The 63,807-nt window shown below is 54.1% G+C and overlaps 5 protein-coding genes across 9 annotated transcripts; 1 reads left to right on the top strand and 4 right to left on the bottom strand.

The window, feature by feature from the left end:
- Positions 1-3,299: 3,299 nt before the first annotated feature.
- On the bottom strand, positions 3,300-6,771 carry CIMAP1B (ciliary microtubule associated protein 1B). The gene is given in 8 exon segments (XM_020982863.2): positions 3,300-3,472; positions 4,033-4,173; positions 4,297-4,418; positions 4,839-4,940; positions 5,399-5,579; positions 5,581-5,603; positions 5,961-6,097; positions 6,671-6,771. Coding segments are annotated over 8 exon segments (855 nt in total). The 5' UTR covers positions 6,739-6,771; the 3' UTR covers positions 3,300-3,391.
- Positions 6,772-23,817: 17,046 nt separating this feature from the next.
- On the top strand, positions 23,818-28,945 carry KLHDC7B (kelch domain containing 7B). The gene is given in 3 exon segments (XM_078150514.1): positions 23,818-27,216; positions 27,219-28,432; positions 28,697-28,945. Coding segments are annotated over 3 exon segments (4,830 nt in total). The 5' UTR covers positions 23,818-23,849.
- A 304-nt stretch (positions 28,946-29,249) lies between these two features.
- On the bottom strand, positions 29,250-37,368 carry SYCE3 (synaptonemal complex central element protein 3). Its single transcript, XM_020982850.1, has 3 exons — positions 37,278-37,368; positions 35,934-36,042; positions 29,250-29,539 (listed from the first exon to the last, which is right to left on the bottom strand). The coding sequence occupies exons 2-3, from the start codon at positions 36,040-36,042 to the stop codon at positions 29,382-29,384; spliced, it is 267 nt and encodes an 88-aa protein (XP_020838509.1). The 5' UTR covers positions 37,278-37,368; the 3' UTR covers positions 29,250-29,381.
- A 2,083-nt stretch (positions 37,369-39,451) lies between these two features.
- On the bottom strand, positions 39,452-55,612 carry CPT1B (carnitine palmitoyltransferase 1B). 3 transcript variants are annotated; one of them, XM_020982844.2, is made up of 19 exons: positions 55,225-55,612; positions 52,760-52,919; positions 52,347-52,486; positions 51,837-52,014; positions 51,470-51,571; positions 51,169-51,306; positions 49,820-49,897; positions 44,476-44,583; positions 44,303-44,387; positions 43,066-43,261; positions 42,417-42,602; positions 42,149-42,254; positions 41,952-42,068; positions 41,491-41,655; positions 41,249-41,383; positions 41,008-41,160; positions 40,792-40,905; positions 40,206-40,298; positions 39,452-40,006 (listed from the first exon to the last, which is right to left on the bottom strand). In XM_020982844.2, the coding sequence occupies exons 2-19, from the start codon at positions 52,898-52,900 to the stop codon at positions 39,926-39,928; spliced, it is 2,316 nt and encodes a 771-aa protein (XP_020838503.1). In that variant the 5' UTR covers positions 52,901-52,919; positions 55,225-55,612; the 3' UTR covers positions 39,452-39,925. The 3 variants fall into 3 exon arrangements, with proteins under 3 accessions (XP_020838503.1, XP_020838502.1, XP_020838504.1); XM_020982843.2 differs by lacking the exon at positions 55,225-55,612 and adding an exon at positions 54,462-55,171; XM_020982845.2 differs by lacking the exons at positions 41,008-41,160; positions 55,225-55,612 and adding an exon at positions 54,462-55,175.
- A 222-nt stretch (positions 55,613-55,834) lies between these two features.
- On the bottom strand, positions 55,835-59,627 carry CHKB (choline kinase beta). 3 transcript variants are annotated; one of them, XM_020982846.2, is made up of 11 exons: positions 59,364-59,614; positions 59,094-59,202; positions 58,546-58,659; positions 58,146-58,279; positions 57,959-58,054; positions 57,628-57,686; positions 57,471-57,546; positions 57,239-57,347; positions 56,586-56,689; positions 56,377-56,458; positions 55,835-56,217 (listed from the first exon to the last, which is right to left on the bottom strand). In XM_020982846.2, exons 1-11 carry the CDS (start codon positions 59,537-59,539, stop codon positions 56,125-56,127), a joined length of 1,152 nt encoding a protein of 383 aa, XP_020838505.1. In that variant the 5' UTR covers positions 59,540-59,614; the 3' UTR covers positions 55,835-56,124. The 3 variants fall into 3 exon arrangements, with proteins under 3 accessions (XP_020838505.1, XP_020838507.1, XP_020838506.1); XM_020982848.1 differs by lacking the exons at positions 59,094-59,202; positions 59,364-59,614 and adding an exon at positions 58,831-58,912; XM_020982847.2 differs by lacking the exon at positions 56,586-56,689 and having other exon boundaries at positions 56,130-56,217; positions 59,364-59,627.
- Between the last annotated feature and the right edge of the window lie 4,180 nt (positions 59,628-63,807).

Below are 63,807 nucleotides of genomic sequence, written 5' to 3'. Positions count from 1 at the left end.
TCTCTTCACCTCTCAATGCCACAGGTATCTCTCTAAGACTTAAAATTGCTGAGAAAATGCTGCCCTGCATTGGTAGAGAAAATCCCCTGCCAGAAGCTCTGCAGACCAATAAAATCATAGGTCATGTTCAAAAAATAAATACTGGATAAGGGCTTATATGATTATGATTACATATGATGTGATTATATGATTTTATATATATGATTATATATATATATATATATATATCAGTCAAAGGCTATGAACAAACAGTTCTCAAAAGAACTGCAAAGTTTTGACAACCACATGAAAAAATTGTTCCCAATCACTAACAAAAAAACAAATGCAAATCAAAACCACCCTGAGGTCTCACATTATACCCTGCAAATTGGCAAAAATGACAAAAAAATGACAACAATGTTGGAGGGCTTGTGTAAGGATAGGCTGTGAAACGGTATAATCATTTTGGAAAGCAATGGTATTATGCAAACAAAGTGACTAAAGTGTACATAGCCTTGGAACCAGAGACTCCATTATTGAGCTTATACCCCAAGGAAGCCATTAATAAGAAGAAAATGCTCATATACACTAAAATATTTACAGCAACCTTTTCTGATAGCAAACAAAGAATTGGGAATCTGGTAGATGCCCATCAATTGGGGAGTGGCTCAACAAATTGTTGTACATGTATGTAATGGAATACTGCTCTGATGTGTGTGATGAATACAGAGAAGCATGAAAAGACCTATATAAACCAATGCAGAGGAAAGTCAGCAGAGCCAAGAAAATAATCTACATGGTAATTACAACAACCGAAATGGAAAAAACAATGACACACCAGAAAAAAAAAACAGCCCAAGAATAAATTAACAAAATTAGAAAGCTCAAGCAGGACTTACATGAAGACAGAAGACACCTCCAACCTACTTGTACTTGGATTTGGGAGGTCCACAGCTGTTGCACATGGCACATGTTTTCGGACTTTTTCTATGTATGGATCCATTGTGCTGACTTGTTTATTCTTCTCTTAAAAAATACTATTTGTCCCAGAATGACTCTCTGGGAGGGGAAAGGGGAGGGTTACTTGGGATAACTATGGCTAAGTAAGAAACAAAATATTAATAAATATTTTTAAAATGATAGATCATATTGCCAAGCCAGGGACAGGGACCAGAGCTATAATGAAGTTTCCAAAGCAGATTACTCATGGAAAGGCAGTCAGTGTGCTCTTAGTGGCCAGACAATGTCCTTTGTCTCCCTCTGTGGAATATGTGATAGGCTGATAGTTACTTGTTTCTGTTAAAGCATAATGTAGGAAAACCAATCCAGGGTACATTTAGCACACATTCCCTACCCCACCTATTGCAATCAAATCTTTTATTCAAGTTCCAAAAAATTGACTACACAAACTTAACTTGGGAAAGGCATGGTTACATAGCAGTTTGTTTGGAGAGAAAAAGACCTGAGGGGTTTAGTGGACAGCAAGCTTGACAGTGATGTGGCAGCTAGAAAAACCAATGGGATGGTCCTATGCTACATTGAGAGGCAGAGCTTCCAGGCATAAGGACTTAAGAGTCTCTCTGTCCTTTCCTCTAGTCAGACAACCTCTGGCATATTGTGTTCAAATAGATTTTTTTTCAACCCAAATGTAAGACTTTACATTTATTTCCATGAAGAAAAAATAATAGAAAAAAGATCGCTAGGCTCAGTCCCATGCTGGTCAAAGAAGCCTGTTAGGGTAAAAGCCTAGCACCCTCTCATCCAATGCATTTCTCTTCTTTCCCAGCTTTGTATAACTCCCAGATTGGTTAAACATTACTTTATCCAAGTCCTTGATAAAAGGCTTAATCAGCATGAATTTGGGGTTTGCCCCGCCCGTTCTGCAGTCATTTACAAAGGAAATTGGGATCTGGAGACAGGAAATGATTTAGTTAGGGCTATACAATTAGTAAGCAGGAGATCTTGAATTTGAACCCAAGACTTCTGAGTCAGAGCTTAGGGCACTCTCTGCCAAGCAACTGTGCCGCTGGGTCTGAGTCCTGGTGAGAACTGAATGCTAGAACCCAGCTTCACTCGTTTCCAGGGAATGTGGGGGAAAGTGGACAAGCTGTGTGCAGCCCAGCGCTGTTTCCAGAGGTCCCTGGCTTTCCCTTGAATCATTAGTGTCATTGATGTACCAGGTTGGAAGCCTATTTGTGTGCCCTACCAGCAGGCTGCTTGTGCTAGCAGAGCCAGGGAGTGGGGTTGGGGGTGGGAGGTTGTGGCTGGAGGGTAGGAGAGGGTCCAGTCCCTGGTACTCTGCCCTCTCACAGGGGCTTTCTGGATTGGCCCTCAGCCCAATAGGACTGCCTTGTGCTATTCCCTAACCAGCCTGCTGATGTGGGCTAAGTAGCCCTCTTCCTGAACAGAAGACTGTAAACTTTTTGTAGATAAGAGTTGTCTCACAAGGCCCTTGTATCCCCCGGCACAGTGTTAGGCAAAAGAGCAGGCACCCCAGATGGTCACGATCTTAGAAGTGGGGCCTAGCTCCAGGGCATTAAAAGACTCTAAGGACAAGTGTAACACCATGTATATAGAGCTCTTGGATTTGAAAAACACTGCTCACAGTGGTGGAGATAGTGCCTGTGTTATTATCTCCATTTTACCAAGATGGAAACCGAGGTAAGAGAATGACGTAAGGAGCGTCAGAGGCATGATGGAAGCCAAGATAAGGCTCTCAAGCCATTTCGCAGGTGGAACCTTTCCGTCTTCCCCTCCTACCCACTGCCGTGTGGTCCAACAGTCTTTAAGCTAAATGGGGCCGTTTACATGGCCAACTTCTCAAACAAACCCAAAGGCTAGCCTGGGCCAGGGTGGGGACTGAGGGACACAGTGGGGAAAGCAGAGTATAGGAAAGGTTTTCCTCCTCACCGTGCCCCGCCCCCTGCTAGACTCAGGACTTTCTCCAGTTTGCAGGGGCGATTGCTTGTGGGTGGGCCAGGGCTTGAGGCCCCAGGGGCCCAAAATGGAACCACAGAGGCAGTTAGTGTATCTTGCCCTTTGCAGACCTGGTGGGCGCTGGGGCTGGTAAGAGTGTCTGCTAGCTCAGGCCTAGGGGATGAAGGAGCAGAGCTTAGAGATGGAGGCTTATTCCCACATGGGGCCACAGGCACACAGATAGACAGACAGGCTCAGACTCCAGGTGCAAGGGTGGTCGGGGCACTGCTGCCCAGAATCTGAGGAAAAGGGAGGATGCTCTCTGGTCCGCCGGGGGCCTGCTTTCTGCCGAGGGAAGGGAGGTGGCGGCCACAGCCACACGCGCAGACGCTCAGGGGGATGGGGGTGGCCGGACAAGTGGACAGAGGCGGGTCTGGGCCAGGACGCTTTACGGGAGAGTGGGGAGTGGGGTCTTGCCTGCCCGGCCTCACAGTAATCAATCCTGTGGATCCACGATGAGCGGGGCTTCGTATGCAGAGTGGCGGATCCCGAAGGAGGGACCGGGTGCTTGGCGATACTGCAGGGGAAAGGGAGAGCTGAGCAGGAGTCCCCCACCATCATGCCCGCTGGCTAGGCCTCTAAGCCCCCTGAGCCCTTCGCCTTCCCCTGAGGCCCCTAGGCCCTAGGAGATCTTATCTCTCTGGATGTTTCTCCCGTTCTCCCATCTCTCCAAATTCTCTTGAAGCAGAGGCTGGAGACCCCTCTCGAAGCTCCCTAAAAGTCTTCCCTGAATACCCCACCTTTTTGAGGACCCTTAGCTCCCACCTCTTGGAGCACTCCACATCTCTCCAAGTCCTCTGCTCTCTCCCCTGGATATCTTTCTCTCTCTCTCTGGGTCTGCCTATCTGGCTCTCTCTGTCTCTCTTTCCCCTTCTCTCTCTGTCTCTCTCTGTCTCTGTCTGTCTCTCTCCTCTCTCTCCCTCCTCTCTCCTCTCTCTGTCTCTCCTTCTCTCTGCCAGTAGCTCTCTGTCTCTTTCTCCTCTCCTCCCCTCTGCCCTTTCTCCCTCTTTCCCCCACCCAGTCTGTCCCCCCAGTCAGCTGTTCCCCCGCCCTCAGCTTGAGATCCCTAGCTCCCACCTTTTGAGGATGGTAGGCTGCTGGACCAGGCTTCACAGAGTTGTCCTGCGGCAGGGAAGTGCGGGGTTGCATTGTATACTGTGGAGCCCTGGTCTTGTACACGCCGGGACTCACCTCGTGATAAGCGCAGGGGCCCGGGGTCTGCAGGGGCAGGGGGGTGGCGATTCAGACCTTCCGCTCGGGCAGTCTGCCTCGCTCTCACCTCTCTTCCCTGCCATCCCACTCGGTCCCGCCCTGCCCCGCGCGGTCCTCCCACATCTCCACCTTGCTCAGGTCTTGGCAGAAGCCGCCCGTAGCACGTCGGCCACAGATGGAGTAAGTGGGAGCCGAAGCCTTGTCGATCAGACGGCAGCCCAAGAGCGAGGGAACCGTGTAGGCTGCGGGGCCTGGGGCGCAGAGGAGGCGAGGAGAGCAGGTTGGGCCGGGGAGGTGACGTTATGGGAAATCTGTTCCCTGACTGCTGGGGTGGGAGGCGGGGGTAATGACCTCCTTATCATCTTGGACCTTTAAGGACTTTGAGATCGTCAGTCCCTCTAACCTTATCGTTTCATTTTATAACCGGGAAACCGAGGCCCAGGGAAGGGAAGGAACCTGCCCACACTGCCTTTCTTGGCTCTGCCCCGCGTTGCCCCGCCAGCTCTCGGAGCAAGGGGTGTGAGCGCGTGTGTGCGAGTATGAGTGTGTGCGCGCGCGCCTGTGCGTGCATGCGTGTGTGCGTGTGTGTGTGTGTGTGTGTGTGTGTGTGTGTGTGTGTGTGTGTTTAGGTGCTGTTCCAGACCAGTCTGGAAGGCAGATTGGGGGCTCACCGGGGGTCCGGTCCTCCTGAAAGTCTTTGGCACGGCCCGCCATAGAATGCCTGGGGGCTTTGGGGAATGTGAGATGGGTGGCTCGCTCTGGAAAGTAGAGACCTGCGGGGAGGAGGGCTGCGGTCGGTCCCTGGGTGACACGGTTGAAGGGCCTGGGCTGAGGGCTTTTCAAGTAGGCTAGGGGACACTTGGGCCCTAGATCCATGGGTGGTGGCGGCCAGAGAAGGGAGACTCGGGCCGGAGTGCCGTCTGCTGGGGCGCCACTGAGGTGCCAAAGTGGAATCTAGCTGGGTTGTCCAAGTCAAGGGACCTTAGGGCTGTCTGGGTGGGTTCCTCCTCAGTGTGGGTGAGGCAGATCCTCTTTCTGTCTCCGCGTCCTATCAGGGGAGAACTGAGAAGGCTAGGCACTGGCTAGGGGGTTGGGGGTGGGGTGGGGTGGGAAGCAGGACCCAGACTAGAGATTCGGAGCCAAACTATTAGGGGATGGGGGCGGGGCCTAGGGCTTAGGTTTGGGACCCAGCGCGGGGTGCGGTGAACTCTCCGCTTGGGTCCTCTCTGACCAGGGCCCGGAGTGCGGAACAGGCGGCAATCTCGGGGCCGCCCGTAGATGGAGAAGGCAGGCCCGCCGTCGGGGCCCCGAACTGTCATGCGCTGCGGGATGAGGTGCCCAGGGCCGGGGCCACACGTCACGTGGTGTGCGGGGATCTTGGTGCCGAATGTGTAGGCAGGTGCCCGGAAACGGGGATGGGTCGTGCATCTTATAACCTGGGGGAAGGAGGGAATCCAGGGCAGAAGGGGATGCAGAGTTGGGTGGGGGAGTCCAACCCCATTCCCTGCCCAGAGACCGCCCATCGATCTCCCAGGTTCCCCACGACTCGGCCGAGTTAGAGACTCACTGTCCTCGCCGGGCTAGGTTTTCTTCTGCCCAGGCCCCTTCTGCCTCCCGAGGCTGGAGGCTGGGCGTCCTGCCTAATAGGATCCTACTGTCACCCACAGCCCTCCCTCAGTCTCCCGAGGGAGAAGTGGGGGAGGGCTAGTACACTAGGGCTGCCGTAGGTTTGGGGGCTCCAAGTCCTGTCTCCCTCAGAACCTCCCAGTCCCCTCATCCCGGACGTGCCATACCGGTGCTAGGGGGCAGCTGGTACTTGGGCCCAGGACCACTGTAGAGTGCTGCAATGGGGCCCCGGGGTCGGTGGGGTCGCCAAGAGCCCACCCACACGCTGTTATCCATCCCGGACTTTGGACGAGGTTTACGGCACCTGAGAGGCAGAAGCTGCTGTCGACCCCCCCCCCCCCCGCCAAAGGCTACCCCCAGGAGCCCGCAGCCCTCTTCCGTACTGGTAGAATTTGGCCGCTAGGGCTGTAGTAGTCAAATCGGCCACGCCTCCGGCCGGTCTCCGAGGCACCCCGACAACAAACAGAGAGATCTTTTAGTGGGAGGAATGGGGAGGGGGGACGACGACTGGGAGCCCAGAACACCAAGGTCACCCCGCTTCCAGAGACAGAAACCAAGGACTCCACGGCCCCTTGCCCCCCAAAGTGGCAAGAATCAGGGTGACAGGGAGGAACCTCAGGAGACTCGAGGGGAATCAGTGAGGGGTTGGGGTGTTCTGTGGGAGGTCTGGGATTCACAATGAGGGGGCTCTGGGTGGATCAATGAGAGGTTTGGGGGTTCCCAGTGAGGGGCTTTGGAGGGGTCAGTGACAGATTTGGGGTGGTTAATGGAAATGCCGGCCCTGAGGCAATTATGTAGAAGCTAACATCCGGCAAATAATTGAAAGTTGGGTTGGGGGGAGGGGAAGACCGGCAGCCACCTCGGGGGCCGCACTCACCTGTTTCGTCCCCAGCAGAGCGGTGGGAGGAGCCTGAAGAAGCAGCGGCTCAGAAACAAACTGACCATCCTGGTGGGACGCCCGGGTCCCCTAAGCCTAGCCCCACCCCGACCCCCCGCTCCAAAGCCCCGCCCACAAACCCTATTGTGGCCCCGCCCCTCAGCCTCATTGTGGCCCCTGTTCACTCCGAGAGGTGGCTCTGCTTCCTCCCATCTCTCCCCGACGCATACACAGCCTCCTACCCCACTTTTGTTTTGCCATCACTTTCCGTGGGGCTGGGAACTGGTCGGAGCCCAGGGATGGGGGTCTGGACACTTAGGTTCCAGTCGTGTCTCTGTCCCTGACATGCTGTGAGACCCAGATCTTAACCCTTGTGCTTCTGTGGGCCTTAGTTCCTCTGCAGTGAAATAAGGGTTAGCTTGCCCCCAAGCAGGGGAGAGGAGCAGAGTGATCTTCAATAACTGATCCTCTCCCCCCACCCCAGACTACTACAAGATCACCAGGTCCTGCAGGTGGCCAAGGCTAGTGTGCTTTTCTCAGTCCTCATCCTCTTTAGATTTTCTGTGGTTTTATACCCCAGGGATCCCCCACCCCAGGCCCCACTCTTTGCTTGGCTTTAGAAAGGTCGTGTGCCACTAATGCTTTGTTGGTGAAGTTGTGAATGGATCCAACCGTTCTGGAGAGTAATTTGGAACTATGCCCAAAGGGCAATCAAACTGTGCATACCCTTTGACCTAGCAATACCACTACTAGGTCTGTATCCCAAACAAAAAATAGGAAAAGGACCTTTATGTACAAAAACTATTTACAGCAGCTCTTTTTGTGATGGCAAAGAATTGGAAATTGAAGCGATGCCCATCAGTTAGGGAATGGCTGAACAAGTTAGGGTATATGATTGTGATGGAATACCATTGTGCTATAAGAGATGATGAACAAGATGCTTTTAAAGAAACTTGGACTTACATGAACTGATGCAAAGTGAAGTGAGCGGAATCAGGAGAATAGTTTATACAGTAACAGCAATATTGCATGGTGATCAGCTGTGAATGACTTAGCTATTCGTAGCAATATAATGATCCAAGACAATTATGAAGGACCCGTGATGAGAAATGCTACCCACTTTCAGACAAAGAACTGATGAAATCTGAGTGCACATTGAAGCATACTATTTTTTACTTTTTGTGTTTTTTTTTTCACATGACTAATACAGAAATATGTTTTGCATGACTGCGCATGTATTACCTATATGAAATAGCTTGCTGTCTCAGGGAGGGGGTAGGCAAGGAAAGAGAGAGAGAATTTGGAACTCAATTTAAAAAAATGAATGTTAAAATTGTTGTTATATGTAATTGAACAAAATAAAATACTTTTAAAAGGTCATGTGTTCCTGATTCTCCCTCCTATCTGTCCTGGCTCCTTCTCCAGCTTTTTCAGGGGGCTTGAGAATGTGGGTGGTGCCTCAGATTTCTCCTCTCAGCTTTCTCTAGCTCTTCCTAGACAACCTCCTTCTGTTGTGCACTTCACCCCCCTTCACTGTGTGGGCCCCACAGCTGGCACCTCTTATGAGCACCAGCCCTGCATTCATACCTGCCTCCTGAGTGGCCCCACTTGGCTTCAGCTTTCCAGTAATACCTGCCAGTAGGGTCTTCCCAGGTTGAAGCCACATTGGGGAGGGCCTTTAATGACAGTCTAAGGAGGTTGTTTTATGCCGAAAGCAATAAGAGATTGACTGAAGACATTTGAGCAGGAGGGAAGTGTCAGATTTGAGCTTTAGGGAGATTTTATGACAGCTGCTAGATGGATTGGAATTGGGAGAGAGATTGGGAGCAAGGGGACGAATCAGAAAGCCACTATCATCTCCAGGTGAGAGATAAGGAGGGCCTGGACCAGGTGGTGGCTCTGTGAGATGCTATGGAAGCCAATTTTGATGTAAAAAAAATGTTTTATTAATAATGCCTTTTGTCTTCACATCGTAGCCATTTCAACCCCAATTCTCTCTAGGTTACACCTTCGCTTGTGAAAACAAAGCAAAAACATCCAAGTAACCATCTTAGACCATGTATAGGATGCTTGGTGTCTGTAGTCTCCTACCCCTTTGCAGACTGGGAGGAATATTTCATTAATTCCTCTTGTTGAGGCAAGACTGACAGAAGATAGATTGCAACTGATTGGATATGATAAGTAAGAGAAAGGACAGAGTTAGGCAGATGAGGTTGAGTCTGTGAACCTGGGAGGGTTTTGATGCCAATCAGAGAAATGGGAAAGTTTGAGGGAGGAGCCTTACGAAGGAAGACAATGCAGCATTTGAGGTATGATGATTCAAGGAGGTGGAGCTGTCCAGCAGACAAGGGCAGTCATGAAGCGCTGGAAGAGAGACTGAGGCTCATTTTGTACCTCTGATATCATTAGCATGGAGGTGATACATGACCCCGGGAGAGCTGATGAAGTCATCAAGTGTGAATATAGAGAGAGAGGAGTGCCCAAGTCAGGTACTCCATAGGAGACTGAGAAGGAACGGTCAGGAAGGTAGAGGGGACACCAGGAGAAAAGGAGAGGATGCCCTGTAGTGCTGATCCCAGTAGAAAAGGCCAAAAAGGATTGTGAGAACAACCTTGGCAGGTTCAGCTTCTACAGATGGTGGGGATAGAAGACAGATGACAAGGAGTTGAGGAATGGTGGGGGAGGGGCAGTAAATCTAGGGTTAAGGACAAGCAAAGCACAAAAGCAAAGGGAATGAAGGATATCTTACTTTTCATAAATGTGCATATTCTCGATACCAGAGATGTCTAAACACCACACTATGGGTGATGGGCATTTATTTTGTGATGATTCAAATCACAGGTAGAGGATGAAAGTCTTGGGATTATCAGATCATGGAATGTCAGAGCTGGGAGGGGCCTGAGAACAGTGAGTGTCAGGGCTGGGAGGAGCCATAGAACAGTGAGTGGCAGGGCTGAGAGGGACCTTAGATCAGGGAATGTCAGAGCTGGGAGGGGCCTGAGAACAGGGAATGTCAGGTCTGGGAGGGAACTTAGAACACGGAATGTCAGACCTGAGACCTGGCAAGAGAAAGGGACTTGACCAAGGTCATAAAGCTAGGTAGTGGTGATTTTGAAACTGTATCTGTTCTAAATCCAGAACCTTTCTCACCTACCCCCACTTCCCGTGAGAGTGGAGGGTGACACACAATGGAAACCACTGCTGAGCCTTACTGTCCCAGGAGGCACCTGGTATGTGGGTGGGACTCTGGCTGGAACTGTAACAGAGAAGGGGAAATGGAAGGTTTAGTGCCGGTAGGTAGTAGAGAGATAGAATCTAGAGATAACAAGGATGGCTGACAGAGAACATCTGCTTTGCCCAGGTGTCCTGTTATGAAATTCTCTTTGTTTCACCTCAAGGGGCTACTCCCTTCTTCCTGAGGCCTCCCCAGGCCACCCTGCCTTTATGTGTTCTCTCCTCCAATCTTTCATTCCTCTCTGACATTTAACCTGCCTCCCCCACCATGCCCCACATTAGACTGGAAGCTTCTAGAGGGCACGGGCTCCTTCGACTTCTCTGCTTCTGTGTCACTTGCACTGATTATAGGACAGAGCCAGCCAGGGTCTCTTCTTCCTTCCCTGAGGAGCCTCTGGGCTTCGAGTGAAGCAGCTTTTGTAGCGTTTTTCAAGCTCGAGTTCAGTTCTTCCGGATAGACTCTTTCTGAATCGTTGAGTCAATCAGCCAACGAACATTTGTGAACTGCTTACCATGTGCCAGGCACTGTGCTAAGCCAGGGGTACAAAGATGGCAAAGTGATACTGGCTTGTAACAACAAGCCACACTCCAACAAACCAACATGTATTGAGCTCGTAGTGTGTGCCAAATACTGTGGACACGAAGATAGAAACGAAACAAATCATCCTTAGAAGGGAACAAGCATTTACTAAACACTGTGTGCCAAGCACTAGACAAGGATTTCATCTCATGTTAATCTTCACAACAGTCTGGGAGGTAGGTACTATTATTATTCCCATTTTACAGGGTCACAGTTAGGAAGTGTCTGTGGCTGGATTTGAACTCAGGTCTTCCCAATTCCAAGTCCAGCACTGTGTGCCAAGCACTAGACAAGGATTTCATCTCATGTTAATCTTCACAACAGTCTGGGAGGTAGGTACTATTATTATTCCCATTTTACAGGGTCACAGTTAGGAAGTGTCTGTGGCTGGATTTGAACTCAGGTCTTCCCAATTCCAAGTCCAGCACTGTGTGCTCTGTGTACAGCTCTCTAGCTGCCCGTAGTCTTCGCTTCAAGGAGCTTATCTGATTCTACTAATAGCATCTGCTTCACAACAGCACTGGAGAGGGAGGAGATAGGAATCCTGAAAGGACTATTATCTTCCTTGTATAGAAGAGGCTTAGAAAGTGGAAGGGACTCAATTGATAAATGGTCAAAGATGTGAACAGACAGTTCTCAGATGAAGAAATTAAAGCCATCTATAGTCATATCAAAAAATGTTCTAAATCGTTATCAATTAGAGAAATGCAAATCAAAACAACTCTGAGGTACCACATCACACCTATCAGATTGGCCAACATGACAAAACAGGAAAATGATAAACGTTGGAGAGGATGTGGGAAAATTGGAACGCTAATACATTGTTGGTGGAGTTGTGAAATGATCCAACCATTTTGGAGAACAATTTGGAACTATGCCCAAAGGGCTACAAAACTGTGCATACCCTTTGATCCAGCAATAGCACTTCTAGGGCTATATCCCGAAGAGATCAAACAAATGGGAAAAGGACCCACATGTACAAAAATATTCATAGCAGCTCTTTTTGTGGTGGCAAAGAATTGGAAATTGAGAGGATGCCCATCCATTGGGGAATGGCTGAGCAAGTTGTGGTATATGAATGTAATGGAACACTATTGTGCTATAAGAAATGATGAACAGGCTGACTTCAGAAAAACCTGGGAAGACTTATATGGTCTGATGCTGAGTGAAGTGAGCAGAGCCAAGAGGACTTTGTACACAATAGCAGCCACGTTATGCAATGACTAAGAAGGTTAAACTGAACCCTTCTCAGCATTACAAGGATCTAAGACATCTCCAGAGGCCTCGGGATGGAAAATGCTGTCCACATCCAAAGAAAGAACTATGGAAGTCAAATTGCTCTCACTTATTTTTACCTTCTGTTGAGTTTTGTTTCATCTTTCTGATGGTTCCTCCTATTGGTTTTAATTTTTACTTACAACTTCACTAACGTGAAAATATGTTTAATGGGTATGTAAATGTAAAGCCTATGTCAGATTGTGTGCCATCTTGGGGAGGATGGGGGGGAGAAAAAGGGAGAAAAAATTTTCAACTCAAAAGCATATGGAAAAAATTTTTTTTAAAAAGTGGAAGGGACTTATCCAAGGTCACAGAGTAAGTGGCAGAGTTGGAATTCAAACCCATGATCCTTGACTACGACAACTCCAGTGTGACTCAAGGCTCAGGAAAGCCATAGACAAACATGGACCACTCTTGGGGCTGAGAAGAGGCATGTAGTCTTCATCACTTGACTGGCAGACCCCGCCCAGCATCAGTGCCTCGATCACCAGGAAGGATGAATAGTTGGCTCTGTGGGTAAGACATCTGTTGACTGCTGGATGTCTATACAACCCCAGATGACTTCACTTTGTTTTTTCTTGACCTCTGTGAATGTTCCTCCCATCCCCAGACCTGAGAAAATGAGTAAATTCTGAGATTCTGGTACAGGAAAAGGATGATCCATTCCTCCTCTTGCACTTATCTCATCATTTTTCTATGGAAGGAAAACAGAATTGGGGAGAAGATAAAAGATCACCATTTGTACTTTGGTCCTCTCTTTTGTATCTTTTTAACCTGATGCAGACTTCCAGAGGGGAGAAGGCAGTGCCAGGGGGTCAAGACACAGGGCAAGGGCATGAATAATGGGTGATACTCACTTGGTGGTTTGAGCAGACACCATATCACCCAGAGTCGTCTTCAAACGTCCATCTACTAGAGATCTGCTGGCTTGTTCAGCCAAAGGGAATTTCTTTTGTTTTCCCCAATTTCCTATAATTCAAGAACTTAAGAGAGGGGAGTGAAAGCTCTCCCTCCCATTCCTCTTTATGACACTTGGCAATGTACATTCAGGAAGTATCCATTTGCATGGAAGACTTGGGAGAGAGTAGTGTGGCTAAAATATCTCATATCGTCATTTGCATCTTAAGTCCACATTATTAAAAATGGTGTGACCACAATATGATAAGTAGGCGAACTCTTGGGAATTAAGAAGGGTGGGGGCAGTGAACTGAGATTTAAACAGTAGACTTCATGTTTTAATATTTGATCAATATTTCATCTACTAGACTAAATTGGAGCCTGGGAATCCAGGGACAGGAAATTCTGCATGCGGCAGCCCTCCCTTTTCTGGCAGGGAAAGCCAAGCCTTTAGTCAGATAGAGAGTGAATAGTCTATGAGCAAGCTTTGCAGACCTAGAGGAACAGCTGGAGCAGAGTGCCATCTGGTGGCTAAATCATATATAAACTCACTCTTAATTAATTCAAACTCCTTGGCTGGAACTTCACCTAGGTCCCACACAATTGAGTCCATATTCTAAGCTGTAACACAAGTCTTAACCTATCCCACACTACTGTTCCCATGTGTATGTACCACGTGTTGGAAGTAGTAAGATCATATATAGGAATACTAATATTGGGAAAATATGGAACTGAAGAATATTTCCTTTTCAGCTGAATTTATTTTGTTGATAAATTGTCTCAGGGGTTTTTTGTTAGCTTTTATTTAGCATTTTATTTTTCCCCAGTTACATGTAAAAATGATTTTTAACATTCGTTCTTCAAACTTTGGGTTCCAAATTCTCTTCCTCCTCCCTCCCCATCCCACTTCACTGAGAAGGCAAGCAATTTGATATGTTATATGGAAAACATATCCATAATAGTCATGTTGTGAAAGATAACATAGGCAAAAAAAAAATCAAGAAAAATAAAGTACAAAAAAGTCTGCTTCAGTCTGTATTCAGACACCATCAGTCCTTTCTCCAGGGATGGAGAGCATTTTTCATCATAAGTCCTTCAGGGTTATCTTGGATCACTGTATTGCTGAGAACAGCTAAGTCACTCACAGATGATCATCTCACAATGTTGCTATTACCTTGTACATATTACATTTCATGAGTCTCAGTTTTGAAATAGTTTCCGTATTTGAATTCCTTAATTCCAGTCTAGATTTTGCTATTTTTCTACATTGGGATTTTCTTCTCCTGTGATTGTCCCCACTGTATCCAGTATGATTCCAAACGCATTGTTTGCAAATACCATGGATTATTAATGCATTATGCCTATTGCTTCTAGCAGTGTTGCATGGCTATTAATCACTGTAGCTTAGACTTAATAGTAGTAACATGATGCTGGTTAATTGTATGTGGCATTGAAATCACCAGCACCGCCTGCTTCTCATATGCTCACTATGTCCGCTTCTCAGGTAGCATTGGTATTGGGTACCCCAAGTTGTTGGCTTGCATTTGTATGTGTGACCTATGACTCAGCCCCAGCCAGCATCTTTGGAGGTCCAGGCTTGACACTGCTGTTGACTCCGAAGTATCACTCTGTTTCTTTAACTCATGTCCCCATCCCAGAGTGCATTCTAGAGGAAAGTTCTAGAATAAAACTCAAGTGGGGGTCCCATCTTGGTTCCCTCATGGTCTCCAGTTCCCACAGATTCTCAGTGCACAATATGGATAGCACTGGATTGTAGATTTAGAGCTGAAGGGACCTGAGAGGTCATTGAGTCCAAATTCTTCACTTTACAAATTGAGGAGTGAGGGGAGATAGCCTGTTTTCACCCTCTTCAGAAAATCCCTAAGACACAAAGGACTCACAGGAGCCTATGAACAAAGACAGTAACATTAGGTATTGAAATAGCCCCAACATTCTCCCCCAGAGAGGAAAGACTCCCTCGGGGAGTACCACTTGGTCAATATGAATTTATTAAGTGCTTACTACGTGCTACTCCCCATTCACCTCGGACCTGCACCGTATACACAATTGGCTCACGGCAATGTCAGGGTTGACAAAATTCAGTGTCAGTTCATAAGCATTTATTAAGTGCTCATGATGTTTCAGATACTACTCAGTCCTGGGAACACAAAAAGAGGGAAGATGGCAGAAAGGGGAGACTGTGGCACAGTGGAGAAAGCACCAGCCCTGGAGTCAAATCCTACTCATAGGTGCCCATGCAGTGTGTGCTATGGGTGCCCAGGCACAAGCTAATGTGCTAGTTTTCAGAAAAACTTTGGTATCTGTCTCATTTTTTAAGCTTGAATATTTAAGTAAAGTTTAGTTGTTCGTTGCCTTTTTAAAATTTAGTTAAATTTTTTGTTCAGTTTGATAAATAAAGATAATGACCTTTATGTTCGAGTATTCAATGAATGTTTGCCTCAACAATGTTCTCTGGGTATCTATCCTAGTGAAATGTGCTTGTGCCTGACTAGGGACTTGTCTCTTCTGGGTGCCTCTGGCACAGCACTCAACCTCCCTGGGAGGCTGATTTCACATCTGTAAAATGATGGGGCAGGAGGATGGGACTAGAAGGCTCTTGAATTGATTTGCATGGCAGCAAAGGGCATTGTGGGAGAGGAGGTTGAAAGAAATCTCTTCTTCTCAGTCCCCGTGCCATTTTTCTAAGTAGAATTCCAGGGATGATTTGAAGGAGACCTACTTTAACCAAGACATATGGCAGAAATGAAAAGGGAGTCTGAGGCTTCACTTAGAAGAGTTTTAGATGGTAGGAACTGCAAAGGCAGGTTTAACCTCAGCCTGAGGCCTCTTGGTTTTTGTTGGATGCCTGGCAGGCTGTGGCTTTTTGGCTATGGCAGGAAGAGTTGGGTAAAATCTTTGGGGGTCTGGGTTTGAGGAATCAGAGTCAGATGTTTGTACTTTATCTGCCTTCAAGTCCTGTGGCAAGGGGTGAAGCAGCAGGTACAGATATACCGGGAGCTGTGGCCACAATCCTGCACACAGGTGGTCCAGGGCATTGGGTTGTCTTTTTACCAAACCCAAGAATGGACCACTTGAGCCCAGCCTGTGGTAGAGCCTTCTGAACTCATATTGGACGGATCAGCCACAGCTAAACACACCAACCCCAAACATCGTGATGGTTGTCATTGGTCTTCTTAGAAAATGAAGGATGAACAACAATCCAGCAGATGGCAGCAAAGAACAACCATGTGAGTAGAGAGAAGGGGAAGGCTATGAGAGATGGGGTAGAATGAACAAAACTTGACAAAGTGCTTGGATATGTGGTGTGCGTGAGAATGAAGAGTTAAGGATGATATTGAGATGTGAATCCGGAACAAAAGGGTGGCAATCCCCTTGACAGAAACAGGATAATTTGGAAGAGGTAAGGGTTAGGGTGGGCGAAGGGGAAGCCAATGAATTCTTTTGGACATAATTTGAGATGGCTCTGGTCATCCAGTTTGAAATATCCAATAAGCAGCTGGTGATGTGGGACTGGAGCTCAGGAGGGAGACAAGGACTGGATGTATAGATCAGGGAATCATCTTCATGGAGATGATAACTAAACCTGTGGGAGCTAATGAGGTCACCAAGAGAAAATAGCATGTAGAGAGAAAAGAAGGCACAGGGCAGAATACAGATATATTTGGGGTCTGGGGGTGGGTGGTCCTGCAAGGGAGACTAATGAAGATTGGTCAGACAGGTAGGAGAAAGCCACGGAATGAAATCTAAGGAAGGAGAGAGTATCCTGGATAGGGTGGCCAAAAGTATCTAATGTAGCAGAGAGGTCAAGGAAGAAAAGGACTATCTGATTTGGCCCTGGTAAATTTGGAGAAATCAGTTTCAGTTTCTGATGATGAGCTTGGAAGCCAGATTACAAAGGGCTGAGGAAGGAATTCTCCAATTTATTACAAATTTTATTACAAAGATAATCAGAGGCAATAAGGCCAGATTTTTCTAAGAGATTGGCTGAGAAAAAGAGGAGAAATGCATATAGGATAGTAGCTTGAAGGGATGGAAGGGTCAGACAAGGTTTTTATTTGTAAGGATGAGAGACAATCACCTGGGCATGTTTGTAGGCAACAGGGAAGGAACAGTTAAACATAGAGTTTAGAGACAGGATAACAGAGGGGGCAAGGAGGAGATAGGAGGAGCTGTCCATTAGACAATGGACACCTCTCCATTAGAGACTAAAAAGGAGGAGAGAATGGGGATTGGTGTTAAGGGCTCATGAGATGTAGAGACAGGGAGAAGAGGGAGCTCATGGCACATTTCCTCCTTTAAAGTTGACCCCATATGCCTAGGTCCTTGTATTCATCTTCTGGTCCCTAGGTCATTTCCTCTCTTTTCTCACGTTGTTCAACGCCTAACTTAACCTGCCCTCCAGCTCAGCTCCCACCTTCATAATCAGAGACTTTGATGTACATGTTGCTATCTCCTCAAACACTCTGGCTCCTAAGTTCATCAACTTCTACAATTCCCGTGATGTACAACGTGGACGGTCAGGGCCTTGATCTTACCATTATCCACCATTATTCTACCTCCATGATCCTGAACTCTGGAATTTTTCTCACACACAACCTCTTATCCATCTTCCCTCTTTCTGAACCCATTCTTGGTGTTTATTGCAAACCCCAGGCATCCCTTTCCCGACTTTCCCAGCCTGGCACTGGTCATCTTGGCCTCAGTTTCCCTCCCTTGTAGTCAAGACCCAACAAAAAGCAGTAAAGAAGTATAATGGATAGAGTGCTGGACCCGAGTTCAAATTCTTCCTCTGACATTAGCTATGTATCTGTGAACCTGGGCAAATCCCTTATGTTCTCTCAACTTTAGCTTATCTTAAAAAGGGGGATAAAAATATCACCTGCCTCACTGGGCTGTTTGGTGGCCAAAATAAGATAACATATTAAATAACTATATGTAAATAACATGTGAAAGGTTTTACAAACCTTAACGTAAGCTCTGCATAAAAGCTAACCTGTTGTAATTGGTATGACCCTGCAGATACCTAGTACAACTGACTTCCACCCTTGAATCCCTTGCTCCTTGACCTATAGCAAGTTTGCTTTGCCAAAATCCTAACAGGGTTAGCCCCACCCCCATGCTGCCACATGCCTCAGAAGGAGCCATAGAACTGTGGCTGACTGGGGCCACTACAAATACCTGTTGTCTAACTCAGCTGGACCCTTATTGTGCCTTCTGTTCTTCATGGATTGTCTCTCTCTGTTCCTCTCCACAAATGGGTTATTTCAGACCTTCTCTTCCACTTTAGAGCCTTTCCATCAGAGCTGGGAGTAAAGGAGGAGATATGCCCTTTCTTGGCAAAGGACCTTGATCTCTATTCTACTGAGCTGCAGTCACACAATGTCAGCTGCACAGCAAACAATTCTCCCTGGGACTTCATTGGCACCTCAAAGTCAACATACCCCAAACTGGACTCTTTCCCCTGAAAATGACTTGGCTCTGATCTTCCCTATCTGTATGGATGGCAGCACCATCCTCCTGGCCATCCAGGTTTGCAGCCTTGGAGTCACTCTGGCCTCTTCTCCCTGCTCCCCCCTATCCAATCAGCAACCAAATCTGGCCAATTCTTTTAAAAAACATATTTTTATTCTGAATTTAACAGACATCTAATCAAATGGGCATTTCCATATATCTATATAGAGGGCCAGGCCTGGAGTCAGGAAGACTTCGTATATGCTTGCCAAAAAGACTATTTTACGGAGGACTCACACAGGGGAAATGTTCACATGGTGATCAGAAGAAATGATACAAGGACACTCTCAAGGTCCCTCTTAAGAACTCTGGGACTGATTGTGTGATGTGGAAGATGCTGGCACAGGACTGCTCAGCATGGTGTGCCCTCATCGGAGAAGTGGCTGTGCTCTATGAGCAAAGCAGAATTGAAGCAGCTCAAAAGAAACTCGAGATGCACACATTTAGAGAATCCAGCCTAAGTGTTCACATGGACTACTTGTGTCCTACCTGTGGTGGACTATTCTGTGCTCTCATTGGTCTGGTCGGCCGCAGTCGGACACGCTTAAGCTTGACTCTAACATGGTGATGTCATTTTGGTCCTCTTCAAGAACAAAGCACAGCTACCCACCCATCAAGCTTCATGAGTTCAAATCCACCCTCAGACACTTACTAGCTGTGTGATGCTGGGTAAGTCACTGAATCCTGTTTGCCTCAGCTTTCTCATTTGTAAAATGAACTGGAGAACTACATGGCAAATCATTCCAGCCTCTCTGCCCAGAAAGCCCCAAATGGAGAGTTGGACACCACTGAAAAATGACTGAACAACATGTGTGTATGTATACACACAGACCTGTGTATATATATATATATATATATATATATATATATATATATACACACATATACATATATAAATTACCTCTTCAACTGAAATCTCATCGTGGAGATTAACTCATCTTTGATATTAAACACCTTCTCAGTTCCCTCAATTGCCTCACTCCGACTCTCATTGCAGGACTGCAGGGCAGAGCAATGAACTCCCCCTCAATTCCTTCGGTACAGAAAGTTCAGAACTTTGTGGGTGACTCTCACTTTTCTGCTTGGTTTTGACCCCAGGAACATCACGTACCCATGCTAGATACCCTCTGCTCCCCCCTCCACTGCTTCCTACTGTTCAGTGGCCTTTTGTCTTTCCCCATTAGATTGTAAGTTCTTTGAGGGCAGGAACTGTGTTTTTTCCTTATTTGTACCCCAAGTGCAGAGCACAATGCCTGGCACACAGCAGGTGATTAAAAACCATTTATTGACTCTTGTATCATCTTTGACCTTGCTGTTATCTCAGACAGATAAACAACATGCCATTTTCCTTCTTAGCACTTATCTCTAAATGTATATATATGTATATGAACAGAAAAAGAAAATTCTACCTGTTATTGAAAATGTTTTTAAATTCTGTTTTTAAAAAGATTAACAATTTTACATTAAAATTTATTTGGAAAATTCTTTTTTTCTATTTTTGAGCTAGAGAAATATCAACAAACTTGAGCATTTCCATACACAAAGAACAGAGGATTGCATATGAAATTGTGAACTTCTATTAGAATTAGTCATTCAACAGTCACCCAGCATTTATTAAATGCCTACTATGTGTCAGATACTGTGCTAAGTCTTGAGGAGCTCTACTGGGGAAGACAGTGTGTGAACAATTATTCACATGGCAGATATGTGGAGTATAAAGAAAAGGTAGTTTCAGAGAGAAGATACCAGCGATAGGGGCTCATTAAACACAAATTAAATTCAATATGGTAGTACTATCACTGTCCTGCTTGTTTGAACTGTCTTCTGATCTCTTCTAGGTAGTTTTAAATGCTCTTCTCTTTATCCTGCCCTTTTGGGGTATCACTATCACTAGGTCATAACTCTCCCCTCCAAAAAAGAATAGCATCTTTCCTCTTGGCATCCCCCTCCCAAGTCTTGGACATCTGGGCTCTGGAGCTTCCTGACTTGTCCAGTTCTTCTGTCTCAGGGGACATGACAGAAAAGGTGTTCTCTTGTACTGGGCTCTGTCCTGTCTGGTAGACATTCTCTAGACCTGGCAGCTTCATTGCCTCCCTCTTTCTTTCCTTCCTCCTGGAATCCTTTCAGTTCCTCAGTCCCAGAAGATTGCTTTCCTTCCAGTGATTATGGTTTTGGGACTGCCTCACATGTCAGAGCTAGAGAGATTTTAGAGATGCCCTTACTCCTCCCCACCTACCTCATTTTACAGTTAGGGAAACTGAGGCCTAGAAGGGGGAAGGGACTTTCTCAATGTCTCATGGGTAGTAAGTAGCTCAGGTACTCTGACTCCTAAGCCTGGGTGTCCTTCCCAAGGATTCCACTATACTGGTGAGGACACCAGTGTCCTCACCTACATCTCAGTTCTCCCTTTATAGGGAGTGAATGTGAATGTGGGAAGAGGTGTAGGGGTATGGGTAGGTGAGGGTCTCCACATCATAGGCTAGATGGGACATTAGAGATTATCTAGTCCAACCCTTTTATTTTACAGTTGAGGAAACTGAGGCCCAGAGAGGGGAATGGACCTTCCCAGATCACAGCAGGTTGAGAGGCTGAGTCTGTTTTGACCTTAAGTCTCTGCTCTCAAAATATAAGACTCTTCTCTTTGCATGAATTAGGCAGGAGGCAGATGGGACAATGAGATAGGTCTTGAAGCTGGTAGTCCCCTCTGCTGAGATCCCCAGGCAGGGGAGTCCTCAGACCCAGCTGGACTTGGTTTGGTTAGCACCCCAGGGCAGGGTCTTAAAGTCAGTGGCTCCTACAGTTACCACCCCAGAATCCAGGGAGCTGGGGGAGGGAGAGGATGGTGGTGGAGGGGCAGCTTCTGGCTCAGGTGGTTTCCCCAGTCTGGCAGGCCTCCTGGAAGAAGAGGCTGCCCTGTGTAGGGTTACCAGATTGTCCTGGTGATAACAGAAGAGAGAGGCAGCTGGCCACAGATGGAAGTGCGGGAGGGAAGGGGAGGGGTTGGCTCAGCCTGGAGCAGGCACTGAAGTCCTGGGGGCTCCAACCCCACCTCAGTCCTAGCCTTACCCTATTGGCTGCTGGGGCTGGAGTCCAGGATCATGGGATGCCGAGCCTCCTTCACCAGCTCTGGCAGAGCCTCTAAATTCCAACCTAGGTCGGGGGCAGCATGCATTCTCAGCCAGCCCTTCCCAGGGATTCTTCCCCTCAGCTTTTTGAACCTGGCCAAAACATCCAAATTCCTCCAGTCTCAGCAGAGACAATATCCCTAATCCCTCATCCTTTCCCCTTCTCCTGTCCATTGTGGCCCTCATCACTGGTCACCATGGGCATCTGGACTGGTCTTTGCTCCCTCTGTCCCTTCTCCCCCAGCTCCAGCCTCTAGCTGCCATGAACACCTCTTCTGGGCTTATTCACCAGGAAAAAGAAAGTCAACAGAGAAACAGTAGTAACAATAGTAATAGCTATGATTTACAAATAGGATCTCACTTAGTCCTCACAACAATTGTGGGAGTTAGGTGCTACAGTTAAGGAAACTGAGGCAAACAGAAATCACTTGACTTGCCCAGGGTCACAGAGCTAGCAACTATCTGAAGTTGGATTTGAGCTCAGGTCTGTCTTCAAGCCCAGTCAGTGCTCTATGTACTGCACCAGCCAGGTGCTCTTCAAACTCAGAAACGATCCAGCTGGAAGATTATAACAGCTCTTGGGGCCAAGGCCAGGCCCCAGCTCCTGCCTCTTCAATGTCTGTCTGTTGTCTGCCATTCTCACTGCCTTCCCTCTGTTTGTCCCACTCTGGATCTCTCTCTCCCCTCCCTTTTCTGTCTCTCTCCTGGTTCCTATGTCACTTTGCTTTGAGAATAAGGTCCTCAAGAGCATCCCACCCTTCCCCAAAGTCTGACCCAAGCTCATTAGTTTGATGAATTACCCCTGGCTCCTCTCAGCCAATCAGGAACTTTCTGATTGCTCTTCCTCATTCACGCCTGCCCCAGGCGGCAGAGGGAAAGATGAATGAATGAATGAATGGATGGGTAAATGGAGTGAATGATGCATTTATTAAGGGCTTACAATGTACCAAGCATGGTGCTAGGCACTGGGGATACAGAGGGGACAGTAAGACCACCCCTCCTCTCCAGAGCTCCCCTTCTGCAGGGAAGGCTTCGGCAGCAAGTAAGATGAAAAAGTCCCTGGTCCTTCAGGGGCAGTAGCAAAGCAGATGGTCTGGCCTCGTCTTTCATGCCATTTCCACTGATGAAATCCCATCCATTTCTGAGGCTGAACCATTGGACAGGGCCAAGGACTCTGGTGGTAGCAGCCCATTCTTGGCTGGTCCTCAGTAGCTGTGGCCGCAGCATCCCCAGAGAGCATCTGCAAAGCCAGGGGTTGCTTCCTGGAACAGTGTCTGCAGGGGTTGGGCCAGAAGCTGAGAGTGGTGGTGGGAGGGGTCCTGCTATTCCTGGGGCTCTTGGCTTACTGGCTCATAGGTGTCAGTTGGTCAGCATTGGGTATGGTGATGGCAAGGAAGATGGACCCCTCCCCACAGTGATTTCTCAGTGGTGATGGCTGCTGGGCTCAGGCTGGAAGCAGGACCAGTGGTCTGGAGGGCCCTGCTATTCCTAAGCCTCGGGTTCAGAGGCCTGGGCTATCTCCATCAGGGTATCAGAGGAGGTGGAGTCAGTCCAGCTAGCGTTCAGGACCTGGGATAGCGAATGACATTTCTCTGATGCTCTATTTCCAAACTGTTCTTTTCCCCTTAGGAATAAAGCCCAGAAATGCGCTCATGTGGCCTGCACAGTGTGGTGATAGGGGCAGAAAGAACAGAGGAAATAGAGAGACCAGAGTACCAGGTGATGGGGATGGGAACTGGGCCAGCCCTCTTCCTGGAAGCTGCCCTTGACTGCTCTCTCACTTTTCTAGCCCCAAGAACCCAACTTACAGCCCCTGGGCTTCGCACCCTCGGGCTGTGCCCCTGTTATGAAGAGTGATGGCAGAGCCCAGCCTCTACCTTTCTACCTCCTCCCAGCCTGTGCTTACCCTCCCCATGAGGCACCAACCATATGGCGGGGCACACTGGGCTGGGCAAAATGTGCGGGGACTCATGAGAGGAACAGGGGCCTGGGCACCCAAGTAACAGAAACTTTCCAGATGATGTAAGGAGTGGTTGTGGGGTCATCAGACCCTGTGTTCCTCCTTTTAGGCTCCCTCTCTCCCTCTCTGGCTCCCCCCACCCCCAGCCCCAGTGGAACATGGACTCAGGTTTCTGATAACTCAGGTTTCTGGCTGCATCATATAGCTTAAGATAATGTCTCCCAAAAGTGTAACAGTTTTCTCTCCAAGCCCCTTCCCTCATGCCCCCCACTCTCCTCAAAGCTTCCCACCCCTCATTTCTCAATACATCCTAGACCCCAAACACCTATATTCACATCTGATCAAACTCTCAAGGCTTCCCTCCTCTCCTTGGTCACTCTACCCCCCCAGCCCCCACCCAAGGCCACCTTAACAATAGGCGGGGCTAGTGGGGACTCTGGGCCTCATGCCAGACCACCTGTGATCACACAAGATAGAGAGAACGGGCACAGACATTAGACTGCTCTCAATTCACTTAGCTCTCTGCCCTTCAGGGTTTCCAGGCTGTTGGGGCCAGGTCCTAAGTCCAACAAGATGGCCCTGAGCTTTTCTGAGGCAGATGGTGATGGAGAGGACTCAGTGGTCCTGACTTTGGCTCAGGCCATGCTAGCGCTGGCTGTGGTGGCCGCCACAGCCTTGGCCTTGCATTGGTTAGGATCTGGGGCTGAGCAAGACAGGGATGTGGCAAAGCAGAGCCCAGAGTCTAGCCAGACTCAGCGTCCTCAGGACAGAGAGATAGTCCAGACATCAGCCCTGAAGGCCAAGGTCAGTCGCCAGGACCAGGAGACGAAGGCCTTCAGCATGGTGTCAGATCCACCGGGGCCCAGACCCAGGGAGCAGCCTGCAAGAGGCCCAGAAGCTGAGTCTCCCAGTGGCAAAGATGAAGGCCTGGCACCACCGGCCACTCCCCAGGCCAGGGCACCTAAGATCACTTCAAGGATAGCCCCCACCAAGGAGACTGGAGGTGGCTCCCAGCCATCTTGTGGTCCACAGAGCAAAGCTGAGGCATCACCAGGGCCCCTCCTGATACACTTCACTCCAAGGCACCCGGACACATGGAGTGAGGGGGGATTTGGCATCAGAGAACAAGCCAGCCTCCTGGTAGCAGCCCCAGCTGGAGAGAAGCCAGGCAATGGACAAGGTCCTGTGGGCCAGTGGCATGATGTGGTGCCCAGTCCCAGGACCAGGAGCCGTGCTCGAGGGCCAGGGCCAGATCCCTTCACTCTGGGCACAGTGGTGAGTGTGTGGGATGCCATAGATGCGGGAAGCTCCCTTGCTCCTGGGGACCCATTGCTTGGTGGGCTCCTGCCCCAAGCCCTGGGCACCAGAGTCTCAGCTCCAGCAGAAACTCCCACTGGTCCTGCACCTGAAGAGAAAGGGGCCCTGCCACCTGGGAGCTTCCAGGACACAGCTTCAAGGAGAGGTGTGGGGGAAGGGCGAGTCTCCCGAGGGCAGAGCAAGGCCCTTGCTTCAGGACCCCAGGCAGCCGCAACTGCTATTCAAGAGGGAATAGATAGTAAGTCAGTAGGCCCAGAGCCCAGCCCTAGGGGAACAGAGCTTCCAGCATCACGTGCCCCCAGCCCTGCTGTTCAGACTCCAATCCAAGTTCAAGCAGTGGCCCTAGACACAGAGGAAGGCTGGCCTTGGAAGGAGAGAGAACTCCTGATAACCAGCAGCTTCAGCCGGCCCCCCAACGCCTTGATCCAGCAGCTGGTGGGTTCTGGCCAAGGGTCCACACCGCCCATTAAGAAGGAGACCACTGAGGCTGTCCCAGCTCCCAGGTGGGTCTCTACAGATCCCTCTCCAGACAGCACCAGCCCAGGCCATCCCCAGGTCCCTAGCACCTCCTCAGGCTCAGTGCCTATAGGCCCAGGAAAGCCAGGAAGCAGGGTCAGGAAGGGGCCTGAGAACAATCTTATATGCACTGAGGGAGAAACTGGGGATGCTCAGGCTCAAGTAAATTCCATTGTTATCCATGAGGGGCCTGGATTGAGCTCATCCTCCTCCTCAGGTCCTTCTCCCAGAGCCCACAGGACCATGGGGTCTCCAAGCTCAGCACCTTCTCTTATGGGATCTCAGTCTTTAGGTCCTTCTCCCAAAGCTGCCAGGCCTACAGGGTTCTCATCCTTAGCCTCTGCCCCAACAGGATCCCTGTCTTCAGTCCTTGCACCCACAGGGTCCCCAGCCTCAGCCCCTGTACCCACAGGGTCCCCAACCTCAGCCCCTATACCCACAGGGTCTCCTTCCTCAGCCCCTATGGCCAAAGTGTCCCCCTCCTCAGCCCCTGAACCCAAAGTGTCCCCATCTGTAGCCCCTGTATGCCAAGGGTCCCCCTCCTCAGCCTCTGCACCCTCAGGGTCCCTGTCCTCAGCTCCTACACCCAAAGTATCCCCTTCCTCAGCCCTTGTATGCCAAGGGTCCCCCTCCTCAGCCTCTGCACCCTCAGGGTCCCTGTCCTCAGCTCCTACACCCAAAGTATCCCCTTCCTCAGCCCTTGTATGCCAAGGGTCCCCCTCCTCAGCCTCTGTATCTTCAGGGTCCCCAACCTCAGCTCCTGTACCCTCAGGGTCCTCAACCTCAGCTCCTGTACCCTCAGGGTCCTCAACCTCAGCCCCTGCACCCTCAGGGTCCCCAACCTCAGCCCCTGCAACCTCAGGGTCCCCAACCTCAGTCCCTGCACCCTCAGGGTCGTCAACCTTAGCCCCTGCACCCTCAGCATCCCCATCCTTAGCCCCTGCACCCTCAGCATCCCCATCCTTAGCCCCTGCACCCTCAGCATCCCTGTCCTTAGCCCCTGCACCCTCAGCATCCCCCTCTTTAGCCCCTGCACCCTCAGGGCCCCCAACCTCAGCCCCTACATCCACAGTATCGGTCTCCTCAGACCATATTCCCACAGGAGCCTTACCCTCAGCACTGCTGCCCACAACGTCCCCATCTTCAGGCCTTGTCCCCCCCAAGTCGCTATCCTCAGCTGTTCCTCCCAGAGCAATCACACCCACAGAGTCTCCATCGTCAGGTCCTTCCTCCTCTCCTCCCTCAATTCCTTCCTCCTCAGACCCTCCCTCATCTGTTCACACTCCCTCCACCCTATTCTCTTTGGTTTCTGCCCTCTCAGTCTCTCCCTCAGAACCCCTTCCTTCAGCTCCCGTTGTCACAGCCTTCCTGCCCAAGGATCTGCCATCTCCGACCCTTGCCTCACCTGTCAAGAGTGCCCAGAGTCCTTCAAAGGCTGAGGGTCTGACAGTATCTCCAGCCCTAGACCCAGCCCCAGGTGACCAATCAGTCAGAGCTCTGCCCCAGGGTCCTAGTGGCAACTGGGGAAACCTCATTTCCATGGTTTTGAGGAGCCACCCCTTCCCTAGTCCAGAAAACCCCCAGGGGGTGGCCTTTCAGAGCAGCCCTGCAGAGTGTCTGGATCCTGCAGCTGTACCCTCCCGGAGCAGCAAGACTGGGGAGCTAACTCCGGGGGCAAACACAGTAGTCATGGAGCCCCAGGCCAAGGTTAGAGGTCCATCACCTTCAGGAGGATTGGAAACCCCAGGAATGACCGCTCCAAGCAACTCCAGGGGCCTGAACGGGGCCCAAGTGGAGGAGAAAAGGATGGCTACGATTGACCCCCAAAGTGTTGCTCAGGGGCCCTCACCTCCCTCGGGGCCCCTTGGCCAACCCAGACCGGCACCAGAAAGGAAGCAGCCGGAGCCAGCGGCCCCCAAAGAAGCCATGCCCGAAGGCCAACCTGCACCTCGACCCCGGAAACGTAGCATCTGCCAGATGGTGGACAGTCTGCCACAGAAGGTGAGCCCGGCAGCCCCCTCTCAGAGGGAGGCCCCTGCAGGCTTGGTAGCCCCCCTCACAGAAAGGCAACTCCAGGACAGCCAGCTAATGGCCTTTCTGAGACGTCCAGAACCTGGGGGATGGTGGAAGGGCAGCGCAAGCCTAGCCACTCCCCCAAAGATCTCCCCAGCACCGTGGCGGCCATGCGGCGGCACCTGGACCTGGGCAGCTGCGTGGAAGCCCTGGCCTTCGCCCAGCAGCACGGTGAGCTGGCTCTAGCTGAAGAGGTCTATGCTCTAATGAGTGATAACTTCCTTCTCGTGCTGGGGGATGCCCCTCTTTACCGGCAGCTCAGCGCCGGGGACCGGGAACGGATCCTGGCTCTCCGGATGACCCGAGGCCATGCTGTGGTGGGAGTGCTCCTCTTGCCCAGTGTCTATGGGGTGAGCCGATCAGGCTTGGCAGGGGGGTCCCAAGCAGCAGAGATGCCCACGGTCCCCTCAGCGGCAGTGCCTCGCACTTACCTGCATGTGTTTGAGCCTGGCAGAAACACGTGGCTGCCCCTGACCCTCCTGCCTGAAGAGGCTCCCCTCCGGGGCTGCGGCCTGTGCACCATGCACAACTACCTGTTCCTGGCTGGTGGCATCAGGGGCTCTGGCCCTGGGGCTGTCTGCACCAATGAGGTCTTCTGCTACAATCCGCTGACTGATATCTGGACCCAGGTCCGGCCCATGCTGCAAGCCCGGGCCCAGCTGAAGCTTGTGGCCCTGGAGGGGCTTCTCTATGCCATAGGGGGGGAGTGTCTCTACAGCATGGAGTGTTACGACCCTCGTACTGACCACTGGACTTCTCGGGCACCTCTCCCTGCAGGTACTTTTCCAGTGGCCCACGAAGCCGTGGCCTGCCGGGGGGACATCTATGTCACTGGGGGCCACCTCTTCTATCGCTTGCTGAAGTACAGCCCCATGCAAGACTGCTGGGCTGAGTGCCCCTACAGTGCCAGCCACCGGCGCTCCAGTGACATGGTGGCCTTGGGGGGCTTTTTGTACCGCTTTGACCTGCTGCGTGGTGTAGGGGCTGCTGTGATGCGCTACAATACAGTCACTGGTTCCTGGAGCCAGGCTGCCCCCCTGCCCCTTCCGGAGCCCATCCCGCTCCGATGTGCCGTTCTGGGGAACACCATCTACTGCCTCAACCAGCAGGTCACAGCCACCTTCACTGTGGCCGAGGGAACAGCGCAGTTTGAGGCACGTGAGCTGAAGCCCTTCCCTATGGGGGGGAAGGGTATTCTTTGTCCCTTTACCCTCACCCTCCCCCACCCTGACCCCACTACAGACCCCACTGTAAGCTCTGCTGCCCTGAGAGCTGAATAAAAAAATCTAATGGCATTGGAGAGTCAGGGGACGGGGACAGCCTGAGTGGCCCATGCAAGAAACACGGGAACCCCCCAAGAGAGCTTATAAACCTCTTCCCTCCTGAAGCATGCTGAAATGCCACCCCCCCCCCCGGCTCCTGCTACATGACTCGGGTGCCAGTGCCGAGTGGGGGAGCTCAAAGAAGGAAGCTCGGTCTGAATCTAATGACACAAGACATCTCTGCTCCTCAAGAGCCCTAAGGTTCTCGGACAAGACTCCTGGAGTCGGGGAAGAGATGAAGGGCCAGCCCGGCCCAAAGGAGCCTCCGCTTCCACCCCCCACTCCATGAAGCCCGAGGGCGAGCCCAGTGATTCCATGGGAATCTTTGGCCTCCTGCTCCCCTTTGCTGTCAGCTGTGTGGAAGCCATCATGCCTGGCTTCCCCTTCTCCCTTCCCCTTCTGTCTTCTCTTCAAGACCAGCTTCCCAGACAAAGAGGGTGACAGATCTAAAGCCAGCCAGCCGGGGAGCCTCGGGGCCTTGCTTCCCATACGGAACGCAATGGTGACTGAATGAACTGACTTCTGTCCCCACCTCCAGCATGGAGGCCCTTTCTGTCCCTGTCTGAGGGAGGGAGGCATATGGGTCCTTCTCCATTCTCCATCCCCCTTATGTCTTAAGCCTGCTCGTGGCACAAATAAATATTAGATGATGAAAGCACCACCAGCTTGCATTTCCTAGGTGTCCCCACAAGACGTGGTTGACTTGGACAAGTCGCAAACACGCAAGATAAATCCAGACACAGGCTGTGCTTGAAAACACCTTCACTGGGCAGTGAGCACTCGTGCATATACATCTATAGATCGGGTCCCTCCTCAGCCCCAGAGGGCCCCATTCTCTTCCCCTGCGGCCGAGGCATGGGGGGGGAGGGGGGGCGGCCTATTGCTTGGGCTTGGTCTCATTTAGCAGTTCCTGCCAGTTCTTCTCCATCTCCTCCTTGCAGTTCAAGAAGGCATCTTCCAGCCGCCGCATGGAGTCCGCCAAGGCTGGGTTGGTGCGCATCACCACCATGTCATAGGCCATCCAGGTCGCCTGGACTGCAATGACCAGACGGGGGATTAGGAGGGGCAGGGCCACCAGGCTGGAGCAAGAAGGGCACAGGGAGGAACCCAGGTTCCGTGCCATCTGCCCAAAGGAGTCAGAGCCAGGGGGCTGGGAGCCTCATTTCAGGGAAATGAAAAAAAAAACCAGAAGCTCATAGAGTAGAGCTGGAAGGAAGCTTTGAGGTCATCCAGTTCAAGCACCTCATTTTACAAATGAGGAAACTGAGGCCAGAGACATTAAACAACTTTCCCAGGGTCACCAAGCTAGTAAATGTCTGAAGCAGGATTTGAACCCAAGTCTTGCTGACTATGCCCTGCCACCAGAAATTGGAAAGTAGGGAGAACTGAGCATTTTGCAAAAAGTGCTATTGATACCAAGTGCTCAGTGGGAAGGGCAGGGTGTTTCAAATGCACGCCTGCTGGTAGGTCTGGCAGTAGAGTGCTGAGATGTGACTCAGTAGGGCACAGATGCCGCCTACAGCTCGATGCTTGGGAACTGGGGCCCTGCAGAAGGCATCTGGATGGCTGCCCCTTCTGCCCCATGAAGGAATCCCCTCTGCACCCTCCCTGAAAAGGGCCTGCTGCCTTCCTAAGCCGCCCCTCTCCTTTCTCTAAAGTTCAGGGCAAGAAAGGTTGGCTGAGCCCAACGTGGCACACCACCCTCCTCCCATCCCCACTTCTGCTCATCAGTGCACTCCAATTGAGCTCCTGCTTCACTATGACCCTCAGGTCTTTTTCCATACCAACTACTGTCCAGTGATATCCCCCCACACCCTATTAGGAAGTTCGCATTTTGAAATATAGTGCGGGATACTGACTCATTATCCCTTTTCCATTTTATCCATATTACATTTTCTCTTACTTAATTTGTCCCTTGTTCCATCCCAGTTCTTCCCTACGGATGCATATGGAATATAGACCCTTCTCTTCTGTATGGGAGGGGCTGGCACTTCAAATACTCGACAATAAAAATCACACCCCCTCCCTCCAGGCTAAATGCTAGGGACAGAAAGGGGGGGGATCACTGCTCTGGGGGGAGTATTTAACACTATAATTAATATTACATAAATCTCACCTGCATAATACACAGGTACCAGAGAGATGCTCAGTAAATACCAATTAATTGAATGGAATACACATGACTGGCTGGCTACATACCCTGATGCCCTCAGCAATTAATGTGGGCTAGCTGAACCGGACTGAATGCACAGTGGGGGGAGCCGTCTGCGTCTCCTGGGAAGACTTCTGGGAGAGGCTCCATCAAAGCATGGCAGGAACACAGGGTTAAGGCTGGAGACAGGGCACTCCCCAGGCCCCTCTCTTCTCATCCCTAGCCTTGCCCCTTGTCCTGCTCCAGCCTTTCAACTGGACCATGCATGGGAGGAGCTAAGCCAATCTTGGGCCCTGCAGACCCTGGGACCCTTCCTTTCTTCTCTTCATCCTGGCCATTTCCCACCCTCAAAAGCCTCAGACTGCCCAGGGCCACTGAGAATCCTCCTGAGAAACAGAGACAATCCCCCTATCTCTGGGGATAGGTGGCAGGAAGGGAAACAGGGCACCTGAGTCCTCCATACCCTTCACCCACTAGATTAATGTTTATAATTTCAATAAACCTGTAGCTGGATCAACTGAATTGGATTCTCTGAATCTGGGCCTTGAAATCCCAGGTCACACTTGTGTAACTAACATTCTTTCAGTAATGCTGAATGGGGAGTGAATCAAGGAATTTGGTGGTCTCTGAATCCTGCAGGCCCCTCCCCCAAAGGGCATTGGGAATGGGTGGGAAATGGTGGGCACAAGGAGACTTCAGCCTGTTACTAGTGAAGAACTGTATAGGAGAAGGGCTGTAAATGAAACAAGTTGGTTATGTAGTGAGATTGAGGCACCCCATGGACAGCCCATAGCCTCTACTGGAATCCATGATCTCTATGTCAGGAAGTCTAGAGGCAAGGGCCCTGGAATGTTGGAAGGACCCATTGTGGAGGATGTGGGTCACCACACAGGATGAGAGGGCATGGGCGCAGAGCACCTTCACTGCTGGAAGAAATGCCTACATTAAGGAGATCACAGAATCACCAAGGTCTATCACGGGTCGTGATGTACAGAGAGAAACCCCAGTTCCTATGGGCATAGAATTTAGTCTAATAAGATACCAACACAGATTACTATCCTGCACAATGTTCCACAGAAAAGCAGATTTGGCTTAGAACCTGCTCCCACCCCCATCATTTCCTAGATGAAGTAAGAGAGGGAAGCCAGTGGCTACCTGGGGGCTTCCTGGAAACCTTTAGTGGGGCTTTGCAAAAAAATGTTTGCCTGGCCAGCCCCATGCCCAAGCAAGAGTTTTGGAGGGCAGCATTTTCCTCACCTTTCACTTAAGAGGCCCTAATCTCTAGAGGGTATTGCCTGAGAGAGTTTTTCCAATCCTTCACCTACCTGTCTAATGCAAGCTCCTTGCCCAGGCAGCTGGCCTGGTGCAAAAGGAGTTTGGATGGCCTTGGGAGGCCTTCCTGGGATGACCTAAGATGGGAATTGGGAGGCCCAGTAAAGAGGCCCCTAATAGTGCAGGCTGGTGCTAATGCCTCAGGTGGGAACAGGGAGAGGAGAGAAGAAGGGATGTGTTCCAGATGTGCCAGCACTGCGGGTAGAAGGGGATAGGAAGAGCACCAGATGTGGAATAAGGGCATCTGGGGGAGAACCCTGGGCTCTGTGCCAGGTACGGCTCCTCTCATTCACAAAGTAAGGGTGTTGTCTTAGATGCTTTTCCAAGCCCTTCCATGGCTCTGGCCTTGGCTCTCATGGTGGGATGGCCAGGGCTTAGTAGCCACAACACTCAGACAGGAGAAGTAGTCCAGGATCAAGTCTAACTGAAGAATGTAGGAGCCTGGGTGACTGGGAATGCCACAAGTGGGAACAGGGACAGAAGGTGGGAAGGAAGAGAAGGGAGAATGGGAAGGGAAGGTGAGAACTGGAAAGGGAAGTGAGAACTGGAGAGGGAAGGTGAGAACTGGAAAGGGAAGGTGAGAAAGGAAGGGAAGGTGAGGACTGGACAGGGGAGGTGAGAATGGGAAGGGAAGGTGAGAACTGGACAGGGAAGGTGAGAATGGGAAGGGAAGGTGAGAATGGGAAGGGAAGGTGAGAAAGGAAGGGAAGGTGAGAACTGGAAAGGGAAGGTGAGAATGGGAAGGGAAGGTTAGAAAGGAAGGGAAGGTGAGAACTGGACAGGGAAGGTGAGAATGGGAAGGGAAGGTGAGAACTGGAAAGGGAAGGTGAGAAAGGAAGGGAAGGTGAGAACTGGACAGGGAAGGTGAGAAGTGGAAAGGGAAGGTGAGAAGTGGAAAGGGAAGGTGAGAAGTGGAAAGGGAAGGTGAGAATGGAAGCGAAGGTGAGAACTGGAAGGGAAGGTGAGAATGGGAAGGGAAGGTTAGAAAGGAAGGGAAGGTGAGAACCGGACAGGGAAGGTGAGAACGGGAAGGGAAGGTGAGAACTGGACAGGGGAGGTGAGAATGGGAAGGGAAGGGAAGAACTGGAAAGGGAAGGTGAGAATGGGAAGGGAAGGTGGGGAAGGGAAGGTGAGAACGGCAGGGGCCTAACAGGCTCCATTTTGGACACTGAAGGTGTCAGCCAGATGTCCAAGCAATGATTACATGAGGAGCTGAGGTGGCCTGTGGGCTTCTGGATATATAGGCCTGGAGCTGAGATTTCATGGCTGGAGATTCAGGTTTAGGGGTCACCTGGTAGCTTAAACTATGAAGGTGAATAAGACTGAGGGCAGAAGGAAGAAAAGAGGAGCAAAGAGAGATCTTTGGCAAACACTCCCCTTAAGAGGTCAGGGAAAAGCTCAGCCCAGCAAGCAGGTGAGACTCCTAGAAGGACACAGGCAATGAGATGACAGAAGCCAAAGGGAAGCGAGGGGAGGGGATGGGGGGCCAACAGCGTCCAAAGGACGCAGCTGTGGGCAAGGAGGAAGACTGCAGAAGCACTCGGAGTTTGGCAAGGAGGAAGGAAAGCCCAGTTTCAGTCAGGCACGCCTCAGAGCGTCTGAGGAGGGTCTGGGAAGGAAGGAAATTGAAGCAGTGACCAAAGTCATTCCCCACGAGAGAGCTCATGGGGTAGCGGAGCTCTGGAAGTCCCAAAGGAATCCATCTGCCAAGCTTTAGCTAACCAAAGAGATGCGGCGGCTGACCCCCGGGCTGGTGGCCCAAGGGGAGGCTTCTTCAAGATGGCAGTTTGTGCGGAGGCAGATGGGGCCCCCCAACCCCAACCAGCCCAGAGCTCATGCGGGCTCTGCCCCCCCCCCATAGTCCCTTTCTCCCACCACCCCCACACCTGGCTCTTCCTCTGGGAACAAGAATGAAATCACCACGGTCAAGGCTACTGGAAAGGGTGTAACAAACGTCGGACCCTTCGCAGCTGGGTGACCTGGCAAGTCCCTTCACCTCTGACTGCCTCAGTTTCCTCATCGGTAAAATGGGGATAATAATAGCACCTCCCTCCCCGGATTGTCGTGAGGCTCAAACGAGCCAATCACCGTGGTTCAGCTGTGTCCAGCTCTCCATGACCTCACTGGGGTTCTCTTGGTAAAGCTATTGCAGTGCTAGGCCATGGCCTTCTCCAGCTCATTTTACACATGAAGAAACTGAGGCCACAGGGTGAAGTGACTTGCCCAGGGTCACAGCTAGTAAGTGCCTGAGGCTGGATTTGAATTCAGGAAGAGGAGTCTTCCTGCCTCCAGGCCCAGTGCTCCGTGCCCCGCGGCCTGTGGCTGCCCCCTTAAGGGCCTGTGTTCTATTACATCCCGTGTGTAGGTTGTTTTCTGAGCCTGAGGGCCCAGGGCTACAGGGTGAGGATTACAGACTTACGGCCACTCCTAGGACTATATTCCAAAAACGGGACTGAAAAGGGAAGAAAAGAAGAGTCAGAAGAACGTGGCTGGTGAGGTCTGGAGTCAGGAGTCCAGAGCATGGATCTTGCTTCCTTAGTCTCCTGTCCCATGGGACTGTCCCCAGCACGCCCCCTCCCCATGCCCTGGCTCTCTAGACCTAAAATGCAGGGAGGCTGGATGCGACGGTCCTCCCAGGCCCTGCTGGCTCAGACGCAGCTCATACGGAAGAGTCCCCAGCTGGGCTGGGGGGTTAGGGGCCTGCTTAGAAGGAATGAGGCTAAGCCCAAAGGAAGTGATGGTTGTCTGCCAGGCCCTGTGCCAAGCACTTTACAGGTGTGATCATTTGAGCCTCGCAACAACCCTGGATGGCAGGTGCTATTAGGATCCCCATTTTACAACTAAGGAAACTGAGGCACACAAGAGGTAAGAGTCTTGCCCAGGTCCACAGTAGGAAGAGTCTGAGGTTCCATTAGAACTCAGGCCTTCCTGACTCCAGGCCCTGTGCCACCTAGGTGCCCCAAACATGAGTACCCCCAAGGGTACTGGGGTCCTCCTCTCTTCTCTCTCTCCACCCTCTTCTGGTGACCTCCTCTGCTCCCATGACTCCCACATCCAGCCCTGACCTCTCGCCTCATCCTCTGATAACTGTCTGATGCATTTCTCCCCCTGAGGTCCCACTGCATTCCAAATTCAACACAGCCAGAGCAGAACTCAGGATTTTCTTCCCACCCTTCCTGTCCAGTCACCCAGGTCCCCACCCTGCCCCATCTGAGCCTCTTCCCTCTCCCTGAGACATCCAGCTCTTGCCAATGGTTCCTCCCAGGCTACGGAGCCCCTCTCCTCTCCCAGCTACCTAGGCAGCCGTGGCCCGACTTCAGGTCCTACCCCAGGCTCTCCCCAGCTGCCCAAACGCCAGTCCTCAAGCGCACTGATCCACACCAACTCTTGTGTCTGGCACTAACAGTGCCCTGCAGTTTGGTGCTGGCCTACTTCTCTGGGCTCAGTTTACATTTCTCCCCCTCCTCTGCTCTACAAATCAGGCCCACCAGGCTACTTGCCATCAGCTCTCTTCTCCAGGCCTTTGCCCAAGCTGTTCCTCATGCCTGGAATGTACTTCCTGTTCCTCTGTCCTCAGCCCCGAGAGCCCGAGATTCTACAGCTGTGACCCTGCAAATTGTGCCTGGGAGGCCAGCTGGGGACTATCCAGCTGCTGCCCCACGGCCCTCTGCTGGACACCCAACAGTCTCAGTTTCCTTTAAAAGATTCAAGCTGAGTTTGCCTCAACACTAAGTAAGTGGTTCCACAGAGAGGATCAGTAATCCCCGAGGGCCCAGGAGACAGTGAGCAGAGGCAGAAAAGGGAGGGAGGGGGAAGTGGAGGAGGAAGAAAGGAGGGGAGGGGGAGGGTAGAGGGAGGAGGGAGGGAGGAGGGGGAAGGGCAGGGGAAGGAAGAGAGGAGGGACAGAGGAGGGAGAGGGAGGAGCTCCTCCCCAGGCTCCCATACCCGATATCTTCTCCATCTCCTCCAACAGCTTCTCCAAGTCCTTGTTGAGATCGGACAGCATCTTCAGCATGTTGTCATAGTTTCTGTCCCCAGGATCTGACTCAGCCATCTAGGGGTTGGGGCAGGGGACTCAAACTGGGGTCTGAAGGCTATCCCCAAAGAGAAGGGGCCCCAGGACCCCACCCAACCCTGATTAGGTCAATGTGAGGATCTTAAGGGGGCTAAGGGGTGGACATGGTGGGGGTCTCAGAAGATGGGGGTGTGTGATGAGCTTGGTGGAGGGGCAGCTCCCTGCTTGGGCATCTGAAGAAGGCTGGGAGGGCTCAGACCACTTACAGGAAGCTGGAGGACCTGGAAGGAGGAGGGGTTTGGGGGCAGCAGAGGAGAGTTGGGGGGACTGGGATAAGCCTGATGGAGTAGGGAGCAGCACCCTGTGAGGGGTGTCTGAGGAAGGTCTTGGAAGTCTCAGGTTATTATAGAGGTCCTGAGGGGTGGGGGTCCAGTTCCCTGTGAAGGGGGTATCTGAGGAGGGTCTGGGGATCTGGGATGAGCAGGGGAGGAGGGTGCAGCTCCCTGTGGAGGGGAGGCCAGTTTTCTGTGGGTAACTGAGGAGGGGGTGCAGGGCTTCTGAGATGGGCCCAAGAGTTGGGTAGTGGCTTCCTGTGGCAGGTATATGGGTGGTGAAGAGGAAATCTGAGGAAGGGGCCCTGGAGCAGTCTGAGGAGAGTTGGGGGGGGCTCAAGTCATTATGGGGGACCATGGGGGTGGGGGCATCTGGGAAATGAAGAGGAAGTCTGAGTCCTGGGGCAGTCTGAGGAGAGTTGGGGGATAGTTGGGGGGGCTCAGGTCATTATGGGGGCCATAGGGGTGGGGGCATCTGGGGGTTGAAGAGGAAGTCTGAGGAAGGGGTCCTGGGGGTGTCTGGGGGGGCTCAGGTCATTGTGGGGGGCCATTAGGGTGGGGTGTCTGGGGGGTGAAGAGGAAGTCTGAGGAAGGGGTCCTGGGGGTGTCTGGGGGGGCTCAGGTCATTTTGGGGGGCCATTAGGGTGGGGTGTCTGGGGGGTGAAGAGGAAGTCTGAGGAAGGGGTCCTGGGGCAGTCTGAGGAGAGTTGGGGGATAGTTGGGGGGCTCAGGTCATTATGGGGGGCCATGGGGGTGGGGGCATCTGGGGGGTGAAGAGGAAGTCTGAGGAAGGGGTCCTGAGGGTGTCTGAGGGGGCTCAGGTCATTGTGGGGATGGGGGACGTCTGAGGGGGGCTGGGGCGGGTCAGGGGTCACGCCCGTCCGAGGGGGCAGAGGGCGTGGCCGGGGGTCACGCCCAGGCGGGCCCAGGTGTGGCTCTCACCACCGCCTCCGGGCGGGCTCATGGGGAGGCTACCGCGGACTCTCCTCACCGGCTCCGCCCCGGCCGTTACTGGAGACCCCGCCCCGGCCCGCCCCGCCCCGCCCCGCCCTACCCCACCCGCTCGGCTCCGCCAAAGTCGCGCCGCCCCCGCCCCTCGAGCAGGCGACTCTGTCGTCACTCCCATGCGCAGGCGCACCCGAAACCCGCTGGCTGCGCTCCCAGCCCCGCCCCTTGCGCAGGCGCTCAGCCAGGAGTCTAAAGGCCCAGAGCCCCGCCCACACCTGCTCCGGCCCCGCCCGGGCCTATGACCGAGCCGCCTAACCTCTGCCCATGCGCGCTAGCAGCCCTTCACTCCCTGCCGGGAGGCTAATGCTCTGTTGCGACGACTCTTCAGCTCTCTCCTGCTGTTGGCTGGTGACCCTGCACCAGCTTTCTTGCGTGTCATGGCGTCACCTTCATGATGTCATGGTCCTTCTCGAGAATGAAGGACAAACAGCACCCCTCTGCTACAAGCTGTGGGCTTCCCTGGTTTCCTCCACTGTCAGATGAGGGTCCAGAGTGGTTTTGGGTTGGCCTCCTGCTCAGACACTCCCGTGCTGTGTGACCCTGGGCAAGTCATTTCACCCTGTTTGCCTCAGCTTCCTCATCTGTAAAATGAGCTGGAGAAGGAAATGGCCAACCACCCCAATAGCTGTGCTAAGAAAAGCCCAAATGAGTCAGACAGACATGACTAGCCAACAAGCTGGGGAGATGGTAACCTCTTGGGAGGTGCATCCAAGGCACCCCCCAAACCTGAAAGCTGGCCAGAAAGGGCAGCCGCTGTTACTCCGTCTTGCTGCTTCTTCCCAGGCCCGTGAAGGCCCCCTCTCTCCTTGTCTCCTGCCTAAACAAGTCACCATCGCAGGGAAGGAGAAAGCCCTCCCCAAAAAGATCCTGGGGCTCATTCTCATCCTTGGAATCCTGCAGAGCCAGCCTCTGACACTGGGGATTTTGTGACCTCCTACCTGTCTGACTGTCCCTTGCTGGAACCTTATCTTGGGGGGCCCCCAGGAACATGTCCTGGGCTCCCTCCTCTCTCTACTTCATTTGGAGACCTCCTCAGCTTGGATGGCATCGGTTATCTTTGCAGACCTGGTCCCAAGCACCTTCAGCATTAGGATGGTTCGGTTTTGTCTTTGGTACACAACGGTGCTTAATAAATGCATGGGCTCAGGGCTGAGGTCCCCATTCCTTCCCCTCGGTGTCTCTCCAAGCTGCTGCAGCCGCCCTCTGAGTCCCAGCTTCTCTGAACTGGGCCCTCCTGGGCCCTTCCCTTATGAGCCCAGAGTTTTGCACACTTCTAAGAATCTCTGCATCCCCTCATTACCGCCTACCTTCTCTCCCTGCTGCCATTGTATCTCACCCCAGGTTTCCAAAATGCACTTTCCTCCCTCCCTCCACCAGTCTTAGACCATACAAGTGGCTTTTCTGGGACTTAAAGGGGAAAAAGGACTCCAGCCTCAGAAATACCATGCCAGGGAAAGTAATCAGACCTGCACATCAAAGCCCACTCCCCAGTCCCAGACCAGGCAGCCCCCCGTGTTCACCTAGTCCTTCCCTCAAGTTTCCCTGGCCCAGAGCTCCTCCAGGCCTCTTCCTGCCTCTCTGGGGCTGCAGGATGTCCCACTTGGGTCCCCATCCCACACAGACTTCTGAGCCCTCCGTTAATGGGAGGTTACGGGCACTCTGCCCACACCTAAGCAGCCCAGAAATCTGCCTGGCTTCCAAAAGAAGATGAGGGAAAGAATGAGAAGAGATTGTCCTTTGCCTCCAAGGTTCTTTTATTCACGGGACCCACAGGACAGCTGAGGTCTGGACTCTGTCTTTTTTTAATCATTTAATATTTTATTCTCCCCATTACACGTAAAAACAATTTTTAACATTTTTTTTTCAACTTGAATTCCAAATTTTCTCTCTCCCTTCCTCCCCTCCCTCCTCATCGAGAAGGCAATTCGATATAGGTTCTACATGTGTAGACATGAGCACACTGTCTTTCTATATCAGTCCGGACCCTTTCTGAATCCAAGAGCAGAGTCTCAAAGGTCCTGTCTATGGGCCCAGGCCAGGGGACAGATGGCCACGGGCCACGGGCAGAGCACAAACACGAGGAGGCAGACAGGGGAGTGTTCTGTAACATGTGTTTTTATTGAACGTGTAACCACGGACACCCTAGCACACACTCGGTCCTGGGGGCCTATCCAGGGATGGGCCACGAGTCCCCTCAGTCTCCTCATCTCAGCCCCATCCTCCCCACCCCGCTGTCCCATGGAGACTGATCCCCCAAGGTGCTCAGCTCACACACAATACAGAAACCAAAGTCTGTTACCTAGCGGTTAGGACAGAATTGCACAAAGAGCCTTACTTTTATTAACATCTACTGACAAAAAAATACAAATTCTGTTCCCACCCCCACCACCCCAGCCTCCCGTGCCTTATTGTCAAGGGACAGTGTCTGGCCAGGTGGACACAGGGGCCTCGTCTCTGAGGCGTGCGCAGGGGCTCCGGCCGCCCACCTATCGCTGGGAGCTGGCCACGGGCCCCTCCCTTCCTGCCACTGGGGACAGGGGCAACGGGAAGGGCAGCTGGCCACCTTCTCCAGTCTCAGCTGCCTACTTAGGGGGAGGAGGCTCAAAAAGAGCAGCGATGTCCACAAGGGCCTGGCGGATATGGTTCCCAAAGCGCTGGGCATTCTGTAGGGGCAGAGCTCCCCGTCACTGCAAGGCAGGCCCTAGGCTCGCCAAGCGCCCGCAGCCGTTTCCTAACCCCTCACGTGCACTGCCCATCCCAGTGCAGGTGCGGCACGTCTGGGCCCCCACGCTCCTCAGGGCCCGCGGGGCCCCTACTGCCCACCCCCCAGCTGCCACACGTCAGGCTTGCTACTGAACTCACGGTTTCTGAACTTGAGAATTTGCTGGAGACGTGGAAGAAGATGGTGTTTTCACCAGCGATCATGTAAGAGACCCCATACCCATCATCAGCTACCTGGACGGAGACGAGAAACCTGTGGGCTAGAAATCGGGCTGGCCCCCACCTGGCCACAGCCCACGCCTGCAGGAGCAGCCCCAGCTTCCAGCCCGCCGCCTCCCTGGGAGCCAGGGTCCTCAAGTGTCCCCACTGGTGGAGATGCCCCAGCCAACACTCCCACATCCTGCTTCCAAGGAGAGAGCTAGCTAATGGGACAATATCAACAGAAGAGAACCAGTCCTCCTGCCCTTGCCCGGCTCAGGCGATGCCACACCATTTTAAGAGGAGCCTTCTGGAGGCAGTGCCCCTGCATTTCAAGTCGAAGCCCAAAGACTGATGGACAGCGAATGTTTCAGGCTAGGAAAGGGGAGAGGATGGTGTGTGGGCAGGCCAGTGCCTAGAGACCGCCATTTTGGAGCAGGAAGGGGCCTGCACCCTTCTGGGAGTGGCTGCCTGCCGCTGAGCACAGACCCCCCCCACCCCCACCCCCAGTCCCTGGTGGGTCACTCACTGGGCCAAAGCCCCCTCCGGCTGCCAGGTGGTTGGGATACTTCTCTGGGTCAAACATGCGGATTTGGAACTGGGCTGTCTGGCTGGTGGAGAGTCGCCAGGGTTCTGAGAGGACCTGAGGCAGGGGGGAGGGGAGGGTGAGGATGGACAGCATGGGAGGGGGAGAAGTGGAAGCTCCAAAGCACCTCCCCTGCAGAGCTTCCCAGAGGTCACTCACCTGGGCCAGGAAGGGGGAGGAGAGGCCCAGGTACTTGGAGACTATATACAGGCAGAAGAGGTGCCGGTCAATGCCAGCTCCGGTCATGGCCAGGCGGTACATGTTTTGGTGCTTTTCCGCAGCTTTGCGGAAGAGATCTTGGAGGTCTGACTTCTGCGAGGGTGGGGCATAGGACGGAGGGGCCAGTTAGACCTCCCGGGGAGGCCCCGACCCCTCGCTCCCCGCCCAGGCAGGCGCTCACCATGTACGCCGGGTCCGACACGGCCCGGACGAAGGCCATGGCCTCAGCGGTGCAGGATCTCACGGTTTCTGTCCTGCCGTCCCGAAACATCCGTGTCATCGAGGCCTCATAGGTCAGGCAGAACTTGCCTTTGTCCTAGAGCGAGGGGAAGTGTCGGGGTGCCCTTCCCAGGCAGCGGCCGGCCCCTCTCCCTCAACCGATCCACCCAACCGCAGCTGCCCGGGGGTAGGGTGGGCTCTTACCCGGAAGTGGGCCAGCTGCAGGGCAATCTGCACGAAGGCATCGGGGCTGGAGCGGCACCTCTTAATGAGGCCCTTGCCGAAGGACAGGAACTGGAAGCAGTACAATTCCACATCGTCTGCCAGGGCCTTGGCCACCTGGTAGGAGCTCTCGATGATCTTCTGGCACTGGGTGGCAAACCGAGGCAAGAGCTGAGCCCCCCCTCAGCCCACATCTGGGCCAGGTCCCAGCTCCGAAGAGGGCCAGGGCAGGGAGGGAAAGGAGGGAAAGTGTGTGGCCCCCACCCGCTGCTTCCTCATGGAGATGAAGTGAGAGGAGGCAGTGGTGGCCCCAGGGAAGCCCTCAGCTTCTGTCCTGGCCAGACAGCCCGGATTCCTTGAGGGGTGGGGGTGCTGCTGAGCAGGGGGTGGGGGGGCACAGATCCTGAGAGCCCTTTCGCGCCCCTCCCCCGTTTCCCGTTTACCTCCTCAGGGATTTCCCACTGCAGCCTCTGAGGTGGGGCCAGGCTGTGGTTAGGCTTGCCCTGGCAATGGCCAGAGTCAGCGTAGTCCAGGTGGAAGATGTCTGTGGCTAACACAAACTGCAAAGGGGGTGGTCTGAGGAATACAGCCGAGACAGCCCTCTTCCATCACCTCCCCGGGCCGGGCCGGGCCTCCTTACCTCCCAAAGGTGCCCAATAATAGGCGCGTCTGCCCACGAATGCTCAGTGTTGAGGCCCAGTTTGCCGTTCTTGAAAGCAATGAGGGTGAAGGACTTATCAAACCACCTGGGTGTCAGAAAGGGACAGGCAGAGACAGGGTAGGTCCAGAGCAGGCAACGGGGGAGAGGGAGACAGGGAAGAGGAGGGGGTGGGAAAGGAGGGAGGTGAGGGGCTGGAGGCCAGGGTGGCCCGGAGCAGGCCAGTGGGAAAGGAGGGTGGGGGCAGCACCTGTTATAGCAGTTGCCATGCAGCAGAGCCTTCCCGTAGAGGCTGAGGCTGGCCTCATCCTCAGGGTCATAGCCTTGGGCCTCCTCATCCACGGTCACAAAGAAGGCCGCCTTCTCGATAGCGTCCAAGGAGGCCTTATTCTTTCCTGTGCTGAAGTAGGCCTGGCGTGCCTCAGCCCACTGCACCCTGGGAGACCATGGAGGCATCAGGTGGGATGTGGGGGCCCCTATGCTCACTTGAGGCATGGGGAGCACCGTGGGAACACCCACTTAAGAGCTGAATGGCTCCTCCAACTTCTCCTTTCCTGAGAGGGGCTTGAAAGTGACTTGTCCAGGGTCACTCAGCAAGGAGGAGAACCCAGGCACTCTACCCCCTTCAGCTCTCCTGCCCTCCTACCATGGGGCTGCATGCACAGAGGTGGGGGGAGTGGGCTCCTCCCAGGACTCAGGCAGTTAGAGCTGGCAGAGGCATCATCTTCAGATAAGCCCACGTGCACCTGAGCTCTGGGGAACTCCCCCCCATTCCACTGCTGCCCGCCTTTCCCTGCAGTCTTCAGGGTGGCGTACCCTGTTACCTCCCTCAAGGCCCAGCCCCTCTTGTCCAGGGCCTGCCCTCCCCCTGGGCTGGGAGGCCTTCCCAGCTCCAGTACCTGCCCCCAGCTGTGAGGGCCGCTATCTTCTCCTCGCCAGGCAGGGGGGGACGAGAGTCATCCAAGATCCTCTGGAACTGCATCTCGAGGTCCCGAGGCTTGAGCAGCTGGGAGCCCTGGTAGAGCCAGACCTTGTAGAAGCGGCCCTTGTGGTAGACAGCCACATGCCTGCTGTCGAGGAGGTGCTGCAACACGTCTGGGGGCAGGGGAGCTGGAGGTTACTGGGGCAGGCAAGGCAGCGTCGCTGCACCCGCATGGGGCCAGCTGCCAGCTACCTGCAAGGGTAGAGGATTCAAGCCTGGAGAACTGGGGACAGGAGGGGGCAGAATGGAACACAGACAGCGCCTTTGGGCGAATCCTCCAACCTGTAGCTTTGGCCCTCCTCCCCTGCCGCACCACAGCCATGCATAGAACAATCTATTCTCCACGAACTTCTGTGCCCCTAGTCCAAGCCAGCGCCAACAGAGACTCTGCTGAGAACTTAAGTCCATAGTTAGCTTCCTCTGTTACCGCCCTCTCCCAGCCATTCCACACCAAACCGCCGCTGCTGCTGCTGTCAAGGTCACATCCCCCTCCCACTATGTTCATCCCCCCACTGTCCTGTCTACATCAGGGGCTCTCACCACTCCTCATGACTCCTGAGACCTAGGCTTCCTAATCTGGCATTCAAACCCTTTTACTACCACACCCAGGTAGGACTGGCTGGCCCTTCCCTGGGTCCCCCGCTCTCCTTCCATATTCTAGCTTCCCTGACAAGCTAAGGCCATCAAAGTCTACACCAGCCTTTTCTAAGGTGATCCTCTGATCCTTTCTCTCCCTACCCCTGGACCCTTAAATGGGCCTCACTGCTTGCTCTCTGTCCCTGGTCACCCCTCCCCTATTAGAATGTAAGCTTCCTGAGGAGAGTGACTGCCTTGTGCTTGTGTGTCCCAAACTTAAAATGATGACTGGCACACAGTAAGTTCTTCATGCTCTTCTCTCCCCATTTGTTCCTTCATTCCCGGCCCTCCCCCCACCCCCAGGCCTGGATTTTGCCACTGTGCAGGCATTCAGGGTCTGCCATCTGACACGAACCTAGGCCCTACTCAGGGAGTGGAGGGAGTGACGGGACAGGCTCGTGGCCAGGCTCGGAGAGTGCCCCGGTCCTCAGAGGCCAAGGGACTCAAAGCTGCTCGGGCTTGGAGGGGGCACTTGGGGGCCCGTGACCTGCAGCAGCAGAGAAGCCAGCACTGGGTACCTGTTTCTTTGCCAGGGATTCGGGTGGTATTGAACATCCTCTCCATCTGATACGAACACATGGGCACAATGCCGAGGGCCATCACCTGTGGGACAGGCCCAGGAGGGGGGCAGACTTCAGGGCCCGTGGAGGTGCCCGCTGGCCCTAGCCCTTGCCCCTGGGGCCACACTCACAGGCTTGATCTCCTCGCGGTCCAGCTTCCTCCGATACATGATCATGGCGTGAACCACGTTGCCCAGTCGAGCTGCCTGAACGTTGGTGTGACTGGTCAGTATAAAATCCTGGAGAGAGAGGAGGAGCAGAGCCATGGGGCCAGAGTGGTGGGGTGGGGGGAGCCCATACAGCCCTCCGGGGAAGCGGCTCTCCAAATGGCTCCTTTTTCTCCATTCCTGGTGGTCCTGCTCTAGACGTCCTTCCGTTCAGTGTGGGGAGAGGGGAAGGACCCCCAAAGGGTCCGGGGCCAGAAGACCTGGTTCCAAATCTGTTCAAGTTGGCTACTTAGACCCTCCCCCTCTCTGGGCCTCAGTTTACTCCCCTGGAAAAGCCAGGGCCTTGGCCAGATGGTTTCTTTCAGCTCTAAATTCAGCCTCCCTTGTGCTAATTAAACACATATCAAATAAACCTACATACAGGGATACAGAGCATACAGCAGGGATGGTTCCTGTCCCAAGGCTGCTCGCTGTTGACTCAGGGGACCAGAGACAAGGCCAAAGGGCTATAAAGCCGTAATCAACATCTTACACTATAAGAATAGGTGACCTTACATAGGAAGGTGCAAAGGAAGTGCTGAGAAAAGTTGGAACCCGCTAATTACCGCCAATTCCTGACCCACCCTGCCAGCCCTTCCAAGAACAATCTTCATCAAACACTCATTTCATCATGTCGCTCCCCTGCTCAACAATCTAGAGCGGCTCCCAGCTGTTCACTGCGTCAATCGGTTATCTGAAGATTCAGCCAATGACCATCAAGTCCCTATTCTGCCCTCCCCTGGTGTGCACATTCAGGGTTAGGGTCAGGTCACCTCGCCTCCTTTCTGCTCCTGTTTGCCTTCAAGTTCTTTGTGCCTTCCCTCCCCCAAACCACCTTGCATTCATCTTGCATCTATTTTTTCTGTATTTATGTGGAGCCACGAATCAATCAACAAACACTTAGTGACCATCACCTGTGTGCCAGGCCCGGTGCTAGGTAGGCACTGAGGACGTGTACAAAGGATGAGAACAGTCCCTCCTCCCACGGAGGTGGGGAGGGAGGGCAGAGGGGAGGTAAGTCATGCCCAGATAAGCAAACATGGCCTAAATCGACTGAGAACTAGAGAAACACCAGGTGGCTGAACATGAGCCAGTGTTTTAGGAAGGAGGCTGCCACCAGCTGGGGGGGATCAGGAAAGGCCTCGTGCCGAGAACGGGGTCTCGTCCGAGGCCGAGGTGTTCTAGGCACAGGTGGAGTGGCGTGTGCGAGGTACGGGAAAAAGGTTGGTTTGGTTAGATCACACCCTTCAGGAGAGGAAGCGACGTCCAATGTGGCTGGAAGGACAGGTTGGGGCCAGGTGGCGAAACCAAGCAGGGGAGTTTCTATTGGACTGCAGCGGCCAGAGGCAGTGCCACTGGAGGCCAGTGACTGAGCTGGGCGACGTGGTGAGACGGGTGCATAGGGCAAGTCACCTTGGCCCCCACATCGACGAACTGGAGAAAGAAGACTTGAGGCAGGGACAGGAGGAAGGAACTCTGGGAGTGGCGAGAAAGTGTCCGGCAGGAGCCGCGTCGTGAAGGTGGGAGGGCGAGATTTGGCTACCAGTTGGCCACGTGGAGGTGAAGGGGGGAAAGAAGAACGATGTGCTCTGGACGTCTGAGTTTGAGATGTCAAATAGGTGATTGGCGCTTGAAGCCCAGCAGAGAGCCGGGAGCGATGATGGGGATGTCATCCGCTCAGAGACAGATGATAATTAAACCCAAGGAAATAAACAACAGCACAGTGTAGAAAGAGGCTTAGCACAGGACTCTGGGAAGCACCCACCATTTGAGGACATGTTCTGAAGGATGAACCAGTCAAGACTAATGGGAGGGGTCAGGTAGGCTGGGGAACCAGGAGAGAGTAGTGTCACGAAGGCCCAGATAGAAAAGGCTATCCAGGAGGAGAGGTGGACCACAGGCGTGAATGTGGCTGACCAGTAGAGTGAGGACTGAGATTGGCAAGAGAGGCGCTGCGGGGGGCAGCGGACGAGTTTGACCCAGGAGCTCCCTTTAGAAAGGAAGCTCTCTGAGGGAGGGCACTCATTTCACTTTTGTCTTGGCACGTAGCAGATGCATCACCCAAAAAAAGCATGTTTTACCCCCTCACCGTAGCCTGGTGAGGGGCAGAGTGGATTTTGTTCATTTTGGACTGGACAGTGCCATTCTGTTATTCTAGGGTCAAGGGTTTCTTTTTGCCTCAGTGTGAAATCCCAGGGACCAAGGTAAGCTACAGGCTCCTGGCTGAACACCTTCAGCTATCTCTTACAATTCTAACAGCCTCTGGCACCCTCAGGTTAGCAGACCTCTTAGCCCTGGTCCTGGCAGCCCTTTGCTTCCCTCCTGCGTTGTTCTGTCCAGGAAGCCTTCCTCCCAACGAGTCTCCTTCCCTCAGCCCCGTCCTGGCCTGAGCCACACACCATTCCCTCTCTCCTCCTCCTCGGCTCACTGAAATCACTCCTTTCCTCCCTCCAGGCCTGTGTTTCTGGCCTTCTCTAGTGCCATCTGTCCTCCTGGCTCCCCTCGACACCCATCTCTGTTGCTTTCTTCATTTCCTCTCTGCTTTCTCTCAGCCCATTTCCTTGGTCAAGTTGTCTCTCCCCACCCGGCATTTCCCCTTTTCTGATTCACATTCCCACCTCCAGACTGCCAAGGACCTTGAGGCCACCCAGTAGGACCCCCTCGATGAGCAGGGACTGACGAGGTTAGGAGGAAGGCACACGAGGAGTCTCAAGGGCCTGGGACAGAAGTAGGAAGCATGTCCAAAATGGATTCTTGGCCCTCCTCCCAACTTGGACAGCTCTGCTGGTGACACCTTTGGCCTCTCAGCGCCTCAGGTTCCAAACCCAAGGATGAGAGTGCTAGGGCTGAAAGGGACCTCTGGTGAAGGTCAGGCGAAGGTGGCATTTGAGCATTCATTCCATGGCACCAGGCTGCCAGTCTCCCGGAGGAACTCTGGGGTGGTCCCAGCCCCTCTTAACCTTAGCTGCCCAAATTCATAAGCCAAGAGACCAGTGGAGTGCAGCAGAGAAGATGCAGCTCTGGCCCCGCCACGGGACATTCTCCTGCTTGTTTGCTCAGTCCACGGAATCGTCAAGGGTGGGGAGAGGGCCAGCTCAGCCTCCTCCGGCCCCTTTCCTCTGCCATGCCTACAACTGCATCCCAAAATCCATGCTGCCCAAGCCCCAGCAGGCCCGTGAAAGAATAACAATGCATTAAGCGCTTACTATGTGCGCAGCAGAGAACCAAGGTCTGACCACGCCCCTCTCCTGGCCCCCAAATATACATTCTATAGCTTGACATTCAAGGCCCTCTCCAAGCCACCTGCAGCCAACACCTCCAGCCTTGGGGCTCCCTCAATCCCATCTCACAAGCCCCCCGGCCCAGCCAGCCCAGCATCTGCTTTTGGACCGGGCCTTGGCCTCTCCTACCCCCTATGCCATGGTGCTGTTGGCTTCCCTGGGCCTCCGAGTCCTTGGCTTCCTTCAGTCACCTTCTCCTCTAAGAAGCCTTCCCTGGTTATTCCCACTAAAAAAGTTATCATCTCCTTCATCAAAGGGCTTAGAGCACTCTGGCTGCATCCGTCCCTCCTTTGCTCTGTCATTGTCTAATGGTTGGAGTGTTCCACTTTTGAGTCAGCAAGAGCCGAGAGTTCAAAACCTGCCTCTTAACCTCTCCCTGCCTCAGTTTCTTCAGTGGTAAAATGGGGGTAAAAACACCACCTACCTACCTCACAGGACGGTGGTGAAAGGGCTGTTTAGATATTTCAGAGGGGTTTGGATGGTAGAGTAGAAGTGCTGGACTTGGCTGTCAGAAAGACGTGAGTTCAAATCCGGCTTCAGCCACTAGCTGGGGGACCCTGGGCAAGGTACTTCATCTCTACCTCAGTTTCTTCATCAGTAAAACGGAGCTAATAACAGCTCCCTGATTTCCAGGGTTGCTGTGAGGATCAAGCCAGTTACCTCATGTTAAGTGCTTTGCACCAAAATGCCATAAACACGCTAGCCATTGTTATGATTAGGGGCTGCTAGGTGGTGCCATAGTGTAGAGAGAGAACCAGGCCTGGAGTCACAAAGGCTCAGCTTCCTGAGTTCAAATCCAGCCTCAGACACATACTAGCTGTGTGATCCTGGGCAAGTCACTTCACCCTGTTTGCCTCAGTTTCCTCGTCTGTAAAATGTGCTGGAGAAGAACATGGCCAACCACTCTAGTATCTCTCCCAACAAAACCCCTTGGGGGTCACTGAGAAGCCTGAGCAACAGCGATCCCATCGTCATCCTCTGACCTCCTTATCTCACTTCCCAGAACTGGTGGGCCCTCAGTGCTGGTCGGATGAATCCATCTGAATGAAGCCCTGGAAAACTTCCTTCCCCATTGAGACCCAAACTCGCCAGGCAGCAGCCAGGAAGGGGAGGGATTTCTCACCCACTCACTATCTGCCAGGATCCCGACATCGCTCAGCACTAGGCTGGCTCCCTTAAGAAGCTTCCAGTCTTTGGGGAGTGACAAGGCTACCCCCTGGAGCAATGAACCTGGCCTGCCACGGCACATCACTCCATGCCCACCCGCCTGATATGCACTCCGAGTCTGAGAAAGGACATGGCAGTGGACTCGGCCTCTGAAGGATGGCTACAGGTGGACGAGGTACTGAAGAGTTCAAAAGGCGTTTCAGGCAGGAGGCAGGACACGTGGCCAATGACCCAACCTGGCTGTGGTGGAGGCATTGTGTTGAAGAGGAGGAAGGGTCGGTCGGGGACCTTGAATGCCAGAATCAGTTGCTTAGATGTTAGCCAGTAAGCACTGGAGAGCCCCCATAGATTCTTGGGCAGGTTGGGTTTGGGGAGGATTATTGGGCAGTGGGGTTCTCCCAGATGCACTGGAGACCAGGAGGCCGGCTGGAGCCTCTTACAATACTCTAGGGGCACAGTGAGAGTTGGGACCAAAGAAGGACGCAAAAGAAGGGAAGACACTAACCTCTGACCCTGGCTGTCTCACCTCCCTTTAAAGCCTGACCTTAGCCCTGGGTTTCTAGGCTCTTCCCCAGTACCCTCCAGCTCCTCCTCAGGGAGTTTCCTGACATCCTCCTGTCTGCTCTTTGGACATGGATAGTACACAGGGCCTTTCATGGTCCCTGGAGTGGCCCTGCTGGGATCCCACCTCCATGCCACTGACCAGCAGAGCCTGACTATGGCTTTGGGAGCCCCCAGCTCATGCTGCAGAAAGCAGATCAGGGTCAGAGTCAAGCTGTGGGGCGTCCCCTCCCCCAGCCCCCAAGGGCTGAAGCTCTTACCATGACATAGTAGTTGCTATTCACCATGATGGGGTTCCGGCCTCGAAGGTAGATATATTCTTCCCACCAGTCACTCACCTATAGGAGAAGGGGAGGTCAAAACTGTTGGGAAGTCTAGAGCCAGGTGGGGAGGTCAGAGCCATGTGGGGAAGGCAGAGCTGGTGGGAGGAGGAGAGAAGGTGAGAAGGTCAGAGCCAGGTGGGAAGGCCAGAGCCAGGTGGGAAGGTCAGAGCCAGGTGGGAAGGTCAGAGCCAGATGGAGAGAAGGGGAGAAGGTGAGAAGGTCAGAGGAAGTGAGAAGATCAGACCCAGGTGGGAAGGCCAGAGCCAGGTGGGAAGGCCAGAACAAGGTGGAGAGGAGGGGGAGGTCAGAGCTGGGTGAGAGGAGGGGAGAAAGTGAGAAGGCCAGAGGCAGGTGGGGAGGGCAGAGCTGGGGGAGGGGAGAAGGTGGGAAGGTCATAGCCAGGTAGGAAGGCCAAAGCCAGGTGGGAAGGTCAGAGCCAGGTGGGAAGGCCAGAACAAGGTGGAGAGGAGGGGGAGGTCAGAGCTGGGTGAGAGGAGGGGAGAAAGTGAGAAGGCCAGAGCCAGGTGGAGAGGTCAGAGCCAGGTGGGGAGGTCAGAGCTAGGTGGGGAGGAGGGGAAAAGGTGAGAAGGTCATAGCCAGGGGGGAAGGCCAGAGCCAGATGGAGAGGAGGGGAGAAAGTGAGAAGGTCCTAGCCAGGTAGGAAGGCCAAAGCCAGGTGGGGAGGGCAGAGCTAGGTGGGGAGGAGGGGAAAAGGTGAGAAGGTCATAGCCAGGGGGGAAGGCCACAGCCAGGTGGGAAGGCCAGAACAAGGTAGAGAGGAGGGGGAGGTCAGAGCTGGGTGAGAGGAGGGGAGAAAGTGAGAAGGCCAGAGCCAGGTGGGAAGGCCAGAGCCAGGTGGAGAGGTCAGAGCTAGGTGGGGAGGAGGGGAAAAGATGAGAAGGTCATAGCCAGGTGGGAAGGCCAAAGCCAGGTGGGAAGGTCAGAGCCAGGTGGAGAGGAGGGGAGAAGGTGAGAAGGTCATAGCCAGGTGGGAAGGCCAGAGCCAGGTGGGGAGGGCAGAGCTGGGGAGGGGAGAAGGTGGGAAGGCCAGAGCCAGTTGGAGAGGAGGGAGAGGTGAGAAGGTCATAGCCAGGTGGGAAGGCCAGAGCCAGGTGGGAAGGTCAGAGCCAGGTGGAGAGGAGGGGAGAAGGTGAGAAGGTCATAGCCAGGTGGGAAGGCCAGAGCCAGGTGGGGAGGAGGGGAGAAGGTGAGAAGGTCACAGCCAGGTGGGAAGGCCAGAGCCAGATGGGGAGGGCAGAGCTGGGGGGAGGAGGGAGAGCACTCACATAGTTGGTCGCCCACCAGGACTTGAGCACCAGGTATTTCTGGAGCCGGGGAGCAGTTTTCTCTTGGAATTCTTTAGCCAGCACTTCCATTCGATAATACTCCTCATCGTCTAACAAGGGCTTCACAGATTCTAGGTACTTCCCCCCACCCCCCCCAAGCTCTCATTAGGGTGGGGTCTTGTCTCCATGCCAGGCCTTGCCTTCTCTGAGACTGGTCAGGGGCTGGAGGCACCGGCCCCACCCTCTATCCAAGCCGCTCCCTTCCCCAAACCTCAGCGGCCTGTCTGGCCAGGCCCCTCACCCGCTTGAGTGTGGCTGCCACTTTGGGCACCGGTAACTTGGGCAAAGAAGTCTGGAAGCTGTAGAGCATAGGTCGGCGATTGGACAGGAGCCTGACACAGATCTGAAGGTCATGAGAGGATTAGGGGGTTGGGGAGTCCCCAGGCCTCTGGATTCCAGGCCAAGAGTGAAACCAAATGGGTTTGGAGCCATGGGGGCCCGAGGGCCTAAGACTCTCCGGTTGACCTCCCCCTGGGCCTCTCTTCCCCTGGGCCTCCCTCCCCCTGGGCCTCCCTCCCCCTGGGCCTCCTTCCCCCTGGGCCCTCCTCCCCCCCTTGTGCCTTCTCCTCCTGGCTCCCCAACCCCAGCCCAGGCTAGGCCCTGCTCACAGCCCAGATCTTGGTGATCCGACTGGTCTGGCCATGCAACTCAAACATCCAGCCATGGTAGGTGAGGAGCATTTTCAGGGTCTGGCGAAAAAGGAAGATGCCAGTCACCCAGACTCCGGTGGAGAAGATGCCCATGCTGATGAGCGTTCGGCTCTGCAGGGTCAGGTAAGGTCTGCATCTGTCCAGGGATTGGAAAAAGGAGCTGGGACACGATGCCGACTCCATAGTCTTCTCCAGAGGCCTTCCCCATCCCCGACCTGTGCCTTCCTTCCCAAACCCACAGAGCTCTGGACTGAGATGCCCAGGTGCCCCAAGAGACCAGTCTTCTAGATACAGGTGGAGGCTCACACATCCAGGGACAGAGGGCTCTCATTGAACAGATGAGGAAACTGAGGCCCAGGGTGTGAAGTGGCCCAGACAGCAAGCAGCAGCGTGAGGGCTCTGTCTCCCCGCCCACTGCCCACAGCCCCGCCCAAGTCCAGCCTCCAGGCCCTGGCTCGGCCTCCTCACCCCTCAGGGATATACTTCCGGACGAAGCAGATCATCCCCATGGAAATGTCCACATTGCAGTAGGAGGAGCCCATTGTTGCCATGACAACGGCCAGCCAGCTGGTGGGGCTGCCAGGATACACGCCCCTGAGGATGCCGTTCTGTGGGGACGGGGCTCTTAAGGACCAGGGAATCACGAGACAGGCCAGTGGAGAGACACTGGGGAGGCAGGAGCACTGCCCCTAGGGGGCCAGTGCAGGGACCAACAGAGGGGGGCGGTGTCGTGATCTGGGAGCCCAGAAGCAGACAGGTAGGAGGGCATGAGTGGAGAGTGGCCTTCCCCCTCTTGCGTCCTTTTCTCTGGGGACCCTGGAGCTGAAGAGGAAGCGAGTGGCAGTCTGGCCCACCTCCCCTGGCCCTGCCTGGGATCCCACCTTGATGCGGATAAGGCGCTTCTTCCAAGAGTTGATGCCAGACAGGCAGACATGCTTCAGGGCCTCTCGGCTGAGCTGGAAGTCTACCCCCTCAGGGGTCACAGTGAACTGGAAGGCTACGGCCTGGTGGGCTTCTGCCATCTTGGAGGGCAGCTGCGGCCTTTGGGGGACACGAAGGCAAGCCTACCTTTAAGGGGCAGGGGCCAGCAATGTGTGGCTAACCGGAGGCTAGGCAGCCAGGCGAGGGACAGGGTCCTGCTGAGGAGGACACCAGAGCCTGGGCCCCTAAGCCCTCTTCCATTCCTTGATGAATCCTCATCTACTTCCCATTCCTTAAACAAAGTGCCCCAGAAAACTGGCCCAGGGCCTGTTCCCTGTCCCTGCCCTTGGTGATCTCATCTCCACCCACATACAAAAACTGCTCCCCTGAGAGATTCACACCCATTTGACCACTCTATCTGACCAGTTCCTTCATTTCAGCTTGGCCCAACAGGGAGCTGGCCTCAGAGCCTGAGTTCTTGACCCACCTCTTATACACCCTGGCTGTAGGGCCCTGGGCAAGTCACTTAATCTCTGCCTCTAAGTTGCAGAAAAGGTGCCAGCCTGCATTGGTAGAGCAGGGAGTTCCTTATTTCCCAGTGATGTCACAAGTCTAGTCCCTATCAAGCCTAAAACTGAACAAAGCCTGCCACTGTGCCCCACAACCACCCCCTAGCCCCCCAAATCTAATCAGCTGCTAAATCCATCCTTTCCACCTTCCAGCGCTTTCTCACCATCAGCCCCAGGTGGAAGTCCTCCTATGAGTTAAGGCCCCACAGGTAGAACCTGGGGAGGGGAGGACAGGGGAGCTAGGGGGAACCCAGCCACGGGCCGATCTAGTCCAGCTCTCCATACCTCCGTACCACCAGCCTCCTGCCCTTCAAACAGCAATTTTTGCATCCCCTCACTCGCTTCACTTCTTCTGCTCCAAATTCTTCAATGGTTCCCACATACTTTACTACGTACAAAGCCCAGGCTACATTCAGACCACATTGCAGCCACAGCTCACCCGAACCTTCATCCCCTCCTTCCCTACCCTATGGTTCAGGCAAACTGGCCTTTGCTCATGCTTCCACCTAGTGCCAGGAATGAACTTTCTCACTGCCGGCACCTCTCCTTTCAAGGCCCAACTTCCTTCCCTGGTGCTCCTGGACCAGGGCTCAGCATCCCTGAGGCCACAGTTGCTCCATTACTGGTCCTCCCCCTTTTCACTGGGCTCCCGGACTGCACGCAGAGCCCCTGACATACCTGTCCCTGCATCCCGGGACTGCACCAGCCCTGCTCACAGCAGGCACACACAATGAACATTGCTTTGGGAGACTGAAATGAACCCACTTTTGCAGCCTCTGAGCCTTTCCAGTGTTGAGTTACACAAACGATGGCAGCCTCCCCTCCCTCCACCCAGTACTCACTTCCAACCTGACAGCTTTCGTGGCTCCCCCTCCCCCAATCCAGGACGTATCAGAAAACCTGGTCCCTGATCCATGATTCCGGCACCCAATCCAGTCTCAGATACCCCTCCCTATCTGGGGTCACTGACACCTCTAAGACACCCCTCCCCAATCCAGGTTGTGGGCACATCTGTCCCCAAGACCCTTGGCCCCAGCCCAGGCCCTCAGACCCCCTCCCCGATCCAGACCCCAGCCGCCATCTCGCCCCTCACCACGGAGCTCGATCCCGGCTCCCAAGGCCCGCCGGCCCGGGCTTGCTGGGCTGGGCTTCGCTGGGCTCGGCTCAGAGGCTGTGGGGCCGCCCTCAGACGCCGGCCCGGCCCTGGCCCCCGGCCCCGGCCGGCCGCCCTCCGCCCCATGGCCAGCCCCGAGCCGCCAACGGCGGCCGAGCCTCGAGCCCCTTGCTCGCTCCGTTCCACGGGCCCCACGCGAGAGGGCGGGACCACAACGGCCCCACCCACTCATGAGGGCGGGACCACCTCAATGAATTCCCCCCACTGGACCAAGGGGGTGAGGCCAAGAACCAGGGGCGGGGCGTCAAAGAACTAAGAGGAATTGGGGAGGCACCGAACCCCCAGGGGCACGTGGGGTGAGGAGGGACGTGGGACAGTGGGGCCAGCATGGAACCAGGTCTGATCACCTGGCGTAACGTGGGCGGACGGGGTCTCAGGGAGCTTGGGCGGGGGTGGGTGGGAAGGCTGCCCCACAAGTAGGACTTGGGGAGGGGAGGACGGGGCAGCGCAGCGGTGGGGACCGGAGAACGCGAGTGGCGTGGGGCTCATCCTAGAGCGTGCACAGAAGGGGTCGAGGGCTCTCCGCCGGAGGTCGGCACTAATCCAGCTCGCCACACCCGGTCCGAGTCCCTGCGCACTCCCCTGGGCAGACAGCCGCTTCCTAGACTGGGTGAGAGTTGCCCTTCCGCCCCTCTCCCCAGCCTCGGCACCTCCGCCGGCGCGTGGGCTGCCCCGTACTCACGGCTCGGCCTAGGGGCAGGGGTCCACTCCAGGAAGAGGCCTGGCGGTTCTGGCCTGTGCCCTAGCGTCCTTCAGCTGCCGCCTCCAGCCCCGCCCCACTCCCCACTGGGAATCCGATACCCGCTCCCAAATTGGGGGTCTAGAAAATCTCGGGGCGGAGATCGCAGGCTCTCTCCCTCCCTCTCAAGCAGTCCCGGGCCTCTTGAGGCTGTCCGGCGAGCCTGGGCTCCGGGACTGAAGGTGTAGGGGGTGCGAGTGTCTCACGTGAGGACTGCCACCCAACCTAAAAATAGTCTAATCTGGGGGAAAGGTCGCAGCGTGGGGCCCCTCCCCCCAGCAGACCTGAGGAGGCACCCAGGCTCTTAGGACCCTAGGGGGTTGGGTCCACAGGGCTCCAGGACCCCAGGCTCTGGCTAGGGGGGTACCCAGACCTTCAGGACTCCCCACACCCTGCCCAGCAGGCTCCTCTGCCAGGCAGCCTTCATTAGGGGGGTGCCCAGGCTCTCAGGTCTACACTATTGGCTCTGGCTCCAGGCCCTCAGCTGTCCACAGCCCCCTCCAAAATCACCCAGCATTTGGAACAATGGAAGAAGGAGAGATGAGGCCCAGCTGGCAAGGCCAGCAGCAGGTAGTCTTTATTGGTCTGAAGGTAGTGAGTGGAGAAGTGGCTGCCCTGGCTGGCCAGGGTCCTGTGCCTGTCTCCCCACCTGGGGATCACACCTGGGGGAGGACTGGACAGTTCCTGTCTAGGTGCCAAGACAGGCTGGGCTTTCCCACTGCTCTGAGGTCAGCTGATCCTTTGGGTTTGGTCCATTCTCACCACGGGGACAGCTCAGGCCTCTGACTCCATCCTCCATCTCCATCCTGTCCCTTAGACTCCAGTGTCCACCAGGGGAGTGACTCAGGGAGGTGGAGGGCTGTTAGGAGGGGTCACCCCAGAGCACAACTCCTCCTTCTGACTGAAGTAGAACTGGAAGCGCGATTGTGCGTATTCCTGGGAAGGAAAGCCCACCTAAGACACCAGGCTGAAGATTCCTTGGGGGAGCCCCCACCCGACACCCCAGGACAGGAGGCTTCAACCCCCATCCCTAGCCCCAACCTCAGACTCCCAGAATGGGGGCTCCAATACCACATTCTCCAGCCAGGAGCTTACCAAGTAATCAAACTCAATGGTAGACATGATATCCTGGAGGATGGACCACAGTCCCCAGAAGAAATGGGACGCCAGAGCAAACCTAGGGGTGGGCACAGAACAGATCTCGTTTTGCTGGGTAAGCTGGCTCCCCTTGGACCCTCCTGCCTTCCATCTCTCCCAGCCCCCAGCTCTGGGCCTTGGGCTCTGCCCTGCCCCCAGGCCCTCACCTGTTTGCTTCCATCAGAACCTTCTCTTCCAATTTGGTCTGCTCTTCTGGGGAGGGAGTCTTGTCCCCCTGGATTACTGACAGGTAATTTCGGATGAAATGAAGCTACAATGGGGAGGTCCCATGAAACAGGGAACTTTGGGAGGGCCCACTGCCAATTCATGTCCCTGGTCTACCCTGGTCTGGTCCAGTCCAAGCCAAGCCACCCACCAGCATTTGTGACCTGCCTACCACGTGCAAGGCACTGTGAAAGCCAGCTGGAAGACTTGGCCTTTGAAAAAGGCTGCTCAAGGGGCAGCTAGGTGGCTCAGTGGATAGCGCTCCAGCCTTAGAGTCAGAAGGACCTGGGTTCAAATCTGGCCTCAGACACATGACACTGTGTGACCTCAGGCAAGTCACTTAACCCCAACTGCCTCACCAAAAAGGCCAAAAAGAAAGAAAGAGAAAGGCTGGTCAGGCTGTGTGACCCTGGCCAAGTCACTTCAGCCAGCTCTCTAGAGCCTTGAGGCTGTAGAAGCCAAGTGCTGGGCTGCAGCAACTGATGGAGCTCCAGGCCCAGAAACAAATGAAAAAGCAAAGACAAGCTCTCCCTCGGCCCCTTTCAGGGCACAGACCCCAGGCTGAATGGCCCTGTCTCCCCGGGCCTCCACAGACCTGCTGCTCCCGGTTGGGGTAGTTTCCAGGCTTTATCAGGAAGTAGGGAGACTCCTCATAGCTGTAGTCATACATCCACTCACAGAAGTGGTTCCCGATGTCAAAACCCCTGTGGGGAGGAAGTGCAAGGTAGGTGGGTACAGGGCAGAGGGAGAAAGGGAGAGGGGAGAGGAGGAAGAGGAGAAGGGGGAAGGATTGGAGAGAGAAGAGCCTGGGGTGGGGCTCCACCTACCTGTAATTGTAGCTGCTGTACTCAAAGTCTATGAGCATAAGTCTGGGCTCCTTGTCCGAGAGCAGCAGGATGTTCCCTGGGTAGGGAAGGGAGACCCGCCGTCAGCTGAGGGACAGGCCCAGGACCTCCCCCTGCCCCTCTCCCCCTAACCGGGTACCTTCTTGGATGTCATTGTGACAGAATACCACAGGGGAAGAAGCTGAATCCAGAAGCTTCCTGCAGTGGGGGGACAGCAAGCCTAAGCCTTCGACCGGGGGGAGGGCAGAGTTCTCTCCCTCTCTCAAATCCAGAGAGGGTCACTTCTCTGTCTTGGGGATGACAAGGAACGGGCCTTGTTTGGGGGTGACAGCGGAGGGGCATGCAGCCCGGGGAAGAAAGAGGGAGGAGGGGAAGAAGGGGGAAGGGGGGAAGGTGACCACAGCCTTTCCCCAGATACTTCTCCTCCCCTGCCACACATGGTGGGGTTCCCCTTAGGGCCCAGTGCCCACCGCAGCTTGCGCATCTCTTCCTCCAGGTGGTACGTCTGCACCAGATTTTCTTTGGTTGCATTGGGAGGCGTTAACTCCCGTATCTGCTTCATGTATCTAAGCCCAAAGGAAGGGAAGAGGGGGCTCAGGGACCACCTGTCCCCTTCCTTCCCGAAGCCACCTCCCTTCCCCTATGGCCTCCTCTCACCGCTCCATGGTCCCAAATAGCCACCGAGGTTCCTTGTTGAAGGGCATCTCCATTAGATGGAACTGGGCCACTTTGATGGCAATCTCGGCGGATGTCCGAGGGTCGCTCAGCTCCTCTGTCCGAAGCGGCCGGCTCTGTACCCAGCACCCTATCAGGGGGTGGCAGCCAGGCCAGAAGCCGGGAAGGGGGGTGGGGGTGGGGCTCGTGGCAATCAGGGCCAGGCTGGGTTATGAGCAGGAGGCCAGGACTTCCCAGGAGAATGGAAGCTCTTTGAGGGCTGGGCCTATCTCTCCTTTTGCCACAAAAGAACGTACTTAATAAAAGTTGGTTCAAGGAATGAACTCGGACTAAGGGTGGGTTAGGGTGGGAGGGGAGAGGCAGTAGGGGAGGGGCTTCGTACCGGAACGTATTGCTCCAGCCTCCCTTCGGGGAAGACCCCATAAAGCTGAGGTCCCAGGCGCCGCTCAGCCAGAATGGCAAACATCACACTCTCCAGGACTAGGGAGTCCACTCCCTGGGGGAGGGAGAACACAAGGGATAGAGGCCCACTCCCTGCCCGCAGCCACGCCACGTGCCCCGGGCATCCTGCCCCTCCCCGATAGCACCTTTCTCCTTCCAGGCCCCGCCCACCTCCAGCATGGCCACCCCACCCCTGGCAGCACCTCTCTCCCCAAGCCCCGCCCACCATGGCCCGGGGCCCCATCCCCAGGACCCCCGTCCGCCTCCAGGATGGCTGCCCCCAGATCCTGTCCATCCGGTCCACAGCCCTCTTCCCCTCAGGCCCCGCCCACCCGGTCCATGGCCACGCCCACCTCCAGCACGCCCGCCCCACCCCGGCGCACCTCTCCCTAGGGCCCCGCCCACCTCCAGGATGGCTGCCCCCAGGCCCTGTCCATCCCGCCCACGGCCCTCTTCCCTTTAGGCTCCGCCCCTCCGGGCCCGGCTCACCTGCAGAATGGCCCCATAGACCCTCAGCAGCACTTCCCGGGGCTCGTCCCCGACAAGGGGCATGTCTTTCGGGAGAGAGCATCGGAAGAGCAGGTTGCTGAGCCCCCCGCTGCGGACACGAACACGGACATGGACACGTAGGACAGCTTAGACTGCGGCTCCGAGATGCCCGCTCCCCCGCCCTCGCTCCCCATCTCCTGACCCTCCCGCTGACCCCCAGCCACCGCCCCCAGCCAGGCTCCTCCCCCTCCCTGGCCGGCTCCCGCTCACCTTATGCGACTCATTTGCAGCTCGTCGGGCCGCACTCGGCGCCAGGCGCCACCCAGGTACTCCCGACACCACTGCCAGGCGCGTAGCTCGCCCTCCTTGCTCATCGAAGATCTGACCCGGTCCCGCCTGAACCACTTGAGCCCCACGGACAGGGCCCCGCCTCCTGTCGCCGCCATGGTCCGCTCCTCGCTCGGGCTGCGCTCGGCTCCCTCCGCTCGGGCTCGGCTCCCTTCGGCGCCGTCTCCTGATAGGCCACCCCGGCCGCTCAGCCCCGCCCCTCTCGGCCCCGCCCCCGGCTCCTCGGTTGGTGGCCGCCGGTCCTGCGCTGGCCGCGCCTCCCTGCGGCCGCTCGGCTGCTCTCTCCCCGTCCCACCCCACGGCCGCCCGCGCCCGGCCGGTCCGTTAGAGCCGCTTCTCCGGCCTTCAGCGGCCGCGAGGACCTGTCCCAACCGCACGAGACGTGCTGGCACCCCTGCTGCCCGCCCTTCCGTGGCCCCGCCATTCCCGCGCCGCGCGCTGCTCCTGCGGGGCGGAGGAGTTGCGGAGCCGGGGAGGGTGTGGGGTGTGTGTGTGTGGGGTGTGTCCCGAGCCCCCCAGCTATGCCCCAGCCCCTTGCCCTCCGGGGGCCAGGCAGACGGAGATGTTCTATGGGGCGGGATCTCCCTGCACGGGCAGGGGGTCGGTTCTGCTCTGTTCTACAAGTCTTTAGTCTCATGCACCCCACGCAAGGCTGGGGCGGCAGAGAGGGCCCCCTGCCCTCAAAGACATTACTTTCCTCCTTCCGGGCCAGGGAAACGACCTGAGCTCAAAACGAACCAGTAAAGAATGGAATTCACCCTATATCAGTGCGAGTAACAAGATTCTTCATGACCCCACTGGGGTCTTCTTGGCAAAGGTATTGGAGTGGTTTGCCATTTCCTTCTCCTCGTTTCACAGAGGAGAAATTGAGGTAAACGGTACAGTGACTAGTTAGTGTCTGAGGCCAGATTTGAACTCTGCTCTTCCCAACTCCGGGCCCTGTGCTGTATCCACTTTACCATCTACCTGTACTAATGGAGGTGGGGGGTGTGGGGGGAGCGCTAACCGCTAAGGGAATGTTGGCCGGCTTCTTGTGTGATGAGACCCTTGAGCTCACCTATGAGCTCATAGGTGAGGAGGGAGTGAGCATTACAGGCCTGGGGGTAAGGAGAGATAGCTGATGCAAAGCCATGGAAGGGCAGAGGAAATGTCTTGAACAGGGTGTGGCAAGGATGCCAATTTGTCTGGAGTTGAGAGTGGCTGAGGAGGAGAAATTAAGCCTGCCCAGCAGACAGTGGGGACGCGTCTGTTTCTCTGTTCTAGATGGAGAAACCTCAGAACCTCAGTGTTTTGTCATGGCCGGCCAGCCTGGCAGAGTTCAGGGTGGGGGGCAGCCACTTCAGACATTCTCCCTTTCCCTCCTCAACCGTCCTCTCCTCCCCATCATATCTCTTTGACTTGTTTTCCAGAACTTTCTTTGGGAACTTTAATACCAGTTGGATCGAGGTTTTCATAGATGTTCCCGTGCCAGTTTATTCCTGGGCAAATGGCCAGTCAGGTACATGATGTTCGTATTATCCCCTAGAAAATGCTGCGCACACAATAAAGGCTTCGTGACCACCTAGAGAGTCAGTGCACTGTTCCCCCAAATATGTCCCATTTCTTGGCAGGGCCCCCCATACACACCTCCAGACTCACCAGACTTCTTTGTGCTCTAGAATCCCGTGGGAGGGAGAAGGAAGTCGGTGCTGCAAGGCAGGCTTCCCCCTCCCAGCTGGCCCTGCACTGGCTGAATTAGTCACAAGGATGCCAAAGGCAGAGTCAGCCGTCTGCTCCCTTTTGTCTATCTCAATCTCTTGCTGCTGCTCCAGACGCTAGAGAGAATATGTCGAATGAGATGATATTTGCAAAGTCCTTATCACCGTGCTTGGCCTGGAGTAAGTGCCAATAAATGCTTGTTCCTTTCCCCACATGCTCAACCCTTTTCTCCCTAAAAAGCTGCTCCAGAAACTCTTACTCGGTGGTGAAGTCTCCACAGGGCTGAGGGAGAGATGGCCACTTTGGGGTGGAGTTTGCCTGTGTTGAAGATCAGACATAAACCTTGGCTACCTGGGCCTAAAGTCTGCTCTCAGCTCTCTCCATAGCTGTCCAAAAAAAATCAATCAACATTGATTAATCTCCTACTATGTACCACACAACTCTGCAACTAATCCCTATTTTTGTAGGCCCAACTCATAGGGACGGCTGTAGCCTGCGACAGGTCTGCAACTAACCACACCATCCCCAGAGAAAGAGAGTGGAAATGTATCCATTGTCAGTGGGGTTTTCTGAGTATGTCGCCCAGCCTTCTCCAGAGGAGACACAAAGTCCCGGACAAAGGCGACCTACCCTGTACGCTCACTAAGTCAGTTAAGGAGCTAGAGAGAGCTCAGGAGCATCTGCTAGATAGCCCTGGCCCACACCTGACAAGTGGCCTTCTGGTCTGTGCTTGGAGATGTCCAGAGAAGCAGGTGTCAAGGCACCGCCTCTTAAGGAAACGGCTCTCGTCATTGGAAGTTTTCTCTGCCTTCTAGCCTTAATCAGCCTCTTTACAAATTCCAAGCACTTGGTCCTCTGCCAACCTTTTGTGGCCCAGGAGAACAGCTGCCTGAAAGGTTCTGCAGATTCCAAGTGACTTCCGTGCTCTTCACCTCTTCTGCATCTGAGGCTGAGGCCCTCTCTTGGGTCACAGAAACAACAGAGCCACTCCTGGCCAAGGCCTTTCTGAAGGGAAGATGAGATGCCTTCTCTGGGTCAGCATTCTGTTCTGGCATGGGGTTAGATGCTGGGGGCTGGGTCCCTGCTTCTAGTTGCCCCTCTCCCACAGTTTCGACCCTGGTCACTTATTTGTGAGTTGAAAATGTGACCTTGTTATGGAAAGATGCCCCACTGGGGTTTCACTGTCCATTCCCCAATCATTACTCTGCCTGGCACTCCGTTTTAGGTCTGTGTTGGAATAGTTGGGTGGGGTTCTGGGCTGTGCTGCTTCCTCTCTTCCGCTCTCTGGGTTGATATCTTAGCTTCATCTACTGAAAAAGAATTTCCTGCTTGGTCCATATCCAAGGGATTTCTCAGTCTAGGGTTCATTAAGTCCAATGGTAGAAGACCTTGTTGAATGAGGAATGACATTCCTTCTGTGGCTGCCAAAACAGCTGTTAGGAACTAGGAGGACCTAGGAGGACCTAGACACCAAGGAAGCAGAGGTTTTGTGAGTGGGGCCTCAGCCTGCAGGACAGCCCTGGGCCCCAGTCTTAGCCATGTCCTCCATCCATGACAAAGGGGACCTGAGTGGGCAGAAGCAGCCCCTCGAAGTGTGGGGCAGCCTCGCTGGGAAGGGGGGGTTCTCTGTAAATGTGGCCCAGTCTCTGATTCCCCCCACCCTGGCTCCAAGAAGGACTCTGACTTTCTCCTTGGGCCAGTGCAGATGGGTCATACGCTAAAACTTCCTTATAAAGGAACACACAGTCTGATTGGGCCCTGGCTGGTTTTTTCCACAAATAGCATTTTACTAATGAAGAAAATCCTCCTGAATCCACAGCTGAAAGACTCCTCCCCTTCCTGCCAAGTGCCACCAGATGTTTGTCTGATCTGTCCTTTGCCCCCACCACGCCCTACCCTGGACTACCCTTATCTGTGTACCTTTTATCTGAAACATTCCCAGAACGTGGCTGCCTTGAGCTCAGGCTCCGGAAGCCTCCTGCTCCTGGGTTCTGGCTCCTCCTCACCTCTGTTCCCATTTTTAGACAATAGATTCGACGTGCTGACTTTGCAGGCTTAGCTGGCAGTGGCCTGATCCCTTTGCCCTGGGTTTCTTCTAGAAGATGCCTTTGAAATGTCTGCAGACAGACTGCATGATGTGTAAAATGGCTTCTTCCGTGTGCATGTGTCTGTGTGTCTGTGTCTGTGTGTGTTTCTCCGGCTCATGGCCACACTTTGCTCCAGTTCCCACCAGGATGTCACCACGCTCCCTGACGTGTGGGGTTTGCTCAGATACTTCCTACGACAGCAAGTCTGCTTTGTGGTTCAGCAGCTGTTGCTTGGCCCTCATTTTCCTTGATGTCGCCCCAAGAGTCATCTCTGCTGACCACCTTCTCCTCCTTCGGCTTTCATGACAAGGCTCTCTCCTTGTTCTCCTCCTTCCTGTCTGACTCTGCTCTGTCTTCTTTTCAGATGCCTCCTCTTTCTTTCAACCCCCACCAAGAGTGGACATCACCTTAGACTCCATCGTAGGTCATCTTTTCTTTCTCTTGAGCATCCCATCCATTCCACGAGTGGTTCAGTGATCACTTGTAGGCTGAGGGCCTAAAGGGATGGCTCGTGAGTATTTCGAAGGGGAATCAGTGATCACTGAGGGCCAATGTTTGTTTGCCAGGAACAGACCAGACCA

This window comes from Phascolarctos cinereus, unplaced genomic scaffold, assembly GCF_003287225.1.
Source record: "Phascolarctos cinereus isolate Bilbo 61053 unplaced genomic scaffold, phaCin_HiC Scaffold_1;HRSCAF=81, whole genome shotgun sequence".
Lineage (NCBI taxonomy): Eukaryota > Metazoa > Chordata > Mammalia > Diprotodontia > Phascolarctidae > Phascolarctos > Phascolarctos cinereus.
This window is presented reverse-complemented; position numbering and strand designations above follow the sequence as displayed.

What these genes read in the sequence shown, in the direction of transcription:
- SYCE3 (XM_020982850.1), bottom strand. Translation starts at nt 36,042, where the DNA reads ATGGCTGAGTCAGATCCTGGGGACAGAAACTATGACAACATGCTGAAG. An exon ending in GGAGATGGAGAAGATATCGG is followed by an intron (nt 29,540 to 35,933) that starts GTATGGGAGCCT and finishes TGGTCATTGCAG; the next exon opens with TCCAGGCGACCTGGATGGCC.
- CHKB (XM_020982846.2), bottom strand. Translation starts at nt 59,539, where the DNA reads ATGGCGGCGACAGGAGGCGGGGCCCTGTCCGTGGGGCTCAAGTGGTTC. An exon ending in CTGCAAATGAGTCGCATAAG is followed by an intron (nt 59,203 to 59,363) that starts GTGAGCGGGAGC and finishes TCGTGTCCGCAG; the next exon opens with CGGGGGGCTCAGCAACCTGC. An exon ending in GGCTGGAGCAATACGTTCCG is followed by an intron (nt 58,280 to 58,545) that starts GTACGAAGCCCC and finishes TGCTGGGTACAG; the next exon opens with AGCCGGCCGCTTCGGACAGA.
- CPT1B (XM_020982844.2), bottom strand. Translation starts at nt 52,900, where the DNA reads ATGGCAGAAGCCCACCAGGCCGTAGCCTTCCAGTTCACTGTGACCCCT. An exon ending in ACCGCGAGGAGATCAAGCCT is followed by an intron (nt 44,388 to 44,475) that starts GTGAGTGTGGCC and finishes CCTGTCCCACAG; the next exon opens with GTGATGGCCCTCGGCATTGT. An exon ending in AGTGGGAAATCCCTGAGGAG is followed by an intron (nt 41,656 to 41,951) that starts GTAAACGGGAAA and finishes TTTGCCACCCAG; the next exon opens with TGCCAGAAGATCATCGAGAG.